This window comes from Desmodus rotundus, chromosome 5, assembly GCF_022682495.2.
Source record: "Desmodus rotundus isolate HL8 chromosome 5, HLdesRot8A.1, whole genome shotgun sequence".
In the NCBI taxonomy this organism is placed as follows: Eukaryota; Metazoa; Chordata; class Mammalia; order Chiroptera; family Phyllostomidae; genus Desmodus; species Desmodus rotundus.
The window spans coordinates 57750216-57811163 of NC_071391.1; the positions used below are offsets into that span (position 1 = coordinate 57750216).

The 60948-nt window shown below is 37.8% G+C and overlaps 1 protein-coding gene across 2 annotated transcripts; it reads left to right on the top strand.

Moving 5' to 3' along the window:
* Window positions 1–18269: 18269 nt before the first annotated feature.
* On the top strand, window positions 18270–51489 carry EED (embryonic ectoderm development). 2 transcript variants are annotated; one of them, XM_024572641.3, is made up of 13 exons: window positions 18270–18868; window positions 26028–26180; window positions 28283–28375; window positions 31200–31265; window positions 32577–32702; window positions 33510–33591; window positions 36453–36544; window positions 38296–38429; window positions 41348–41453; window positions 42590–42664; window positions 49800–49958; window positions 50692–50765; window positions 51166–51489. In XM_024572641.3, exons 1-13 carry the CDS (start codon window positions 18755–18757, stop codon window positions 51290–51292), a joined length of 1401 nt encoding a protein of 466 aa, XP_024428409.1. In that variant the 5' UTR covers window positions 18270–18754; the 3' UTR covers window positions 51293–51489. The 2 variants fall into 2 exon arrangements, with proteins under 2 accessions (XP_024428409.1, XP_024428410.1); XM_024572642.3 differs by lacking the exon at window positions 42590–42664.
* The last annotated feature ends 9459 nt before the right edge of the window (window positions 51490–60948 follow it).

A 60948-nucleotide genomic window follows, 5' to 3' on the forward strand; every position in this document is an offset into this window, starting at 1 on the left:
CTCTTAAAAAAAAAAAAGGAGAAGAAACATTCTACAGAAGGGTAGATAAAAAGGCAAATCAGATTGGGGGATTAGGAAAGAGTTCCTGGAAGCAAAATTTTAAAGGTTGAGTTAAATGAGAAGGTTGAGATAGAAAGGAGAGGATATTATAAACAAAAGGATATATATATATATAATAGCTCACAATCAGGAAACTACAAGTAATTCACTACAAATCTTTACTTAAACATTTTCAACTTAGCTCTGCTCCCAAACAAAGGTGTATCGACACCTTCCAACATGCCAGAAGGATTTGGTGGTCAGGTGAGGCCATTTTAGTACCAATCACATGACCACGGGAGTATTCCTTAATACATTTAATCCTTCCATTGGGTTATTCCGTAATCCATTTAATCGATTCCTTAATTTGCAGCCCGGCAAACTCGAATGTCTCAGGAGTGAAGCTGGCAGGGCAGGGATCCAGGGAACCGGACCGCGAGACAGGAGGTGAACTGCCTGTCCACTGGCGGGGCTGAGCGGCCCAAGGCGCCAGCTGTTTTGTTTGGCCAGAAAGTAGCCGCAGTGCTGCCTACCTTTCCTCTCTCAAGGCAACCAGAAACCTCCTTCAATTTTGAAATGATGATGCCAAATTCAAATTTTAAAATTGTATGCAGGCCAAACAAGCATAAAAACTTAAGCAGGCTGAATTCAGTCTGTTGGCCACCACTCTGTGATCTTTAATCTTTGGATATTTGATATGTTTGCTTTTAGTTTTCAATGTTTTACAAAAATACAAATGTTTTTGACCCTTCCTGTTCAGTAAGAACAAACACAGCTACAGTGTTAACAGTGTTAGTAGAAAGAGACAAACAAAAATAAATATAGTAAAAAGTTTAATGCAGCATTTAATCCATTTGCACTTAAAAGTAACATTACTTTTACAGTAACATACCTAGGTTGCAGGTTCCATCCCCAGATGGGGCACATACAAGAAGTAACTGATCTATGTTTCTCTCTCACATCAGTGTTTCTGTTTCTCTTCCTTCCCCTCTCTCTAAAATCATAAGCATGTCCTCTGGGGAGGATTTAAAAAAAAAGCCTAGGTGGGACATATATACAATGGAATATGACTCGGCCATAAAAAAAAAAATGAAATCCTGCCACCTGCAACACCATGGATGAACCTAGAGGGTATTGTGCTGGGTGAAGTAAGTCAGACAGAGAAAGACAAATGCCGTGTGATTTCACTTATATGTGGAATTTAAAAGGCAAAAAAAATAAACAAGCAGACCAGAAACAGACTCATAGAAACAGAGAACATTTTGATGGTTTCTAGATGGGAAGGGTGTTGGGGGAAGGGGTGAAAAAGGTGAAGGGATTAAAAAGTACAGATTGGTAGTTATAGAACAGTCCACGGGGATATAAAATGTAGCATAGGGAATATAGTCCATTATATTGTTATAACTATGTATCATGTAAGATGGGTACTAGATTGAGCAGGGTGATCATTTCATAAGTTATATAAATGTCTAATTATTATGTTGTACACCTGAAACTAATATAATAGTGTATGTCCACTGAATCAAAAAATAAAATTATTAAAAAAAATTGAAAACCACAAACATATCTATTGTAGGATAAATTATTCAGTAATAATGACAATTCTGAAGAACAAAGATTCAGTCACGCATATATCTGTGCCATCAACAATAATAAGAAAGAATGAAAAGTGATCGTCAAAATGAAAGGCTTTAAGAGTGTGCAGTGTCAACAAAAGAAATGTCCAAACCTGCAGAGAATTTATTTTTTTGATGGACCAAAGGATATTGTAGGGGACAGGCTGAAGGATCTTAGGACACAGAGTGGGACAGGAGACTGGGCCATGGGACACTGATGACAAAGAGGGAGCTTCACCCTGGCTGGGTAACTGTTGTTTAGAGCCTTGTCCCCTACACCAAGGTTTCGGGTCAGACCCCCTCTCAGGGCACAAACAAGAGTCAACAGATGAATGCATAAATAAGCGGGACAACAAATCGATGTTTCTCTCTCTGTCTGTCTGTCTCTCTGTCTCTCTCAAATCAATTAAAAAATAAAAATAAAAAAGAAATGGATTCTGCTTATGAATAATTTAGCTTGGGATACAGGTGTGGTGGCACAGCTACTTAGCTGGGTGAAGGCTGGCATCTCTGTTGAGAACTTCCAGTACAGGTATTTTGTGTTGGCGATCCATGGATTGGGGGTATAAGCCAATAAACAAGTGGCGTGCGGCAAAGTTGGCACTTTGGTATGAAAATGGAAAGGCTTGGTTAGTGTTTTCTCATTGTTGCCTAGAACCACTGCTCTTCTGGCTCCCAGCGGAGGGATCTTTCCCGGCAGTTCTGGCCACCTCTTCCTGATCCAGTCCCAAGGTGATTCTAAATCTTTCAGTCACCAGATGGTTATCCAGCACTGAGAGTGTTAACTGGTACAACCTAACTCGGGTAAAATGTAACCTTAAAGCAGTGATTTAGCTCCCCTCTCCGTTCTCTCTCAGAAGGAAACAATCAGAGACAGATATAAACATAGACAGTATGCACATATGTATGAAAAGATCAGAAACATTTTAAATTGCGAACAATTGGGATGTGGTTAAATAAATTAGGGATTTATTTATTTAATACAATGTAATATAATGCCACCATTAAAATGATGTTTTAACTCTGGCTGGTGTGGCTCAGTGGATTGAGTGCTGGCCTGCGAACCAAAAGGTCGCTGGTTCAATTCCCAGTCAGGACGCATGCCTGGGTTGTGGGCTGGGTCCCCAGTTGGGGGCACACTGGAGACAGCCACACATTGATATTTCTCCCCCTGTCTTTCTCCCTCACTTCCCCTCTCTCTGAAAATAAATGAATAAAATCTTTTTAAAAATAAATAAATAAATAAATAAAATGATGTTTTAGGGAAAAAAGGAAAATATTCGCCACATGGTATTGTAAAAATTGTGGACAAAACTATAACATGGTATCCACTGTATTTCCCACATGTGTATGTATTCATGTTCGTGTGTGCACACACACAACAGAAGGGCAAAAGCCTCGAATATTAACTGTAGTCATCTCTGGGCGGTTACAGGAGATCTGTTTCTCTGTGGTTTTCTTGTATTTCCCAATTTATCCCAAATGTACATGTGTTACTTTCATTATTTGAAACAAATTTTATTTTTTAAAAGAAAGACCAAAAAGTGGTCTAGCTCTTCCTATTTTGTAGTTCCTTTTGACAAAAAAGTTTCACCAAATTCCCCAAGGGCTGGAACAGACGGCTATTTTCATGGTACCAACTGTGCCAACTCAAAGCATTACTCGCAGCACTGGTGTCTGGACCCCAAGGGTCACTTCCCATCTGGGGCACACTCCCTAGAGGCCACATGCAGTCTTCTTACATTTTTTTTCATTATTTTTCAAGGGTTTTAAATTATGGTATCCCTGGGGTCTCACAAGCAATGCCACAGCCTTTGTCATCCTCTCCAGTATGCTAGGTGGCCATGTGCAAACTGAATTATTTTTTTAAAGATTTTATTTATTTACTTTTTTTACAGAGAAGGGGAGGGAGGGAGAAAGAGAGGGAGAGAAACATGAATGTGTGAGTTGATTTCTAACAAAGGTATCACAGCATTCAATGGGGAAAGGATAGTTTTTCTAACAAATGGGATTGTGATCACTAGATACACACATGAAAAAAAATTAAATTTTAATCCTTATCTCACACTGTACATAAAGATCAAAATGTCATACAGAGAGACACACAGAGATCACCATGTGAAGACAGGCGTTATGCTGCCACCATCAAGGAACAGCGGAGTGTCAGTCAGCAAACCGTCAGACACCGGGAGGGAGGCAGGGAGTGGATTCTCCCTCACAGCCTGTAGCAGGAACCAATACTGCCAACACCTTGATTTCAGACCGCTCCTCTCCAGAATATGAGACAATAAATTTCTGGGGGGTGGTGGGGGTGCTAGGCAAAAAAAAAAAATCTTATAGATGTAAATGTAAAAGCTAAACTATAAAACTTTTAGAAGAAAAATTTTGGGACCTCGGGGTAGGATTTCACATAAACAGAAAAAAGAAGAAATTATTTTAATATGGAATTTCATCAAAATTCAAAACCTTTGCTACTTTAGAGATATCATTAGGAAAGTGAAAAGACAGTCATAGACTAGAGAAAACATTTTATACACTCATGTATCAACCAAAGGACTTGTATCCAGAACATAAGGAGCTCTTACAACCCTGCCCCGCAAAAAATAGGCAAACAATCCAAAGGGGAAAAAATGGACAGAAGACTTGGACAGACAGATAATCGATAAGTAACCAACATTATGAGTCATCAGGTAACTGCGCATGAAAATCATAATAAGATACCACCACTACATGCCTACCTAAATGACTAAAATTTAAAAGACTGACAATGTCAAGTGCTGAGAAGGATGTAGGACAAATGGAACCCTCACATATTGCTGGTGGTAACAAAAATATGATACAACCACTGGGAAAATGGTTTGATAGCTTTTTTAAATATGTTTTAATTTTTAAATTGATTTTTAGAGAAAGAGTAAAGGAGAGAGAGAGAAAGAGAAAGAAACATCAATTTGTTGCTCCAGTTATTTGTGCATTCATTGATTGACTCCTGTACGTGCCCTGACCAAGGCTCAAACCTGCAACCTTGGCCTATTGGGTCAACACTCCAACCAACTGAGTTACTAGACCAGGGCCTTGATAGCTGCTTATAATTAAACATACACTTGACATGCAGTACAGAACGCCAGTCCTATGCATTTACCCAAGGGAAATTAACACGTGTGCACACACAGACTTGTCCATCAATGTCCATAGCTGCTTTATTCATAGCAGCCCCAAACTCTAAATAATCCAATTGGTCATCAACAGGTAAACAGGTAACCAAATTATTATATATCTATACCACGAAATACCCAGAAACAAAAAGGAACAAACTACATATGCATGCAACATGGATGAGTCTCCAGCGGTATGCATGTATAAAAGAGTACATACTATGTGGCTTTATTTATATACAATTCTAGAAAATTTTAATTAATCTACAGGGGCAGAGAGTAAACCAGTGATTGCCGGGTTTGGAGGGGGAGGGTACCCCAGATGACTGCCAAGGGGCACTTAGGGAAAACTCACTGAACTGTATACTTTAAATAAGCGCAGTTTATTGTGTATAAATTATACTTCAATACACTATGAGAGATGCTATGTATACCAGGCACAGTGCTGAAGACTTGTGGAACACAGAGATGATAAAATATTACTGTTCCCTAGCTTCACAGTTGGAAATAATATCTTCAGTGCTTTCAGTAAAGAGAGAGCTGTTGTTGTTTTTCATGCTGCCCTCTCCCAGTTCACCTATCCGACACATGCTTACTGAGCGCCTCCTGTGTGCCAGGCATTTCGCTCAGTGTTAGGAACACACAGGCAGGCAGACAACCTTCACAAGGTGCCTGCAGTTCACTGGGGGAGACAGCAACGCCAAATGCAAACCATGATGACGACTTCAGAGATGGAGACGATGTACAGAATGTCAGCGAAGGGCATTTGCGTGGTTGGCAATGGTTTCCTGGAGCCAGTAACACCTAAGCTCCTATCTGAGGAGTGAGTTTTAGTTAACCCAAACGCAGCTTATTGTCACCCCAGAAATGCTCCCTTTCGGTAAAGACAGGTGACTTGCAGTACGTTCACATATACTTTTTCAGACTAATGCTTCCCCAACTAATCAGTTTCTCAAAATGGGCACAATTTATCCATGTATTTAGCTTAATACCAGAAACACGTATGTGTGTGAACCAAAACCTGGTACATTTTATGAATGACACCCTTACCCAACTTTGTACATTATAGCTTGTTATACTATTCATAACTTACATTTTAAGCCCTATTTTAGGTAGTTTTAACTATAGATTTACAAAGTATTTATTTAAAAAATAATCTGATACATTTAATTTCATTGTCAAATCAGGAAAAAAGAGGGAAAGTAATAGTCTATGTATAAGATATGGTAAAAAGTAATCTTTTTCAATCTAACTCTTCCTCTAAAAGAGAGTAGGGGGTAGTTCTTAATGCAGAGTGTTATCCCCACCCTAAGGTGTTTGGAAATCTGAGAGATGGTTTTGTGGTTGTCATGATGATTGGGAGAACTATTTGCATTCAGAGGTGAGGGCCAGAGATGCTACAGACCCTGCAATGCTCAGGACAATCCCCCATGTACAAAAGGTACTCCGCTCCCAATGCTAATAGCATCCCCCTTGAGAAATGCCATTAGATGGTCTCCAGTGGTCTGTCCGGCTCTGGATGTTTGTTAGTGAATTATACTTATTCATTTGAACTGGCATTGCTTTACTGTAGTATTTTAAATGTCAATTTTATATTTTATTTTTATTTATGGACTATTTTTTTTTTTAGAGAGAGAGAGGAGAAGAGATAGAGACAGAAGGAGAGAGAGAGACATCAGTTTGTTGTCCCACGTATTCATGTATTCATTGGTTGATTCTTATATGTGCCCTGACCAGGGATCAAACCTGCAACCTTGGCATATCTGGACAATGTTCCAGCCAACTGAGCTACCCAGCCAGGGCCTTAAATGTCAATTTTAATAAGCAGACAATATCAGCCAACGAGGTATCTGTGATGATTAATTTTATGTGTTAACTTTGCTGGGTCACACACTTAATTTTGCTGGATGATAGGATATACGGGCAAACATTTTGGGTGTTTATGTCAAGGTGCTTTGGATAAGATCAACATTTAAATCAGTAGATGTTTAGTAAAGCAGATTGCCCTCCATAATATGTCTGGGTCTTATCCAATATACAGAAGGTCTTAATAGAATAAAAGATTGACCTTCCCTAAGAAAGAAAAATTCCACCAGCAGAATTTGCCTTTAAATTTGAATGGCAGATTTTCATTCCAGCCTCCATAATTGAGCGAACGAATTGCCTAAAATAAATCTATCTACTATCCACACACCCTACGTGTTCTGTTTCTCCGGAGAACCCTGATTAGTACGGCGACCTTACACTTGGCCGTAAGATTAGAAAACACGGGATGCGGAAGTGCAGTTAATGCGTATTATCACATTTGCCCTGGGCATGGGTAGCCATGGTCTCATTAAGTGCACGACTTAAATCTTAAACATGCCAAGTGTCTGAGTTTTACAATGCTGCTGAGTGTTTTGCTGAGCATGTTGTCTTCTGCACTTTTATTTTTAAATATATTTTTAGTTTTTTCTTCATTTTTATTTCGTTTTCTTCTTTCTCCCTCCGCACTTTTAAGCTCATGTGCAATTTGAAGAGCATAATTCATATGCTTCTGATTCATTTACACTTAACTCATCAAGATTTTTCAGTTATGACTCTGAGCCTTACAGATGCTTGAATTAGCTTTATTAAGTCTTTGTTCCAAAAAAGAAAAGTCACCTTTTGCTCTCTCAAAGAAATGAAATAAAGTTGGAATACAAGCTAAAGTGAATTTAAAATGTATGATTTCTAATTTAGTTCTTTGCTCCCTTTTTAAAGCACATTTACTTTTACTTATGACATCTTCATTTGGAAAAAATCTGTCTTGGATCTGAAATCTCCCCAAAGTTCTCTCTCAGACACACACACACACACAGAGTCTTCAAACCAAAAGTAGCAAGTAATTTTTGTAAAAAATATATTAAGTATATTTTCTTGCCTTGGCTGTCTGTAACCAAGGTTACATGGTGGTGAATTAGTGTCAAGGTCAGTAGCTCGAAATGTAACTTTTTAAGAGGTTTTGTGTGTGTATGTGTGTTTGTTTCCCTTTAAGTGCCTCATGTTGTTTTGCAAAGTCCGTGTAATTCAATACATGTAATCACCCTTTCAACACACAAATTTCCCTGATGTGGCTTTATTCCAACAAAAACAATGCTATCCAACCCAACACACTAATGCTCCTGAGACATCATGCAACAACGAACCAATATGAGCACTAGGAAAAAGGAAAACCAAATATTGACAAAGAAATTAAAATGCAGTTTTGCACTCTTAAGGGGCTGACCTCACAGTTCTAAGTCAAACTTAAGATCTCAGTACTTTTTGGGCACTGACTTTTAACTATATATAGGAGTAAATTCCTTATAGTTGAATAACAATCTTTCAAATACTAATTTAAAGATTATATATTTTTAAAAACTCCTATTTCTCTGGGTTCAATAGCTGAAGTTTTATTTCAGAATTGTGCATTTACTAATAATATTCCAGACTCTAAGATAATAACAGTTAATTAACCTGGTAATAATTGTAGTCTATTTTTTTCAGAGAAATAAGAACATAATGTGAACCATGCATCAGACAAAACTTTGCCTTCAAAGAACAATATACTTAATACTTGAAATAAAGTTTAGATACAGAGGTGTTCTTTTCAGGGAATGAATGAGAATGGGCTGCTTAAAATAAATTTATTTATCTGATTACTTTTTAAATTATAATAACTTTTTTTCTCAACCCCAAAGTAATACATGCTTATTACAAAAAATATAGAGATGCAGAAAGAAAGAAAGAATATATTCACAGCCCTAGCCGGGTAGCTCAGTTTGTTGGAGCTCCATCCTGATAAACCAGGGTTGTGGGTTCCATCCCTGGCAGGGCACACACAGGAATCAACCCACGGATGCATGGATGGGTGGAACAACAGATTGAGGTTTCTCTCTCTTCCTCCACCCCCGGCCCTGTCCTCTCTCTCTCTTTCTAAGATTTAAAAAGGAAAAAGAAAAAAGAATATACTCAGGTCCACCCACCCAGAGACACACATGTTGACAGCACATTTCGAAGCCATATGGTTCAGGAGTGAAGAGCTCAGGTCTCAGAATCAGGCTGCGTGCATTCAGACCTAGCTCCACAACTTACCACCTCTGTGAATTTGAACTAGTAATTTAACCTCTCTGCCTCAGCTTTCTCATCTGTAAGAGAAATCCAAGGATGTTGTGAAGATTAAGTGAGATAAATTGATCAATGAGCCTAGCATAAAGCAACTCATCAATGAATGTTAACTCTTTTCAGTTCATCTTGCCAGATCCTTATTAGTGTTTTCAAATAGAAACGTTGCTAGTTTTGATTTACATTTGAAAAGAGCACTGAGAGTCTTAGAAAATTCACATAATCAAAATATTTTTTCTTACTTTTTAAAATATTGTGTAAGAGGAAAATTGTGGATAAAATATTCCTAAAATCAAGACTGAAACCCTGGCTGGTGTGGCTCAGTGGGCTGAGCACCAAACTGTGAACCTAAAGGTCACTGGTTCCATTCTCAGTCAGGGCACCTGCCTGAGCTGCGAGCCAGGTCCCCAGTGGGGGCGTGCAAGAGGCAACCACGCACTGATGTTTCTCTCCCTCTCTCTCCCTCCCTTCTCCTCTCTCTAAAAAATAAATAAAATCTTTAAAAAAATATATCAAGACTGGTGATTTTAAAGCAAGAACTAGCTTTTATTTTAAAAATCAAAATAAATTTAACATTCAATAATTTGTTTATGCACTGTGGAAGAAAAGGGGTCACGTACTAAACCCGACAAGCTCAGGGGAAGCCTCTGTGGTGGCCTTACAAACTCAGAAACCCAAAGTAACCACACAGGATGTTCTGAAATTAAAACTTTCTAACTAAAAGCAGGTCATGGCAGGCAGTCATGTCCTAGGCCAGTATTTTTCTCTAACAAAGGTCAATCTTTCCCTTAACTGAGCCCATCTATGATAACATACTTTTGGAATTGCAAATTTCCTTTTTCTGGACCCCTCAAAGCACAGGCACCACACCCGAGCGAGGCCACAAATCCCCTCATTGTCATCGTTATCCTGTTAATTTTTGACCTTTACTCTTGTACGCACCTAGATAAAAGATGTGTTGATCATTCTACTTTTTATCCAATCCCAGAGGTTTCCCTGCTTTGCTTCCTCCTGTCTCCCTAATCTATCACCAAAGGATTTCGTGTAACCTCCTTCTGCCTCCTCTTTTAACTGTAATGTATAAAATAAGGTGAAAACATGCTATTTTCTGGAGCATTATCTCAACTTACTGAGGTTTTGCTTCCTGGCAATTATCTTAAGTCTAGCTCAAATAAACTCATGGAAATTCTTACAGGCTTGGATGGTTCTTATGTTGACCTACTCATTGTGGGGCCTTTAGCTAGTCTCTCAACCTCTCTGAGCAATAGTTCCCTCATCTACAAAATGTGGATAATATGCTATCAGCTTCAGAGAGTTACTGAGAGGATAAAATGACATGCTGCATGGAAAGCACTCTGCACAGGACTGGACAGGTGGAGAACATTCAATAAAATACACCTTATGGATAATCTTTGCATTCATCTTGGCACTGAGCAATCCTATGTCCAGGGTGGCATCCATTATACAACCTTGCTTTTACTCTTAGTGGTTTATCTACTTTGGATAGCAAGAGCACTTTCTCTCTTTTAAAGTTTTTTGTCCATTATTTAGTGACTTTATAAGACAGCTAGAACTACTCATTTTGTAACCAGAAAAGCTGGTGTTCATGCTGCCTGTTGCCTACCAGGCCCAATAAGCAGAGACAGGGATTGAATCTTTGTGAGCACTTTGTTCAGATGCCCGGTGATCTGAGAAGACAGTGGGTTTGTATCCTAACAGACCGTCTTAAATTCCATTTTAAAATGGCCCTTTTTATAAGGAGAACAAAGCGTAGGTAAGGGGGTTGGAATTCAGGGAAAAGTTAATTGGATTAAAAAACTACGCATTCTCACTCACCCTGGGTGGCGGTCTTTAGCTGTGTCCTGGGCTGTGGGCATCTCACTCTGGAGCCCAATGGCTCAGATACCACGTTGAGTTGCTTGCCGTCCTCTTGTGCCCAGGAGGGCACAAGGGTGGAACTGCTTGTGGTCTCCTGGAGTCAGTTTGGGTCATACCTTCAGTTCCTGAAACAATAGCTTTTACACACATTTTTTTACTAAGCTTATTACCTATTACTTAAACTAAAGTTTTCCAACTTTCGGTCCCCCATCAATTTGCTTTAGCTCTGTCTTCCCTTCCAGATTACAAGTTACTAGAGGAAAGGCATGATGTTTTCATTTTTTTTTAAAGGTTTATTTTATTGTCATTCGAGAGAGAGGGGAAGGGAGAGAGAGAAAAACACCAATTGGCTGCCTCCTGCATGTGCCCCAACCAGGGATCAAGCCCGCAACCTGGACATGTGCCCTGACCAGGAATTGAACTGGTGACATTTCGGTTACACAGGATGACACTCCAACCAACTGAGCCATGCTGGCCAGGGCTCATTATTTTTTTTAACCCTCAGCACCTAGAGAGGGCCTGGCACATACTACATACTACTTAAAAAATGTTTATTGAGTGAATAGACAAATTCATAAGACATTTCTGATTTTGTCATCTAAACCAATGGTTCTCAAAGTGTGGACCTTAAATCAGCAGCATGGGCATCACCCCGAGTTTGTGAGAAACGCACATGCAACCTAGTACATCTGGGTATAAGGCACAGCAAACTATGATCTACTGAGCTATTCAGATGACTCTTATGCCTGTTACACTTTGAGAACCACTGATCTAGACAGTATTAACACCATTTTCTAACTCTGAAAAACATTACACTGAACAAAAGAAGCCAGAGACAAAAGAGCACAAGTGAATTATTCAAAACCAGAAGAGTGGGCCTGGCCAGTAGCTCAGTTGGTTAGAATCCTCCCAATACGCCAGAGCTGAGGGTTCCCAGTCAAGGCACATCCAAGAGCCAACCAATGAAGGCATAAATAAGTGGAACAACAAATTGATGCTTCTCTCTTTCCAAAATCAATCAATCAATCAATCAATCAGTCAATCAAAACGAAATCAGAATAGTGGTTGCTTGGGAAGGGGAGAGGTCTGAACGGAAAAAGGCATGAGGGAAATTTCTAAAGTATTGAAAAGTTTTATCTAAACCTTGATGGGATGTAGATTAGCGTGTATACCTAATGTCAAAGCTTATCAAAATGTATACTTAAGATCTGTGCATTTCACTATTTATAATAAAATACCAACAAAAATTAAAATAAAATAAATTAATGCCATTCTAATTATTTGTATATAAGTTTTATCAGCAAGAGGTATATTTTTACATAACAATCTTAAGATGATCTACAAGGTGCTACATGGTCTGACCCCTACCTACTGCTCTAGTATTACCTGTTACCAAGCCTCTGTCCCTTTGCATACCTTCGCCAGCACGAAGCCTGCAGTTTCCCAATGATACGCATTCCTGTCCTGCTACAAGACCTTTGCTCATGCTGTTTCTGCTCCCTAGAATGTTTCTCTTTCTTTATTTTCACCTGCTTAACTCCCATTTTTTTTTGCAGTTCTAATTCTTTTGTTTGTTCCTCAGGGAAACCCTCCCAAATCTCACTTATTATCTGTGTCCACGGAACCTTTTGTAGGGCTGTTGTGTAGGCTTGCGCAGGTTTTGCCCCTAAACAAGAGCTCCTAGCTGAGGTGATGACAGCTGAAATCCAGTGTGTGCTCCACTCACAGAGCTTTGCACGTAGAGCAGGGTTGTGGCAACCTGGAAGAAGGGCTGCCGGTTCTAATTCATCAAAGGCACAGTCTGCTTGCCAAACTCTGCTATTCTCGGTTGTTTCTGTCTTTGGGGACACTTTTTATTTCTTTATTTTTAAATTATTGATTGATTGATTGATTTTTAGAAAAGAATGGGGTGGGAGATGGAGAAAGAGACAGAGACAGAGACAGAGAGAGACATTGATTTGTTGTTCCTCTTATTTCTGCATTACTTAGCTGTTTCTTGTATGTGCCCTGACCGGGGGTCAAACCTGCAGCTTTGGCATATCAGAACAATGCTCTTACCAACCAAGCTACCCTATCAGGGCATGCGGACACCTTTTTAAAAATAGCACAAAGATACAATGTTGGCAAGCAGTAGCCCTGACCTTGGATTTCCCCTTCACAGTACTTATCACAATTGTAATTTTACCTGTATTTGTGTGATTATTTGGTTAATGTTTGTTTCCCCCACTTACACAGTAAGCTCTATGACAGTAGGAAACTGACTGGTTTTACTAATTATTGAGAAGGTCCAGCTCCTAAAACAGTGCATGGTACATAGTGGGTATTCAGTAAACATTTATTAAATGCATTAGACTTTAAAAAAATATCGATTGATTTGAGAGAGAGAGAGAGAAAAGGAGAGAGGGAGAGAAACACTGATTTGTCGTCCTGCTTATTTATGCATTCATTGGTTGATTCTTGTATGTGCCCTGACTGGGGGTGTGGGACTTGCAACTTTGGCATATCCGGACGATGCTCTAACCAACTGAGCTACTGGCCAAGGGCCTGCATGAGAGTTTTTTGTTTTGTTTTGGTTTGGTTTGTTTTTTTTTAGGGAGAGGGGGTGGGAGAGAGAAAGAGGAGAAGAGAAACATCAATGTGCAAGAGAAACACCGATGGGTTGCCTTTCACAGGCCCCCAACCAGGGACCTATCCCAAAACCCAGATATGTGCCCTGCCCAAGAATCAAACCAGTGACCTTTTGGTTTGTGGGATGACACCCAACCCACTAAGCCACACCAGTCAGGGCGAGACATTTTTTAATGCTGGGAAAATATTAGGCTTTTTGAAGGTAGAGACTATGTCTAATTTCCCTTTTTATCTCCTCCCCCCCCTTTGCAATTACCATACTGCTTTGCACATAAATGGCATTCAGTAAATTCCTCCTGATTGATTTAAAAATGTTCAAAGAAGCATATGATGTTCTGTTCATACCAAACTGGATCTGGAAGCATATGATTACACACTGCATGAGTGATGATGAACAGCTGCTATTTACGAAGCCAAAAAGACAAAAAATGTTGAATGGATGAGAAATAGACTTCAATTGAAATGGGAAGGATTTAATTTAGCTTTTCAAACTCATTTCCTGACATGAAGCTTACAAGACACTAGAAGACAGTACTGAGGGAGGCTGTGAATTTTTGTTTCCTTTATAAATAAGTGATCTTTGAAAAGTTTCCAAGATAGAACAACCACTTATTTGAAGGCTAAGGGGTATTTCTGACTAAGGTTCTCAACACTCTAATAGGAGATCAATTTTTTTTTTAAAGAAAAATAAGGTTTTTGGGGTTTTTTAAGATTTTATTTATTTTTTAGAGAGGAGAAGAGAGGGAGAAAGAGAGGGAGAGAAACATCAATGTGTGGTTGCCTCTCACACACCCCCTACTGGGGGCCTGGCCTGCAACACAGGCATGTGCCCTGACTGGGAATAAAACCTGTAACCCTTTGATTCCCAGGCTGGCACTCAGCCACTGAGCCACACCAGCCAGGGGGAAGGGGAATAATTTTATAGAAAAGTTGCAAAAATAGTAAAGAGAGTTCCTGTATACCTCTCATCGAGTTTCCCTTTGTTAACATCTTACATTATTGTGGTACATTTGTCAAAATTAAGAAATTGAAATATATATAACTATTAACTCAATTGCAGACCTTATTTGGATTTCCCCAGTTTCTCCAGTTATGCCCTCTTTCTGTCCCAAGTGAGATATTTTTTTTATTTCAACAGTATATAAAAAACAAAAGAGAAAAACAACAAAAGAAATAAGGACAAAAAACCCCCCAGAAGTGAAAAATAAAAAGAAACCCAAAAAAGTAAAACAAGAAAAAATGAAAAAAAGGAGAAAAAAAAAAGAGAAAGGTCTATGAAAGATTATGTCTTTCATATACTTTTGGTCTAAAGATCAAACTCAGAGTAAAATTACATAAATCTAGAGCGGACTGAATCCTTCATCTTGAGGTAAAAGTATAATATTTTGGCTTTCCAAGAAAATTTAAGTAACATCCCTAGCTCTGCCACTTTAAAGAGCTGCGTGTCTTTGAACTGTTTAATCACACTTAGCCTCGCTTCTCACATTTGTGAAATAAGGGTGGGAGGACCGCTTCGACTGTGCTGGCTCCTGAAATCCTTCACAGTAGAATTCAATGTTAAAAACTTAAAGGTTTTATATAGGTAATTAGGCTTTTATAATTTTTAAATTAATACCATAAAGATAACACTCTAAATTAAAAACCCGTGGTATTTTACATATGTTAAATTAGTGACAAAGTCCCTGGCTGGTGTAACTCAGTGGATTGAGTGCTGGCCTGCAATCAAAAGTTCACCGGTTGATTCCCAGTCAGGGCTCGTGCCTGGATTGAGGGCAAGGTCCCCAGTAGGAGGTGCGCGAGAGGCAACCACACATTGATGTTTCTCTCCCTCTCTTTCTCCCTCCTTTCTTCTCTGTCTAAAAATAAATAAATAAAATCTTTTTAAAAATTAGTGACAAAGACTGTCCTTGAAAAAACTTTAGTTGGATTCCCTCCCGTGAGCCCTCCTCTACAGGAGGCTTTGTCCTTCAGTCTTTGGTGTGCCCAGTCAAGTTGTAGCAAGGGTTCTAAGTCGGTGTATAGAGAATCCTCCATCCTTGATATCTGATCACCCTGGATATTTGATCAAATTCCTTATCTCCCATCCTTGATATATGTCATCACCCTGGCAAGTTAGTTTAGGAAGAATTCCCCCTGTCCTTGATGTCTTTAGTAGGATTCCTTCCACCCCCCCCAGCTAAGCCCCCCCACTCCATCCTATAGGAGTGTAAAGACTTCCCTCTACCATCCCTGGTTTGATAGCTGGGTCTATGAAATAAACTGACAACAGGCAGGTTAACAGGAGAAAAAGTATACAAATTTATTAATTTTTAATATTACATGTATAGGAGAAAAAAGTGAATACCCCCAAAAGGAGTGAGATTTGAGAGCTTATACCACCTCAAAGGGGAGGGGGAGGGGGATATATGCCACAAAGGGAGAGTAAACATTTTGGAAAGATGAATGGGCCCTTAGAATAGATAGGAGATACAATAGTCACAACCCATTATATTTTGGGTACGGTGTGGACTTCTCATCTCCTTTTCTGTAATAAAAGTCAGTCTTCCCTAGTTGATGAAACTCCTGGGAAGAGGATTTATGATAGTTGAATTTCTTTTGGAGGATCTGTCTTTAAGCAGATAAGGGGAGTTTATAGAAAACCTGTTTTTCAAGTGCCTTCAGCTCAAACAAGTAATATACCAAAGCAGCATATGGTGGATGACATGTTCTGACCTCCTTCACTCCCACTCTGCTTCTTGATTTTAATCCCTTCCTGTACTTGCTGTATTCAGAGTAGAGCCCTCTCTCTCTCCTACTGCAATAGTCCTGACACCTATTACAATTGCCTTGAATAAAGTTCCTCACTGTTTTTAACAAGTCTCAGAATAATTTTTAACATTAGTAATAATAAATATTAACTAATTTCTATTCATTATCCCTGACTCACTACCAGAAAAATTTTAAAATATTCTTCCAAGTTTTAGTAAAAGTCTTTAAAAGTAATTTTGCTTTGCTATGGATAACATACATGCTGAAAGGCATTACATTTCCACGTGTCTTTTGCCCAAATGTTTAGCACTTTTCTAATTTTATGACTAGTAGTTCACTACTACTTCTTAGCTCCCACTGATCCCAGACATGTAGATTAATTTGGTTTGGAAATGCTTTCGTTGATTATCCTTTATTTGTAGAGCTATATCTCACAAATATGCTTCCCAACAGAAAAGGGGAGAATGTTTATCTCTGCTCATGAAAATGTCATAGCAAAGCACATTCTTACTTTCTCAGTGGCTGCTTCCATAAAAGTCTCATCTATCACTAGCTGAAGAATGCTTAGCAATTCCTGGCACATTGGAAGAGTTCAACAAATAACTGCAATTAATAGTAATTTTTTTGCCCTGGGTTGTGTGCCTCACTGGATTGAGTGCTGACCTGCGAACAGAAAGGTCGTGGGTTCAACTCCTGGTCAGGGCACATGCCTGGGTTGTGGACCAGTCCCTGGTTGGGGCATGTGAGAGGCAACCATGCATCTCTCACACATTGTTGTTTCTCTCCCTCTCTTTCTCCCTTCCTTCCTCTCTAAAAGTAAATAAATAAAATCTTTAAAAATAATTATAATTTTTAGCTTCCTTATTCTTCTTGAGTCTTCATTGCAAAAACTTATTGCCCTGCCTTCGCTTTACCTTCTTTTTCTCATTCACAACTGAGTTCCCGCTAATCTCCAAAAGAAAGTGACTTGCAATCTGCAGATAATGAAAGACATAATGATATTTTGTCTGTTAAGGCATCATGCAAAAGTAGTTCTGTACACTAGAATATGGGGGCACTCTATACTGTTTATCCATTGGACAGTGTAATGAGGTCTAAAAGAGAAAATATTTATATCAGGTAGTTGCTCACGAAAGTTTAGGTTCCTTCCTATCTCATTTTTACAGATGAGGACAACGAGTCTCCCTCCCCCCAAATAAGTAGTTATAACCAAGTTCTAACGAAAAAAAGAAAAAGAGGGTCTGTGTGTAGCTGTCACCGTTTTCCTTTTCCTGTTGCTCATTCGGTTTTGTGGCTTAATGACCCATGTAACGAGCCCACAGGGCTCACCAATGTATTTGGCTTCTGCCAGATACATTGGTTAATATTTAGAGATAAACATTTTGGTGGAGTTTAATACTTTTGTTGCCTTCCCCTAAAATTTTAATGTATCTGGTGTGCCAAAAAATCTTGTCCGTTGTTTAAGTCTCAGTCTCATATGAAGTTGGAAATGACCACTGGTTTGGGGGCGTTGGCCTTGTTCAGAACCTTGATGATGCTTTCACAGTTAAAAAACAGAGCACTTTGGGCTATAAATCATTGAGGGTCTAAAATCATTATTTTAGGATATTCCTACTTAAACCTTTCCCAACATTCGCATCATTGGATGAGGATAATCACTCATTGCAATAAGTATTCATCAATAATTTAGGATGGGCCCATAAAGTATCATTTGGTTGCACTTTGAAACCCAACCTGAGCTACTGAAACCAGATGAAGACTACCTAGTTCCCCAAACAAGACTTCGAGGAGGAGGAGCTTGAGGGAGGCGGGCCCGAGTAACCCAGCGCGAGAATACGCCCCAGCGCATGCGTTCTTCTTAGCCGGTAACTTCCATTTGCTAGATGGGGGAGGTAAGTGAAAAGCAGTCTACAATTTTTGAATTTCTGGTCTTAACCAAAAATTAAATTGTGAACAATATTGTGGGAGATTTGAGAGCTTTATCCTCCGAGTTCAAAATTAAGAACAGTTGGCATACACGGTTAATTCAAAAGGTTACTTCTCGTATCTTCCCCCGTCCCCTGGGACATTGGTGGTCTAGTCCATTCCACAGACTTTCGAGTCCTTGCAGCGGGTCGTTGATCGAAGGATTGGGCTAATTGCGACTGAAACGTCTTTGGAAGGAGGAAGGGGGTGAGGGAGCATCCCTTTGAGTTCCGCCTCTTGTTTTTCAAGGCGGTAGTGAGGAAGGGGGACGTAGAAAATACTGCCCTCGAGAGCCAACGGATCGCACCGCTCCGTGCAAACTGCCCGGAGGGCGGCGGGAAAAGGGCAAGACGGGAGTAAGGAGAGGGAAGGAGCCAGGAAGCCGCGCAGGAGGGCGCGCGCGCGCGCCCCTTTTTCAGCAGTGTGGCGGGGTCGCACGCACGCCCGCCTCGGCGGCTGGGCGCGGTTTGCGACAGTGGGGGAAGCGGTGGAGGTGGCGGCGGCAGCGGCAACTTTGCGGCAAGCTCCGGCCGGGCTTGCTTGACGGCGGTGTGGCGGAGGCCCCGCCCTAGGCGGCAGGAACCTGGAGGGAGGCGGAGGAATATGTCCGAGAGGGAAGTGTCTACAGCCCCGGCGGGAACAGACATGCCTGCGGCCAAGAAGCAAAAGCTGAGCAGCGACGAGAACAGCAACCCAGACCTTTCTGGAGACGAGAATGTGAGTGGATTCCTGAGCAGTCCAGACGGGACTACGTAGTGAAAGTTTTAAGTTCTTTTTAAACTGTAGGAGCGGGGTCGGGCGCGCGGGCTGCTGTGGGGGGAGGGAGAGGTGTCACCCTCTACTCAGGAAAACGCGGGCGTGGGAGAGAAAATCAAACTCGTCTCTGTGGGGATTTTGAGAAGGGGCAGAGAGCGAGCAGAAACTTGACAGAGTGGGGTTGAAGAAATAGCGCGGTGGACGGAGGGTCGGAGGGTCTGCTCAGATCCTTTTGCGTGGGTGGGGCGTGTTTGGGCCTTTGGGAGATTTGGGGAGAGTGCGGCGCTGAGGTTGCAGTTGTTTAAAAGGCAAGTTAGAGGTTTTTCTGAGAAAGTTGGAAGGAGAGGTCAGCGTGTGTTACGGACCCTTTTGAAGGAACTTAGAGACCGTGTCACTCCTAGACTCTTACAGACAGCTGGATGGGAAGAGTACATCTTAACGTAAGGGGTTTCGGCGACTCTTACAAGGGAGTTTTGTGTCGTCTCCTGTCCTGTCCGTGGAGATGGGGCATGCCGGACAGTCAGCTTTTCTTGAGGAGCCGAACTTAAAGGTCGTCTTCTGACTTGAAGGGGAAAACCACCCTTGAGGAAGGAATGAGAAGGGACAGTTAATCTAATGTAAGTTTTTACTAAGATAAAGGGTTGATCTTACCTGGAAGGTTTTAGGTAACGGTGGTAAAGGCAGGTGTTGGCTCATGGCCTCGCAAGTGTATGGTGTTAATGGAATTAGATTAACAAAACAGCTGTGAAATGGATCTACTCCCAACTGTGTTTAGGTGAGATGCCAGTAGTAACTGAACTGACCATTAATTTTCAGTTTTTTGTTCCAGTATATCCAGTAAGGTCAGCAACATGTCTTGACAGTCCACTCAAAGATGGTACTCTAAATTGTGAATCCCTTTCATGATATATGGCAGTAACATCTGAATGTCTTTAAAAACCTTTCAAGTGTTACAGGAGAGTGGTGTAAGTTTTTCATTTTCTAACATTGGTTAGTTTTAGTAATAAATATAACATCTTACACATCCAGTTCCTAAATCCTGCATCTCCTTACATCACTGATTGAAGTCATGACCAAAATTTTCACTGAAGAGATGGGAAAAGAACTCGTAAATAGAAGAAAGATATTTAGGGGATTGTCAGTTTGGAATTTGGACATGAAATTTCTGGAAAGCTTAGGTGTTGAATGGTACTTTAAATCTTTTTTTTCTGTTTGTTCTTCCCAATCTCATTGAATAGATAAATAACATTTTTTACTTTTTATTCCAGTCCTTGGAGTCTGTTTTATTTCTCCCTTTTCTTAGATTTCTTTAGGCAGATTAGGTTAGTAATAGGGGCACAGAATGGATCCAAATGTTAGGTTAAAAACCTTCACTTTACTATGTACTGGATGCTTGACCTTGAGCAAGGCTAGTTGCCTCAAGTTTCTTATTTTAAGGGCGGAGATAATAATGGTATTTACCTTCAAGAGCATTTGTAAGGATTAAGTGAAAGTGCTTGAAGGAAGCTTGCCTCCTAGTAAGTATTGTTGCCGTGTTATTTAATTACTATTACTTATTTCGTGATCACATAGTGTAAATTTATGTTTCTGACCCTTCCGCATACTAAATAATGCAGAAATGTAATGAAATTCCAATAATTTAGACTGAGGAAAATTTCAGGAGACCAAATAAGTTGAAAGCCTACTTTCATTTTGCAGACTCTTCGGGAACATATTTGCACATAAAGCTATTCACAACCAAATGGTTGGATTAAGCCATTGTTTTGGTCACTCCCTGTGGATGGGGACTTGAACCTTTTTTGTTTTTTTGGACACCTTAATGAATCCTATGAAGCCTTCTCAGAATATCATTTTTAAATGGATAAAATACACTAAAAAGGTTACAAACAAAATTAATGATAATGTCATAAAGTGTTATAATAATGATGAGATTTGTTTAAATAAACTATTTTTCTAATTTTTTAAATTTATAAGTAAATATTTTTTATCAAATCATAAACATTTTTCATAAACATTTTTTTCTGTCGCAACTACTCTTAGCCTTATTCTGTCTACCACACCTCTGGTTTTGCTGGATTTCTCACTTGTTTTTTTAGTTGAGTTTATTGGAGTAACATTGGTTAATAAAACCATGCAGGTTTCAAGTGTACAACTCAAATATCTGCACACTTCATTGTGAGACCACCCAAAGCAAAATCTCTTTTTGCTCTCCTTTATCCCCCCTTTGTCCCCTATACTGTCCCCCCTCCCCTCTGGCTATCACCACACTGTTGTCTGTGTTCTATGTTACATGTTCTTTGCTTAAGTGCTTCTTTTTTTATTTTTTGATTTGATCTTTATTGTATTTTTTTCTGCCATTTAGTCCCCTTATACACTCCTCCACCCAGCCATCACCATGCTGTTGTCAGTGTGCTTAAGTGCTTCTTCATTAGCACATTAAGTAACTAGATGTAGCAGCAGGTCTGATAGTTATGATGGGCATAGACAATTTTTTGAGGTCTACAGCAACTATAAAGTGATACAACAATAAATACCTAATTTCCATTGGTGAGAATAACACCTACAGTAACATCAGCATGTATGTTACTTGCCTTTAATGGAAGGAAGGACTAAATTTCACATAAAGATGGCGAAAATTAAAATGCCTCATTTTGGCCATTTCAATTCACAGGCCTTTTTAATTCATCCATGGACCCCATATTTAGGACATAGGTTAAGGGAAAGCAGCAGAGGAAGGGAATAGAAAACCCTATAAAAACGAGTTTAGAAAAAGCTAACAAGGGCAGTGGTTTTACTCTTGAGGGAGCTGAATAATGACAAGAAGGCCAAAAGCAAGTGGAGAAAGGGTGGTGTTTTGAGTTGGAATTAGAGTAGCCTGAGCAGTTGGTAGTAAAGATTTTATTTATTTATTTTTTATCGAGAGGGGAAGGGAGAGGAAAAAGAGGGAGAGAAACATCTGTTGGTTGCCACTTGCATACCCCCAGCTGGGGACCTGTCCTGTCCTGGCCCGCAACCTAGGCATGTGTGCTGACTGGGAATCGAACCTGGGACCTTTCGATTTGTAGGACAATGTCCAACCCACTGAGCCACACCAGTCAGGGCTAAAATTTTTTTCATTTGAGGTGTAGTTGACATCACATTAATTTCACGTATACAACATAATGATTTGATATTTGTGTACCTTGTGAAATGATCGGCATAATAAGTCTTAACATCTGACATTTTTAGTTTGTTTTATATGTACCTGCCATTTCATTGAACTTTTCATTAAGGTTTTATTTATTTATTTTTAGAGAGAAGGGAAGGGTGGGAGAAAGAGAGAGAGAGAGAAACATTGATGTGTGAGAGAGACAGCGATCAGTTGCCTCTCACATGCCCGCAACTGGGAACCTGGCCCACAACCAAGGCTCCTGCCCTGATTAAAAGTTGAACCCAAGACCTTTCAGTTTGTGGAATGATGCCCAACCCACTGAGCCACACCAGCCAAGATTGGAGACTTTATCTGTTGGTTAAGTAACTTGTGGCAAGTTTAAGGGACAAATTCTCCATTTTCTTGTTGGGCAAATGAAGATGGTAATCCCATATCTGCTGTACAATATCATTCTGTACTTTGAGGAGGGGCCAAAGTGGAAATCATCCTGTATACATATTAGACACTCAGTAAAGGTTTAATTTAAAGATAGAATAAAAAGAGTTGAATTTCCATTTGATTCTATCTTGATTTGCTTTTGCAGGAGATGGGTAAATTAAGTGGTGAAAGGTAAAGGAAGAGTAAATTGGTACAACCATTTTGAAAAACTCTAAGTTTCATAATTTTAAAAATCAATAAATACAAAAATATTTTGAAATATGTCTTCAAGATATTAGGGGAAGGTGTGTGTTATTGGTTTTGGTATTTGATATAAAACTAAATGCAAGAGTTGTTAATACATTTGGTTACATTTTAATGGTACATTTGGTATATTAAACTAAAAGGCTGGGGGGGAACATAAAGGAGGAAGAAAATGTAATATGCCCTATTATTGACAGTGTTTTGTATGGCTTCTTGATTAGCATTTTCATTATTTCATTTCTCTAATGTTAAAAGATAATTTCCAGAAAAAGGTAAGTGAATACATTTTTTTACTTTACTTTTTAAAGATTTTATTTACTTTTAAAGAGAGGGAGAGAAACATCAATGTGCTAGAGACACGTGGATCAATTGGTTGCCTCTTGCAAGCCCCCAACTGGGGACCTGGCCCGCAACCCAGTCATGTGCTGTGACTGAGAATCGAACCGGTGACCTTTCACTTCCCCAGGACGGCACTCACTTCACTGGGCCACACCAGCCAGGGTTTTGGGGTTTTTTAAAGATTTTATTTATTCATTTTTGAGAGAGAGAGGGGAAGACAGGGAGAGAAACATCTATGTGCGAGAGACACATCAATAAGTTGCCTCTGGAACACCCCCAACTGGGGACCTGACCCATGACCCAGGCACGTGCCCTGACTGGGAATCGAACCGGCAACCTTTAGGTTCGCAGGCTGGCACACAATTCACTGAGCCACACCAGCCAGGGCATGCATACATTTTTTTAAATTGTGTTTTAGAGAGAGGGGAAGGGAGAAATAGAGAAACATTGATTTGTTGTTCTACTTATTTATGCATTCATTGGTTGATTCTTGTGCATGCCCTGACCTGGGATCAGACCTGCAACCTTGGCATATTAAGGCTGTAACCAACTGAGCTATCTGGCCAGGGCAACATGTTAAACATTGTTTTTTTAGATTTTATTTATTTACTTTCAGAGAGGGGGAGGGAGGGAGAAAGAGAGGGAGAGAAACATCAATGTGTGAAAGATAGATATATCTCTCACACATCGATAGGTTGCTTCTCTCACGCCCCCATAGGTTGCTTCTCTCACGCCCCCAAATGGGGACCTGGCCCACAACCCAAGCATGTGCCCTGACTAGGAATTGAACCGGCGACCTTTAGGTTCGCAGCCTGGCACTCAATTCACTGAGCCACACCAGCCAGGGCTAAACATTTTATTTTACTCATGTGAAGAACCTGGGCAAGTGTTGAGTCAAACAGTACAAATTGGTAAGGAATTAAAACAATGTTGAGGTGGAGACAAAAACTTTTTTTTCAGAGTAGAAGGAAAGACATTTTGAACCTGTACTTTAAAGACAGAATTAGCACTACCAGTTATCTACAACTTGAAAAAAATACAAGGTTGTTCAAGGCAACTAAGAGGGCTATAATCTGGTAACATGGAAGAATGTACTATAAATAATGCATAGTTTTCCATTGAAACCCAAAATTGTTTTCTACACTAGATTTTAACTGTGTAAATACAACTGAAATGGGAGAAATTGGGAGAGAGGAAAACAGTAATTTCAGCCTAGGAATTGAACTTAAAAGTTTTACCTTTTTGTATCTCTGTAAAGACTGATTATACTTACATTAAAGTACAATTCAAGTTTTTATTGAACACATACTGTGCCATCTCTCCACTTCATTCCTTTTTCTTTCATCCCAGATAATCAGTATACTCCATCCATAATAACTGTATTTAAAACACATGTCATTTTGGGAGGAACCATTTGTAGTTTTGCAAACCCACCCCCAAGAACTGTATGATACCTTTTAGTTTTTAAGTGAAATTTTTATGTACTTTTTGCCACTCTGGTTAATTTTACCCTTTACAATATAAAACCAGCTTTAGAAAGCAATAATTTAGAAATATCCCCTAAGTCAGTGGTTCCTTGACTGTGTTCTCATAAACATTATGAGAACACAGAAAAGATTTCTGAGAAAAAAGATTTCCAGTGGAATGTATTTAGAAACTACTGCCCTAAGGTGATAGGTTTAAATAAATCTCTATTCCTAAGAACACATTGGAATATGTAATCAGAGGAGGTAGTGAAATCTTCTGAGATTAGTGGGCCATTAATATACCCCAAGAACTGGAGATTAAGTATAAATTAGTTGAGTTTTCAAGGCTTTCTCCTGCCGTTCCTACATTTAGAAGGAACTTACTTGATAGAGTTCTGGAGTTCTAACATACAGGGTGAGGCAAAAGTAGGTTTACAGTTGAGTACCATGTAAACCATTTTATTCTTGTATCATTATTAATTATTGCATTGTTTTCTGTAAGAACAACTGTAAAACTATTTTATTATTTTAGAGCTATGAGTCAAATTTCACTGTACAGTATATGTAGGATTTTAAAAAAATTCTGAATGGTTTGTATTTTAAATAAGCATAATTTGAATGATAACAGGATTTTCAGAAACTACATCTAAAGCAGGAAGTAGTAATACTACAGCTTCAAATGGCCACTCCTCTTCCCCAAGGCTCAAAACTGAGCAACAGTCAAGTAAATATAAGTTATATTAAAAATATATTATAAATTATAAGACAGGCAGTTAAGACAGCTTCAGGAGTCATACCCCTGGGTTTGAACCCCAGCAACCCTAACATGCAAAAGACTTCTAGGCTCTTTTTGTTACTGTTTTTCTTTTTGTATTTAGTTCTCTTTCTATGTGTTTTCTTATTTCCTACTTAGGCTCTCTTACACTTCTTTTTTTTATTTTATCTTTTAATCTTCTTGAAGGTTTTTTTTATTTTTAGCAAGAGGTGAAGGAGGGAGAAAAAGAGAGAGAGAAACATCGATGTGTGGTTGCCTCTCATGTGTGCCTTCAGCTGGAGACCTGGCTTGCAACTCAGGCATGTGCCCTGTCCGGGAATCAAACCAGCAACCTTTCAATTTGCTGGCTGATGCTCAGTCCACAGAGCCACACCAGCCAGGGCAGTGTCTCTTTCACTTCTTATCTAACGGTACCTTCTGTGAAGAGCTAAAAAGGACCAGTGTGTTGTTATTTCAAGGCAGTGTTATTGTTACTGTTTTTTTTTATTAGGTTTTTTTTTTTTTGCTTATATTTTTGCTGAAATATCAAATATCCACAAATCATAATGTGTAGCTGGTTTGTTTTTTTCCTTTGGAGATAGGAATAAAATTTTCCACTACTTGAAGAACTTATTATTTCTTCAGTAGCTGCCCAGTAAAAAAAAAGTCATTTGCTGCCAAAGTACAGTATTGCTGTTTTATGTAATTTTTTTTCACTTATGCCTACAGGATGATGCTGTCAGTATAGAAAGTGGTACAAACACTGAACGCCCTGATACACCTACAAACACGCCAAATGCACCTGGAAGAAAAAGTTGGGGAAAGGGAAAATGGAAGTCAAAGAAATGCAAATATTCTTTTAAATGTGTAAATAGTCTCAAGGTAATGTACAGAATACGAATCCTGTTGACTGAATACTAGGCTGCAGAATTATTTCTTAGTGGTAATATTTTTATGCTCAAGATACTCTGTCAAGTTAAAAACATTTTTAAATTATAGTACTTTGAAATTTTGATTTTGTAGTACAGACTGCATATTGCATAGTTATAATCCATTCCACATTTGTTTAGCTTTTTTTGTTTTGTCTTAAATGGGTAAAAACACAAGCCACTTGCAGGTACCTGTTACTAAAAAGAACTCATTAACTTTGAGCCAGCATAAATTGAAAGAGATGCCTTAGTTTCTGCAGTTTAAAAAAATTTTAACTTTAAAATAAAATGTTTTTAAAGATTTTGTTTATTTACTTAGGAGAAGAGAAACATCAATGTGCGAGAGAGACATCGATTGATCTGTTGCCTCTCACACACCCCCAACTGGGGATCTGGCCCCCAACCCAGGCATGTGCCCTGACTGGGAATCGAACCTGAAACCCTTTGCTTCACAGGCCTGAGCTACACCAGCCAGGTTGAAACATTGATCTATTGATTGGTTGCCTCTCCCCCACACCCAACCAGGGACCAGGCTTACAACCCAGGCATGTGCCCTGACTGAGAATGAAACCGCAACATTTTGGTTTCCTGTACACCCATTCCACCGAGCCACACCAGTCAGGGCTGTTGTTCCATTTATTTATGCATTGATTCCTGTTTCTTAATCCCTGACCAGGGAACAAACCTTCAACCTCGGCTTATCTGATGACACTAACCAACTGACCTACACAACCAGGGCCTTTAAAATTTTTTTGACTGTTCAGTATTTGTAGAAAACAAGTAATTGGGGGTATTTAAATAACTGCTTCCTCACTTATAAAAGGGATTACTGATATTTATTTAAAATACATTTTTTTTACATACATTCATTTTTGTTGTAAATTTGGGGTAACTGTCCTTACGCTGAGCAGAAATTTGCGTTACATTATCTTATACATATGTAAGTTAGAATCCATTCTAAATATCTAAGTATAATCTCAGGTAAAGTCTTCAGAAAGCATAGGCAACTATGAGTATGTGCAAATTATTTGTCTGCATAGCTAACTTCATTGTTCAGTGTGTGTCGTCATACTCTCAAAGGAAGGGGATAAATCTCAGTATATATTTTTGAAAGGTAAAGTATCCATTATGGTTTCATGTTAAATTTTAGTTATATCAACCTATTTTTAGATTGTATGTCTGGGAGGTTGCTTTAAGTGTCAGTTAAATATTTTGATAAAGTATTTCAAAGCTTAAAGCTGTGGCTTTTGAAAGGATAAGAAATGAAAGTTGTTAGACTTTTAAAGTGAAAACAGTACCTTTAAGTGAATATGAAAGTTACTGTTCTGCCAAGAGATTGCCAATAACATCCTGAGACTGAAAAATAACTGTGAACAAAAGTGAGTACGTGTGTTTTATACACCTCTTTATAGCCAGCCTCCTGGTAACTGAAGGGGTTGTCCTTGGTCTTCTCTGGCTCCCACTGTTCAAATACCAAACTTGTTTATTACAGAACTTGGGATATATTCTTTTAGGACCCAAATTTAAGATTATTTAAAATTGTTTTTACAGCACTAATGGAAAGCAGTGATTTGAGTGGTGTCTGATATGTTTCATTTTACAAGGGAAAAATTAAACCTAGTAAAGTTTAGCCAGTGCTAGAGAAGCTGTAGCAACTCTTAATTAGGTCATTTGTTAGGTTCCAATTTCAGAAAAATAAATTGTGTTCTTATGTCCTGAGAAATGCATCTGCCACATTAATCCAGTTTTGATTTAGAAAAATATGGTTAGATATAAGAAAATAGAAGGCAAATATCAAAATATTTTCATAGATCAGTGCTTGTTACCTAACTTCTGATTTAAGCCTTTGACTATTATAAATTTTATCATATACCTATATTTTAAAATGTGAAAACTGGACAAGTGGATATCTTTTCAGAGTCAAAATTCAGTTTATGTGTTCTATCACAAAACAGTGGCTTCCATTTTTGAAAACTGTTGTAAGGGGATGGTCAGTTTACTACCACTTTTTGGTTTCTAAAACATTAATTTTTTTATTTCATGATTATTGTATAGGAAGATCATAATCAGCCATTGTTTGGAGTTCAGTTCAACTGGCACAGTAAAGAAGGGGATCCACTAGTGTTTGCAACTGTGGGAAGCAACAGAGTGAGTATTAAGGGATCTGTTTGGCATTTGGTTTGATTATTACAGTAGAGTAGATTCTGGTGTTAATGTAATAAATGTAATGATTTTTTTTAAAGAGTACTTCTCTTAAAGAAATTTTTTTTACTTAATTGATTTTAGAGAGGGAGAGAAATAGCCACTTCATTTATGCATTCATTAGTCGATTTCTTGTATGTGCCCTGACTGGAGATTGCACCTGCAACCTTGACATACTGGGATGACACTGTAACCAGCTAACCTACCTGGCCAGGGCTTAAGAGTAATGATTTTGAGATAAATTTTGTGTAGCCAGTTGGACATTATTATGCCTTTCTGTAAAAATGAAGCATTCTAGATGTTGTCTAATTAAGCCTATAATTCATGACTGAAAATAGTTCTTTATTTTACACATTACTCCTAATTGTTCACAAAACAGGTTTCTGTTTATATTTTGTGTTAATAGTTTGTTTTTGAGTTGTTAAAAATTGACATTGCTCTTTTGGAAATGATTTTAATAATTTGTCATTCTAATTTGTATGAGAAGTCTGATTTCTTAATGCCTCTATATAAATGCAAAGCATAAATCCAGTGAATATACGTAATAGTTGTTAGAAGTATTTTAATTATTTGCAGTAAACATTTGATTTGTTTTATTTGAGGAAGCCAAGAGTATCTTGAACTGAGAAGAGTGCATGAAAAAAACCATGCTGGGCACTTTTTTCTTTAACTGTGTGCATTTATTTCTTTTTTAAGATTTTATTTATTTTTAGAGCAGAAGGGAGGGAGACAAAGAGGGAGAGAAACATTGATCAGCTGCCTGTAGCACACTCCCCAAACAGGGACTGGACTCATAATCCTGGCATGTGCCCTGACTGGGAATTGAACCAGTGACCCGTCACTTTGCAGTACGATGCCCAAACAACTGAGCCACACTGGTCAGGGTGCTAGGCACATTTTTAATGTAAATCATTATTTAACTTTTTAGTTGAACCAGGGGCTTAGCATGTGGATTATAAAGATTTATTCATTGATTTAATTTACTTCTAAACAAGTGGAGAACAGGGGACTCCCTGAGTGCTTTCTAGAGAGCGTCAGGAGTTTTCTATTAAATTAAAATCTCTTCAGGGAAAAATTGTTCTAAGTGTTTATTAGGTAACATTCCGGGTATTCATCAGTATTCTAGTAGGAGTAAGGAGGAATAATGTAGAAATAGATTGGTGTATTCAGAAAAGAAAGATGGGAGAATGGACTAATTTGAATATGGGTTGACAACAAATACAAGTTACTTCATCTACCTTCAACTCAAGAGGGAAAGTGAGGTGAATCTGAGAAATGTTCCATAAGTTATTTTAGTTGAATAAAATGAAATTTTATGCTTCTTTAGTATTGTGCTAAGCTTCTTAAAGAAATAAAAGGCTGGTGTCGCTCAGTGGATTGAGTGGTGGCCTGCGAAACAAAAGGTCACCAGTTCGATTCCCAGTCAGGGCACATGCCTGGGTTGGAAGGTGTATGAGAGGCAACTGTGTACCTCTTACACATTGATGTTTCTCTCCCTCTCTTTCTCCCTCCTTTCCCCTCTCTCTGAAAAAGTAAATAAATAAAACCTTTTAAGAAAAAAAGAAATAAGAGAATGTGACCTTTTTTTTAAAGTTTTTATGTATTTTTAGAGCAAGGGAAAGAGAGGGAGAGAACGTCAGCGTGTGCTTGCCTCTCGCAAGCCCTCCACTGCGGACCTGGCCCACAACCCAGGCATGTGCCTTGACTTTGGTTCAGGCCAGCACTCAATCCACTGAGCCACATCAGCCAGAGCAAGAGAATGTGATTTTTGACGTGCACTGTTTCCTATTGTCTGTGGTGCATTTTTAATGCACAGTTTCTTTGTCTAATGATCACCGTAATGGGAAGGGATCTTCAGACCAAAAGAGGATGCAGAATTAATAGAATAAAATGGAATTTATTATAGGGTAACTTACTTATGGGAAGATTGGGCCTGAGTAGACAGACTGTCCAGTTTTGAACAATTCTCCACTAAAGACTCCTATTTCTGTACTGTTTTTATAATACAACTCAAGTACTATTGATTGACAAGACAGAGGGACAAAGAATGCAATAGTGCCTGTGCCATTCTTCCCAGTGGTCAATACTGTCACCAGTTTGGTATTCAACCTGGCCATTACTAACAAAAGTATTAGGGTTACATTTTAGGGAACACAGACTGGAAAGCTTTCATTTGCTTACCAAGGACATTGAGGTTGGTCAGAGGTCACAGCATGAATGATGGAGATGGTTTTTGTTTATATCTACACCTGTATTTGTTTTCCCTTTTTTTAAATTGAATTTATTGGGGTGACATTGGTTCACAAAATTTTTTTCTTAGTGTTGATAATTCTGTTTCAATCAAAATTAACTTGCTAACAGGGAGTTAGTGTTACAATATTTAATATATTCTGGAAGTCATGTAATGCCTTAGACTTTATAATGTCTTCCTTAAATTAAAGGAGCTATCTCTTTTTCTTCTTCTTTTAAGAGAAAAAGGAAGGGAAGGAAAAAGAGATGGAGAGAAACATCTATGGTTGCCTCTTGTACATGCCCTGACCAGGAACCGAATCCACAATCTAGGCCTGTGCCCTGACCAGGTGTCCTTTCGCTTTGCAGGATTATGCCCAACCAACTGAGTCACACTAGTCAGTGCTTAAAGGAGCTGTTTTAAAAGAATAGGTTCTGTAGTATCTTAAAGAAAGATACAGTTGTACCTAAAATATGTTTAAAAGCTAAAGAATGTGTTTCTGTGTTTGAGGTAAAGTTTACTGTATTTTGTTTTCATTAGGTTACTTTATATGAATGTCACTCACAAGGAGAAATCCGGCTGTTGCAATCCTATGTGGATGCTGATGTATCCTTTCCTGAGTTTTCAGTATCTTTGGGTAAAGAAATTGACTTTTCATAGGTACACTGAACCTTTTCTAAATTAATTAGTCCCCTGAAGTTATATTATTCTTTCTTAACCTTAACTAATGCTATTCCTTCACTGCCATCAAGGAAATTTCTGGTATCTAGTTACTTAGTTTTCCTAATCTCTAGAAGTGCATTGTAGGGTGGATATGAGGGAGGATGGTACAGGTGGCTAGAGATGAGTGTTGGAAATCCAGTAATAGACAAATGATGAAAGAGTAGCTAAAAACCTCCTGGGTTTTTTTTGTTGTTTTGTTTTCAGATTTTAAGAGAAAGTTCATTCAGAAAGTTGCAGAGGTAGTAGAAGTGAGCCAGCTGGGCTGTATAGGCTCAGGAAACAAGGTATAGAAGCAGCAGAAGGGCCCTCAGCCCTTAGAAAGGGAAAGCCAAAGGTAACACACCTGGGAGGAAGAAGAGGGGGCAGGGGAAGGCATGGGCATACTTCTGGGGGGTTTTGTTTTACCTTCTCTAGAATGTTATCATTTCAGAGTAGTTATATTGATGAACTTGGGTTGATCAGAAGCTAGGGCTAGTAGTCATACCAAGTATTTGATCCACAAAGCCTACAGGGAAAAAATACACATGTCCAGTTTGTTTAGGAAACAAAATATTGCAAAACATGGGTTCATAAAGAAAAAGGTTAAAAAAGCCAAAGGGTTAGAAAAGCTTGATGATGAGATGTTTCATCTATATCTATTTGAAAACTTAGCAAACAAGAAAAAACAAGGACTTCCAGTCTTTCCTAGATAATATGGAAAGAAATGACCTGCAGCCATATTGGTAACATCTCACAGAGGAAAAAATGGAAAACTGAATAGTTAATGATCTTTGTCTAGAGGCACGTAGTTAGAAGTATTGGCATAGAGCAAAAGTCTGCAAAGTATAGCCTCTGGGGCTGGCCATCTGTTTGTTTTTGCTTTTTTAATTGAGGTAATGGGCCACCCACCTGTTCGTGTAAATCACATTTTGTTTGGACACAGCCATGCCCATCTCTTACATATTGTCTAGCTGCTTTCAAAACAGTTATGCAAACAGCTAAATGGTAATCAAAATTGAATGGAAGACTGATTTTGTTTGATCATTTGGTAGAGATTTTAAACCTAAAAGTCCCCATTGTTTAAATCTAGTAGTGTAAAGAATAAGAACTTCTGTGTCAAAGCTTTAGCAATTTTTTGGAGGATTCCATGTATTGTAATCGTTGACCTGTTTACTTATCAAAAACAAATTATATTTCTTAACCAGCATTTTGTAGGCTGATGAAAACTTTTATACTTGTGCATGGACATATGATAGCAATACAAGCCATCCTCTGCTGGCTGTGGCTGGATCTAGAGGCATAATCAGGATAATTAATCCCATAACAATGCAGTGCATAAAGGTGGGTTTTCTGGTTAAATTGTACATCTGCTTTTGAATGCAAATCTGTGAAAACATGTCATGTTGAATCTAAAACTAAAGGAATTAATGACAATTTCTAATTTGATTTGTACTTTGCTTATTTCATCCTTTAGATGAGTCTTAATCATTTAAAAATTAATTTATTGATTTGAGAGAGAGAGGGAGGGAGGGAGGAGGAGAGAAAGAGAGAACAACATTAATTTGTTGTTCCATTTATTTATGCATTCATTGGTTGATTCTTGTATGTGTCCTGACTGGGAATCCAACCCGCAACCTTGGGGAATGTGATGACACTCCTCTTAACATCTGAGTAACTGGGCCAGGGCTGTTGGCATTCATTTCTTCCCTTCTGCCTTGCCTTACTCTAAGAAGCTCTAAATGAATAATAATAGAAGAGTGAGTCCATCTTTCAAGACACCCTAACTAGTGTTAAAACATTGGACGTTGATACGAAGTGTTACTTTAAGAGTTTTTTTACACCAAGGACACAGAATTACCTACAAATCTTTCAAATCTTTGCCTTGTCTCTGCTAATCCAATCAGATTAGATTATCTGCATGTGGGATTTGAGCATCTTTTTATTTTTTTCTTCAAGTTTGTTGGGTGATTTAATATGTAGCCAAGGTTGAGAACCATTACTTTAAGTGAAACTTTTTTCATTCTTTTAACATTAATGAAAAAACAATTTATAATTATTTTTCTTAGCAAAGATTTACTTACAGATTAGATATTTTACAATCAAATTTTATTTTTATATGAAAACTTATATGTTTTAAATTTATTATAGCACTATGTTGGCCATGGAAATGCTATTAATGAGCTGAAATTCCACCCAAGAGATCCAAATCTTCTCCTTTCTGTCAGTAAAGGTAAGAGAAGGAAATAACTATTTTTTGTTTTAAGGGACAAATGGTTCTAAGGAAAAAAAGCCATATTTAAAAGTAATTTAGAAAAGTAAGTTTTACTACAAAAAAAAAAAATCACAGGCTACATTAGCATCCCCAAACCAAGAATTGGGGAAAGGGACACTGAAACACACTGTTACATATAGAAATAATTGGTACTGAGGGTTAGTTTTATTACCTGTATTTGCTGTACTGCATTTTTAAGATAGGTTTGCAACTATCACTCTCTCCAGTAATATAATAAGAAATAATGCATCTGAAAATCCATATTGCCTTTATATATAAAAGCTTTTGTTTTATAAAGCATTCCCTTTAGAATTCTTAAAAAACAAAGTTCTGCAGAATAAGCTCTTTGAGATGTTTTTCATACTTTTAGCATTGCGTTTTTCTGTATTCCTGTATCAGCATTGTAAGTTTATTCTGATTCAGACAGGCTTCTTAATTTTTTCTTAGCTCTCTGAAATGATTTGGGTTGTTATTGCTACATTCTGTTCCGGATTGTCCTTTCTCTTTTACTTCTAAATTATTACTCCAGTCAAGTTTCTTTTCTTTATTTTTAATTATTGATTTTAGAGGGAGAGGAAGGTGGGAAGAGAAACATCAACTTGTTATTCCCCTTATTTATGCATTCATCAGTTGATTCACAAGAATCACAAGTGTGCCCGGACCAGTGATTGAACCCACAACATTGGCATACGGGATGACACTCTAAGTAGCTGAGCTGCTGGGCTACTGAGCTACCAGGCCCCATTTATTTTCCAAAAGGCTTGTCAAATATGTAACTCTCCTTCCCAGTCTGCTCAAATTAAAACTCTTAGGAAATTAATTATTTTTGGAAATCAGCACCTAAGAACTGATCATCTTTTTAAAAAAAAAGATTTTATTTGTATTTAGAGAGAAGAGAAGGGAGGGAGAAAGGGAGAGAAACATCGATCAGCTGCCTCTTGCAAATGTCCCTCAAACCAGGCATGTGCCCTGACCTGGAATCGAACTGGTGACCTTTCACTTGGCGAGACGCCAACCAACTGAGCCACCCTGTTTAGGGCTGATAACTTTCTTGATAACAGTCGTTGGGGTTGGGTGTTATTTTACAAGTGATAGAGGCCATGATACCTCATTTGTTCTGAATATTCTCACTTTTTTACCCCTGCTCTTCTTCCATTGTGTCAGTAAGAGCATTTTTTAATCAAACAGCTTCTCAACTGAATAGGAATTTTGCTGCACAAAACCATCATGAAAGTGAGAGAACAACCTACAGAATAGGAGATTTTTTTTTAATTTTGCCTTTTGCATTTTTTTTAAAAAAGATTTTATTTACTTTTAGAGAGAGGGGAAGGGAGAGAAACATCAATGTGTGGTTGCCTCTCATGTGCCCCCTACTGGGGACCTGGCCTACAACCCAGGCGTGTGCCCTGACTGGGAATTGAACTGGCAGCCCTTTGGTTTGCAGGCTGGCACCCAATCCACTGAGCTACACCAGCCAGGGCGGGAAAAAATATCTGTAAATCATATATCTAATAAGGGCTGTTACAGGTAAATAATAACAAGACATTCAAATTAAAAAATGGATTAAAGTTGAATGACATCTTCCCAAAGAACTATACAAATGTTTGGTGAGCACATGAAAAGGCATTCAGTATCTGATTAATCATTAGGCAAATAGAAATTAAAAAAAAATGAGGTACCACTTCACGCCTGCTAGAATGGTTATAACCAAAAAGATACAATAAAGTGTGTCGGATAGGATGTGGAGATAATCTTCCCCCACCATATTGCTGGTGGGAATGTAAATGTAGCCACATTGAAAAACAGTCTGGCAGTTCCTCAAATAGTTAAATGTAGAATTACCATTCCGGCGGGGGGGGGGGGGGGGGGGGGCTGTATATAACAAATGCCTATGTGAAAATTTGTACAGGATTGGAATCAAATCATTTTTATGGCAATGTTAAATTTCACTATGTACTAACAGTGTATCACAAGGTATTAGTATAATATGTATATTATAATTAGTAATAAGTACATTGTATTATTTGTACATTGAACAATGTAATGTGTACATTGTAAAGTTGTGTAATACAAGGTGTAGCAGAAATAATGCCCTTTGTTTATGAGCTTTTATGATTTTTATTACAAAATCATAAGCGTGTAATTCTGTGACATCACAATATCACACTCAAGCACACCATATGACATTTTAGGTGAAATGTTCAAATTGCTGCCTGTCTCATGCAAGACCCTTACCAACCCTACCAACCGCAGGTCTGGTGTTACTTCTGCCAGACCCTATACGTTAATATCCATGTACAACATGAACATTGTTGTAGTCAAGATTCGCATGGCATTCATATTTATTATCACTGTACCCTATTTTGTTACTGGTATTTAGTGGAAGATTGCTTGAATTAGTTATAAATTTTTATTTTTTTCTCACTATGAGTATGCTTTATTTAGATTTGCAAGAAACAGGATGCTAGTTGTCATTTTATCAGTTTTTTGAGGCCTTTAGTAAAGAATTTTAGTTGTTTTTTTTCTTTTTTATTGATTTTATTGGGGTGACACTGGTTAACAGAATTATATAGGTTCCAGGTGAACAGTTGCATACACACATTCTGTACACTATGTTGTGTGTTCACCACCCCATGCAGTTAAAATTTTTAAAAGGTCTGTAATACTATAAAATTGTCATATATGTGTAAGGATTCCATTCTTAGTCTTTACTGTGCATAAGTCCAAACTTTCATAATTTTTACTTCTTAAAAGAGGTTTTGAATGTCCACAGTAAATGAATGATAAAAATTTATCTTAATTTTTTTTGTCTGTACTAGATCATGCTTTACGATTATGGAATATCCAAACGGACACTCTGGTGGCAATATTTGGAGGTGTTGAAGGGCACAGAGATGAAGTTCTAAGTGCTGTAAGTTGAAAGCTGCAGGCAGTGACTTTGAGGTGCACATAGTTGTGAACAATCTCCCCTTTCCCCCAGCTCCTCCCTTACAAGAAAGCATATGGTTTCTTGTCATATAGCCTGCCTGCAGTCAAGCCATTTACTTGTGGCATGCAAGGTTTTTCTCTTACAGGTGAAGGAATAAAGCAAGTAAGGGTCTTTGTGTTTTACCTGTACTCATGCACTGTTTTATATCAGGGCCAGGTTCTCATGGAGAAATACCACGAACTTGCTTTTTTCTTTTATGGATCTAAAATCACCAAGTTAACTTTTGCTGTTTCTTAGAAGGAAAAGGTTAAATTAGTTGGCAATTAAGAAACTTCATCTTTTATTCGCAGGAAGTGTTTTATTGTGCTCACACTGAGTTTTAGATAACTCTTCTTGATGGCATGGTGTTACCTGATGATATAAGTGTCTTTAATCAGGTTTCAGATTTTGACATTATTTTAGCTTTACATATGTTTCATTTGTATTTTAATCATTTAGTAGTTTTACAGTTGTTCAATTCTTTTTCATTAAACTACGTGAAAGGGCACTGCATTTTGAATAATGTTTCCTTTTAATTGGAGGTACTAAATATTCCTATAGTTGCAGTTTGTATGCTTTTGTAAGAGTCATGCCTACTTTAAGATACCCTGCCAACTGGGCTTTTCTAGAAGTTAAAGTAGCCTTCTTCATTTGGCTTCTTATGTGAAAAAGCCGGGACTAGCATTCTTTATTAAGAATTTTAAATTAGAGCTACTGGCTCTAATGGTGCCTTGTTGCTATTGACTAGTGAGATAATTAGGAAAAGTAGTAGCAGCCAGGCTTGTGAATTCATTAGTTAATAAAATTATATAGGATTCAGGTGTACAATTCCATAATACATCATCTGTATATTGTATTGTGTTCACCCATCCAAAGTCATCTCCTTTCATCCAAAGTCATCTCCTTTCATCACCACATACTGTTTTTTTCTTTTTTTGTTTCTTTTTCATTTCTTAAAACAAGAACAGGTGACAGTCTGTATTTCTTCTCTATAAAATAGAATTCAGTGTTAGAAGGATAGATGGATGAAGTTTTTATTAACACATGAAAAATGCATTGAATTAAACAGCGTATCTGTGCCACAGTGTCTTATCCACGAAATAAGGTGGAATAAGGTTGTTATAATAGGTGATCTGTTAGATGCCTATTAAGAATTTGTAAATTACAGATGATAAACTTGTTTTCTTTTTTAGGCATTTTTAAAATCATTTAAAAGTGAACTCTAAGATCAGTATAACTGAAGTTTTTGACTTAGATGTACAGATGAAATTTCATTTGTTGAAGGACTCATTGTAGCTTCACAGACAGAAGTCAGTTTCATTGCTTTGTTAGGGTTGGACAAAGAAAAGAAATAAAACGATTCAGGTTTTTGTGTTATACCTCAATATTCAATTTATTTTCAAAATCAAGCAAAGGAAATATTTTAAAGTTCATTGAAAGATAAAGTGAAATTCAAACACTGTGCTTTCTCTTTTTTTCATATTGTATAAAGTCATTCGCTGTGGTGGTGACAAATCACATAAAACTAAATCTTGAAAGCAGTAAAAACTCTAAAACTCTTTATTTCCTCCACAGGTAAAACCCAAAATGTTAGTGTTGTGGTATCCCAGTATTCTGTATCAGGTGAAAATTGAGTAGTGTATTTAGAAAAATAATTTAAATAGTTAACTTAAGCTTTTTTGTTTTACATACAGGATTATGATCTTTTGGGTGAGAAAATAATGTCCTGTGGTATGGATCACTCTCTTAAACTTTGGAGGATTAATTCAAAGAGAATGATTAATGCAATTAAGGAATCTTATGATTATAACCCAAATAAAACTAACAGGTAATATTTGTGGCATTGAAAACAAGTATGTTTCTCATGCTGTTGAATTGATGAGTTTTACCTTTTCCAAATTTGTTATGTAAGTCCCCAGCACTGAGTTGAGGAGCCCCTTTTTAAAAATACTTTACATACGATAAATTCACTGACTTAATCTAATGTATTTGTGGTTCATTTTTCAAAATCCCCTTTAAACTGCGTCTTCCCAACTTTTGTAGCACATTTTACTTATTTGTATTTAGGTTATATATGATGGGCCTTTTAATTTATAAAAATTTTAGGCTTATTAAAGTAATTTATTTTTAGAGAGGGGAAGGGAGGGAGGAAGAGGGAGAGAAACCTCAATATGCAAGAGATAGCATCGATTAGTTGCCTCACAAGTCGCCCCAAGTGTGGGCCTGGCCTGCAACCCAGGCACATGCTGTGACTGGGAATTGAACTGGTGACCGTTTGATTCACAGGCCAGTACCCAATCCACTGAGCCATACCAGCCAGGGCAAATCTTGTTTTTTAAATGGGGTTCTTGGCTTTAATTCATGTTAATATAATGCTTCTCTTGTTTCATTAAATGAAAACAATTCAAAAGTGAGAGCCTTGCTCCATGGGACCAAGAGATGGGAACTTTGCTATTTTTTTATATATACAGGGTCTAGTAGAAGTAATGTCTGCTTGAGTGTCACTGACAAGGTAATAATATGGGTGTATTAATTTATAGTTTTAATTTGAACATTTCACCTAATTGTCATATGGTGTCATATAGTAACATATAGTGTGATACTGTTTTGTTATAGAATTACATGCTTATGATTTTGTAAAAAAAAGATTTTGTAATAAAAAAGGGATGTTATTTGTGCCAGGCCCTGTGTATATATTTAATTTTTTTAATTTATTGATTTTTAGAGAGAGAGGAATGGAAAGAGAGGGAGAGAAAAACATTCATTTGTTCTTCCACTTAGTTATGCATTCATTGGTTGATTCTTGTATGTCCTCTGACCAGGGATCAAACCAGCAACCTTGGTGTATTGGGATATGCTCTAACCAACTGAGCTACCCAGCCAGGACCTTCTTAATATATTTTTGCAGGCTGGCACTCAATCCACTGAGCCACACCAACCAGGGTTGGACCTTATTAATATATTTTTGAAATGCTAATAGTTTCACTATAACTGTCATATGTCTGTATGTTAACATTGTTTGCATTTTTGTTTTTAGCAAAGAGCTAGAATTTATTTTTTGGTTATGAAGCCAGACTATGAATAGATGTTGGTTAAATTTGTAGCCATCAGTAAATATTTCAATGCACTAACATTCATCTAACCTCAGTGGCCTCTAATGATTCGTATGATTTTCAGATATCTATTTGAAAACACCAGGAGTTAGTACAGTACTATATTTATGTTTTTATATTTTTTGGAACTGTGGAATACATAGAAATTATCGTATTTTTTGGACCATAAGATGCATCTAGGTTTTAGAGGAGGAAAATAGGAAAAAAATTTCTGAAATAAAAATGCGGAAATGTGGTAGAATGTTTAATAATATAAATGACATAATATTTCACCAATGTAAATGTAAGCTACATTCAGGCTATAAGACGCATTTTCCTCCCAAATTTTAGGGGAGGGTGCGTCTTATAGTCCGAAAAATAGGGTATATTTCTCTGTTTACAGAAAATAACAATGAGTTATGTTCTTCTCTTTGAGAAATTTAACCACAGATTATAATATGTATTTGATTTAAAAACAATGAACATAATTATAGCAGAGTTAAGAACTTACATCAGATCATTAATAACATTTAATGTTTTAATAAAGAAAAGATGCCAGAATTTGTACTGGAAGGAATGTTAGAAATGATTCAGCTCAATATTCCTTTTTATGTACATGAGAAAAGTAAAGAGAGGACCTGTGACTTACCCAAGACATAACTAATTCATGGCATGTCAGTCTTTTAGAGTTATTTCAGTACAAAAAGTGAATCATTACATTAGAAATGTTGGGTATACTTTTAATTAACTATAGATTGGTAGCAACTTCTAGTTAATGGTCTTCATGCACACTTAAAAAATTTATTTATTTATTTATTTTTATTTTTGGAGAGGAGAGGGGAGAGAGAGCAATATCGGTTTGTTATTTCACTTATTTATGCATTTATTGGTTGGTTCTTGTATGTGCCCTGACCAGGGATCAAATTGAAACCTTGGCATATCGATGCTTTAACCACTAATTAAGCTGCCTAGCCATGGCTTCACACAAACATTTTAAAGGGAAAAAATGGCACCATACTTTGTTTCCCTAAATACAGGCAAAGTCCTAACTAATAAATGTCAAATTCCTCTCAGTAACCATTTTCAGAAATTGTTGCTCAAGGCAGGACTCTCATGTAATGTTAATTTTAGCAGACTTTGGAATATATCATTGTTCCTAGAAAAATGACTATCTTTTGAAATAACGCAGATGTGTTGGCTTTCATAGACTAATATTAAAGGACTGAGTAGGTGTTTCTATGAAAAACTTTCAGTTCTATAATTAGATGTCTGCTTATCATTGGTTAAATAGCCAGAATTGATTAAATGTGGCCTATATATCATACATAGTAAGGCAGGAAGCTGCAAGTATTTTTTATTGTATTTTTTCTTTTTCTGTTTATCCCTCTTACACCCTGGAAGCTCCAGTTTTTGTAAATGAAATTTCATAGGATAAAAACAAAATCGAATTGACAGCTGATAATAAAATATAGAAACAAAAATGGAGTAAGACTTCAGCTCTGAATAAACAGACAAGAAGGTATTCAGTTTTCTAGGAACAAAGAAAAATCAGTAGTCATACATTTTATTTTTCAAAATTTTATAAATCCAAAAATAAAAATTAGTGTAATTCTACTATACTTTTTTCTCTTAACTTTTGACATTTCCATTTCAGGCCATTTATTTCTCAGAAAATTCACTTTCCTGACTTTTCTACCAGAGACATACATAGGAATTATGTTGATTGTGTGCGATGGTTAGGTGATTTGATACTTTCCAAGGTATGGTAATTGCTGTTAAGCTGTACTTCCATTGTTCGTGTGAGTTGGATCGTTCTAGGGAGCACGGTTTTTTATGCAGTTTGGTAAATTGGATGGCAGATGGGAAATTGCTCTTTTGTTTTTTTCTTTTTAAGTCTCATATTTTGATAGGGTTGGAAAGTTGCTGGCTTAAAACATCCCAATGAATTATTATAATTTGTGCTCCAATAAAATGAAAAATGTTAATTTTGTATGATGATACTGTTGTGATTCCCAGTGTTATTGTAAAATAACCAATATTTAAAGCCAATACTAGTAGGTTTTTTTTTTAATGTTTGTGTCCATTTCAGCAAACTTTTACATGTAAACACAGACAGCTGGAGTTGGCTCATGGGCTGTATAGTTTGCCAACCCATTCTCTAGAATGTTGATATGTATATATATTTAATTTTTGCTGCTAATTTAGAGAAGTTGTTGGTGATGTTATCTGAACATTTAGGATTGTCAAATTTGGAGACATTGCTATCCAGTTTCTTTTCTTGTGTGGATTTCAGGGCACTTCACATTTTCTTGGGCAGAGCCTTATTTTTTTTTTCTTGACCTTGCAGATACTTTTACCGTGTTTTTTTTTTTTTTTTTCTTTTTACCTTTTAAATCTTTAAATTAGATTCACAGGAAGTTTCAAAGATAGTGCAGAGAGGCCCCATATTGCCCTTCCCCCAATGGTTTTATAATTATAACCCAATATCAAATACAGGAAATTGACATTGTACAATGTGTATGTCATTTTATCACGTGATTTTGTCATGTCAAGAATGTTACAGCATGGGGCCTTTTAAGATTTTTTTTTTTCCACTCATTATAATGCCATCCAAGTTGTCGTGTGTATCAGTACTTCTCCCTTTTTATTGCTGAGTAGTGGTCCATGGTATGGGATGTACCACGGTTTATTTAGCCATTCATCTATTGTAGGACATATTGGTCCTTTCCAGATTGGGGCTATTACAAATAAAGCTGCCAATGAACAATCGTGTACAGGTTTTGTGTGGACTGACTTGTAAGTTTTCATTTCTCTGGGATAAATGCCTAGAAGGGCAATTGCTGGGTCATGGTTAAGTTTATTTAGTTTTTTAAGAAACTGCCAAACTATTTTCCAGAGTGGCCGTCCCATTTTACATTCCCACCAGAAATGTAAGAGAGCTCGAGTGTCTCGGAATCTTCGCCGGCATTTGGTATTGTCACTATTTTTTATTTTAGCTGTTCTGATAGGTGTGTAGTGATATCTCATCGTGGTCTTAATTTGCATTTCCCTGATGGCTAGTGATGTTGAACATCTTTCATGTGCTTATTTACCATCCATATATCCTTTTCGATGATGTCTCTTCATATCTTTTGCTCATTTTCTAATTGGATTGGTTTTTGTTTTTATTTTTACTGTTGAGTTTTGAGAATTCTTAATATATTCTAAATATGAATCCTGTGTCAGATATGTAGTTTCCAAATATTTTCTTCCAGGCGGGAGCTTGTCTTTTCATCCTCTTAACAAGGTCTTTTGCAGAGCATGTTTCTAATTTTGAAGAAGTTCAATTTATTGATTTTTTAAATTATTATTTTATGGATCATGCTTTTGATGTTATGTTTAAATGCTCTTTACCAAGCCAAAGATCCTAAAGATTTTCTCCTGTGTTTTCTTCAAAAACTCTTAAACTGTTACATTTTGTATTAAACATACGATCCATTTAAAGTTAACTTCTGTATGAGGTTTAGGTAGACGTTTATTTTTTGTCTATATATATCCAATTGTTTTAGCACCATTTATTGAAAGACTGTTCTTTCTCCATTTAATTGCTTTCGTACCTTTGTCAAAATTGTTTGCCTATACTTGTGTGAGGCTGTCTGGTTTTTCTTTTTCGTTCCAGTACTCTACCAGTACTACACACACAGTTTAGTTTTGAGTACTCTAGCTCTGTAATAAGTCTTGGAATGGGTAGAGTGATTTCTTCCATTTTATTATTCTTTTTCAAAGTTATTTTACTTATTCTAGTTGCCTTGCCTTTCCATAAAAATTTTAGAATAATCTTGTCCATATTTAGTAAAATTCTTGTAGGAGTTATTTTGGTGGGGGGAGGCTTTTGTTCAGAAATGTGTTAAATCTGTATGTCAAATTGGTGGGGAATTAGTATCTTTACTCTGCTTAGTCTTCTAATCCATGAACATGCTATCTCCATTTATTTAGGTCTTTGATTTTTTGATCAGCATTTTGTAGTTTTAGCATACAGGTTCTGTACCCACTTTGTTAGATTTAGACCCTAAGTATTTTTCCTTTTTTTGAATAATTATAAATGGTATTTCTAATTTCCATTTCTGTTTGTTCATAGTTACTATATATTAATACAGTTGATTTTTGCATATTAGTCTTGAATCCTGTGTCCTATTAGACCTTATTCTAGGAGTGGTGGTGTTAATTACTTGGGAATTTCTACGTAGACCATCTTATCATCTGCAAATAGGGACAGTTTTATATCTTCCTTTCTGATCTGGATGCTGTTTCCTTTTCTGGCCTTAATTGCACTGGCATACTTCCAATACTATGTCGATTAGCAGTGTTAAGAGCAGACATCCTTGACTTATTCCTGATATTAAGGGGGAAAATTTAGTCTTTCACAATTATGTGTATTAGCTGTTTGTCTTTTGTAGATACTCCCTATCAAGTTGAGAACTGTCCCCTTTTTAATTTTTTGAGTTTTATCGTGAATGGGTGTTGAATTTTGTTAAATGCTTTTTCTTCATCAGTTAATATGATCATGTAGTGTCTTTAGCCTATTAATGCAGTAGATTTCATTGATTGGTCATTGATTATTGATGTAGCCTTGTATCCCTGGAATAAGTTTATTTGGTCATGCTGTATAATTATTTTATAAGTTGCTGAATTCTCCTTGCTAATATTTTGTTAAAGATTGCTGTGCCTGTATTCATGAGGTTATGATGCTGATCTGAAGTTTTCTTTCTATATTGTTTTTGTCTGGTTTTGGTATCAAAAATACTGTTTTCATAAAATCAATTGCAAATCTACACTTGTATTTTCTTGAAGAAATTGGTGTTAATTCTTTAAATGGTTCATAGGATTCTCCAATTAAATCATCTAGGCCTAGAAGATTTTGAAGGGGAGTTTTAAAGTCACAAATTTAATTTCCTTAATAGTTAAAAGTCTATTCAAATGAACTATTTCATATTGGTAAGTTGTGGTAGTCTTTTTAAAATCTCCTTTTGTTTGCTATGGGCATGCTTGTATTTTGCTAGTTACTTAAGGTAGGAGCTTAGGTTATTGACTTGACTTTTCTTAGGTTATCTTCCATCAGCACTGTTTTAGCTGTTATATCAGAAATTTTGACATGTAGTGTGTGTTGTTTAGTTACTAGGTGATCTCTGTCTTTCTTGATTTTCTACTTGTTTTATTATTGAGAGACTGCTGTTCAAGTCTCCAGCTATAATTGTCGATTTTTCCTTTTCATTTCTTGATATCTTACAGCTCTGTTGGTTGGTGTTTATATACTTACTATTACTATGTCTTGGTGGCTTGACTCTTTTATCATTATCTAAAATCCATCTTAGTCGTTTTTACTTTCTTTTGGTTGATATTTGCATGGTATATCCTTTTCCAACTTTTTACTTTTAATGTACATATATCATTATATCTGAAGTGAGTTTCCTATAGGCAGTGTATAGTTGGGTCATGTTTTTTTAATCCACACTGTCTAACTTTTAGTTGCAATATTTAGACCATTTACGTTCGAGCCGTAACATATCAATTATCACATTGTCTGCCATTTAATTTTTTTAATTTTTAATTTCACTGGGTTTTTTCTCCTAACTTCCTATAAGTAATGTGAACATATTAATTCCTTTTTGATTTGCTTGTATTTTTGAGTATATTTTTTTGTTTAGCTTTTTTGGTGTTTGCCCTAGATGTTACTGTATGTATGATATATATATAGTACAAACATTTGACCGTTGAACAGCATGACGGTTTCACTCGGGGGTGTCCAGCCTCTCGGCGTCTCTGGGCCACACTGGAAGTAGAACTGTCTTGGGCCACACGTTAAATACACAAAGACTGACGAAAACTGATGAGCAAAAAAAAAAAGGTTTTAAGAAAATTTATGATTTTGTATTGGGCCACATTCATAGCCATCCTGGGTTGCATGCGGCCTGTTGGCCATGGATTGGACACCCCTGGGAGGCTTCTGACCCCTACACAGAAATCTGTACGTAACTACAGTTGGCCCTCTGTATATGTGGATGTAGATTTCCAACTGCAGATAAAAAATAACCTTCTCCCCACCCCAAAAGTCCGTGTGTTGATGAACCTGCACAGTTCAAACCCCTCTTGTCTTAAGGGTCAACTGTAAATCAGTCTATTTAACTTTGTATCAGTATTTTACCCCTGGGTGAGGTGCGGAAACCTTACTTTTCTTTATTTACTTTGTCCTATTTATATAATTGTCTTAAATATTTCCTTTACAATGAAGAACTGCATCAAACAGTATTACAATTTTTGCTTCAACCATCAAACATAATTCACGAGGGAAAGGTGAATATTGCATTTACTCATTTTGCTTTTTTTGTTCTTTCTTCCTGATGTTTGATGTTTCAAGATCCCTTCTTATATCATTTCCATTATGTTCATAAAACTTCCTGGAGCCATTCTTTTAGGGTGGATCTGCTGGTGACAAATTCTCTTAATTTTTCATAGTTTGAGAATGTTTTCGTTTTCCCTTAATTCCTTAAAGGTATATTTACTGTATATGGGATTTTGTGTTGCAGTTCTTAACTATTTGAAAAATGTTGTGCCCCCTCTTTCTGGTCTCCATGGTTTCTAATGAGAAACCTGCCATCCCTGGAATGGTCCTTTCTGTCTTAACTGCTTTCAGGATTTCTTTCTTTGTATTTAGTTTTTGTAAGTTTGTGACATGTCTTAATACAGATCTCTTTGGGGTTCATTGAACTTCCTGAATCTGTAGTAGGTTTATTTCTTCTGTTTATAAATTGCTCATTGAAGCATTTTTATGATGGCTGCTTTAAAATCCTTGTCAGATAGTTCATTAAGTTGAGATGTTCATGTTTCTTCAACTTAACTAATTTAATTATTTTATTTTGTTTGAGAGTACATTTATTAAAGCTGGGGACTGTGAAACAAAGGAAGGGCTGAGGGTAAAAGAAAAAATATGAGAGAGCCTGGGTGGGGTTGCTTTGGCTCTCTGGAAACGTAAAAGAAGTGAACCAAGGTGAGTCTGCTATTGACTCACTGAAAAGTCAGAGAAAAGAAGCCTTGGAGACAAGTTCATGGGTTTTGCTGCCCACTGTTCCCCTGGTTGTAAATCCCATGGGGGCCCCCAAAGAAGGGCAAGGGTGCACTCCAATGAGGGCACTGAGATTTGTTTTTAGGTATGACAAGTGATTTTTTTTATTAAGATCTTGGTATTTTGTATATTATGTTACGAACTCTGGATCTTACTTAGATCTACTGCAGGCTTGCTCTGATAAATTTCAGCTGTGGAAGAGGAGCACTGCCTCATGGTTGGCAGGTAGCAAGGGGTTTAGGTTCTCCACTCTGTTGACTTGGTGATCGTGTTTCATTACTGCTGGGGTGTGAATTCAGGCTTCCCCTGCACCTCAGGTGACACTACCCTAGCAGAAGGGGCTGACAGGACTCATTACTGCTTCTCAGGTGGTCTCCACTGACACTGCAGGTGGTAGGTGGTTGTGAACATCCTGTCTCTTCTACGCCTCCTCTGATACCACACCAGCCAGAGAGGAGGAGGAGTCTCCTTATTACCATGAAGGGTAGAAGGAGTCAGGGTTACTGTGTACTAAGATGCTTAGTTACCACCTGAGAAGGGATTCCCACTGGGCCTTTGCTAGTTCGCTTGGGGGCAGGTCCACTGTTTTTTCTATGGTATTTAGCTATAGTAAAGCATTTGTCTGAAAATACTCTCTTGCTAGGTTGCCGTTTTTTGTTTTCTCTTAGAGAGCAGGCTTTTGGGGGTGAAGGACTGGTTTTGTTTGTTTGTCAATTCACTCCTTAGAATTGTTGAGTTGCTGACTTTTCTAGCATCAAGCCTGAGATACATAAATGAGGGAAAAGAAAACCAGGGAACTCAGTTTCCTGCATGTCCTAGGATTCCTCATCAGTCTGCCTCCCTCTCTACCTTTTAGACTTCTAAGTTGTACTCAGAGGGACAAATAGAGAAAAGTATATCTATTCTGTCATTTTGGAAGTAAAAATGCTGTAAAATGTCTGCTCTTAGAACTTAGATGGTAAGAAAGGATTTCTGCATTTTAGGTGAGAAGCTAAATAAACTCAATGAACTGTTAGTTGGCCAAAAAGTCCATTATGATTTTTCTGTAAAATAAAGACACATTTTTCATTTTCACCAATAACTATACTGATTTGGATATTTTGAGTATGTCAGCTATCTCCCACTTTGGCTTCCAGTGAGGAGAGGCCAGGGGCCCTACTAAATATCTTCCAATGTATAAGACAGCCCCACAGCAAAGAATTATTTATAGTACCAAGAAAGTTCGCAAACCACTTTTGACACGTTCAGTCAGTCACAGCACATTCTCCATATACTGCATAAATCTTTTTTTTCATGCTTCACTTTCTTGAAGAAAGTGAAAAACTTTCAAGAAAGTTTTTACCTTCCTTGAAATAATAAAGCATACGGTGAAAGTGTTGCTTGTTTCCTCTTCATTATTAAAATGGCTGCACAAAAATTCACCAATTACGATGTTTTTTTTTTTAATGCATGCTGACATGACGGCTGTCACAATACAGTCTAACAAAATATAGACAACTAAGCACTATTAGAGCCATTGTATGGAAAAAAACATAATGGACTTTTTGGCCAAACCAATATATTGGTGGTTCTCACATCTGGCTCTGCATCGGAATCATTAAGGAACATTGTAAAAATAAATTCCTAGACCTTAGATGCCACAAATTCTAAATATGACACAAGGACCTAGGAACGTGTGAGTTTTAAAAGCTCTCTGGGTGATTTGAAGTGCACCCATCCGTTAGCATGGACAAATGCTCTCTATCTCCCTATGCTTTAGTTCTCCATGAAAAGACTACTAGGATCCTTTACCAGTGTAGTCAGTAAAAAGCCCTTGAATAGCCGTTTTACACTTGTGCTTCAGCCTCCTATCTCAGAGATTCTGACTCAGTAGGGCTGGGGCCAAGATGAGTTGAGAAAACTACAGGCTATCGACTCTGTTGTACACTGAGGAGTGTTCAGACCAAGTGATTTGTCTAGTACTTTACAGTAAGGAACTTGTAAATACATAGCCCTGGGGTTTTATATAATCTAAAAAAGGCAGGGAAGAAAAAAGGCATGTTGACCCCACCCTAATCCTCCTCTAGCCCTACTGTTCACCTGTTTAAATGCCAGTCAGTATCACAGGATTGCCACGTGTGATTTTGTAGGCTGTTTTCCTGTTGAACTTCAGGAGGCAGTCTTCACCTATACCAGGAGTTTTTAGTCCTGGCACCTATTGAGGTACTTTGCGAGGTGTTCAGCAGTATCTCTGGCCTGTATTCAGTAGAGGCCAGAGATGTTGCCAGATGTCTCTTAACTGGTAATCCTTGGACTTACCCTGTAATCTGAGTAGTGCCCCCTGTTTTGCAAGTTATCTTCCATTATGTTCTCTACCACTTGCTGCTTAAGTACAGTGTGTGCAAAGATTTGAAGTTAGGGATGATAGGGGCGGTATAACTCAGTCTATTTCAATTCCATCCCCATATCAGTGTCTTAATGTTAAATCACTGCTTTTATGCCTTTTATATAATCTGGTCTCTAAGGCACTTTCTGTGAATTCATTAGCTTTCCAGTTGAGTACCTACCATGTAGCATGGACACTGGGGGTGAAGGATTAATAGTTAACCAGATAAAGGGGACCACGTGGGGTTAGAGGTGAAGTGAGCAGTTGGATAGGGAAAGATGAAATTAGTGAAGCAAGCAGAGCCACACTGAAGAGCCATGTAGCCTACTACAGAGTTTGTAATTTTACCTGTCCTATAAAACACTTCCAGTCTCTGGATGCTAAAGTGTCTAGAGCTGAATTTGGTTTGTTTTGGAAGAGAAATTGTGACTTCTGAAATGAATAACCCCCAGACAATGTAATGCTTTTGTATTGTCAGAAATACGTTGGTAGTCAGACTTTTTGTCCTCAAATGTGGACATTGACTCTATAACCAGATTCTATGAGCTGTCAATTCTACAATGATAATAGAGAAAAGGTTTTGTTTCAATATGTATAGTTCAGTTCTACAAATAATATTTTTTCTCACCTCTTTTTTTAAAGTCATGTGAAAATGCCATTGTGTGCTGGAAACCTGGCAAAATGGAAGATGATATAGATAAAATTAAGCCCAGTGAGTCTAATGTGACTATTCTTGGGCGATTTGATTACAGCCAGTGTGACATTTGGTACATGAGGTTTTCTATGGATTTCTGGCAAAAGGTAACATTATTACTTTTGAAAATATTTGACTTAAAGCCATGGCAATTTTAGTTTTCTCTGTTGTGCATCTGTAATTCTGTTTTCTTTAAGAAGTTACCTTGATGTTTTGTATTAATTGCTTTGGCCTTTGATGTTATTCTGCCCTTGTGATGCTGAACACCATCTGCAGTGCTTATAAATGAAGTTGGTAGGTGCCAGTGATGGCAGTTAGGTGTTTATTTTCTACAACAGCTGTGACTCAGATTTCATGTTTGGTGATTAGAGTTAATATTTTTATGTGGCTTTTTCCCAGGAGAACTTAAAAAAAAGAAAAACCAACATAGGAAGAGACAAAATACTAGTTATCTAAAACTTTAAATAAGTTTGGTAGTAGGATTTTGTGATAATGAATTACCTGGGTATTTATAAGAAAGTTTTTGCTATAGCTTTCTTCCAGCTTTTGCTGTCATTCTTTAAGGCAGAAAAAAAGAATACATATATATAGTATAAATTGTAAAGCCCTTTATAAATTTGCAACATGCCTTCTTACTTATTCAAGATGCCTCTTTGAAGCATTAGTTGCTTATCCCCACTTACAAATCAGAAATGTAAAATGCAAAGAAATAATCCAGAGCATAGCCAGATGCTAGGTCTGTTGTTTTCCCCAAATAAGAAAGCCGTTTTAGGATTGCTTGAAATCTTTAAAGCTTATTTTAATTTTAATTACTTGGTGTTTTAAAAAATGTTTATACAGATGCTTGCATTGGGCAATCAGGTTGGCAAACTTTATGTTTGGGATTTAGAAGTAGAAGATCCTCATAAAGCCAAGTAAGTATTTAGAAGTTCCTATTTATAATTTCTGTCTTCATAGTTAATGCCAAATAATAGAGGAAGTAATTTACACTTGCAATGCCATCTTTAAATCATTTGTAACATTTACGTCTCGGAGTATTTTAAAGTATTTTTTTAATTCTAATGATCATTTTTCATGAGTACCTTGATAACAAGTTATTTCTTTTTATATAAGTCATATGGTGCCACTTGAATTTAAAATATACCCAAATTTTATGAAATTTGAGATTGAGATCTTAGTGAAGTATATTCTGGTTTCAAATGCTTTTGGTATAATTTGGAACATCTTTTCATTTTCAAATTCATTGTTTTAAGTCGGATACTGACAACATTACGTACGTATGGTATTTAACCTGTTGTCATGTTTTCTCCCTAGATGTACAACACTGACTCATCAAAAATGTGCCGCTGCAATTCGACAAACCAGTTTTAGCAGGGATAGCAGCATTCTTATAGCTGTTTGTGATGATGCCAGTATTTGGCGATGGGACCGGCTTCGATAAAATGCTTCTAATCAAATTAGAGTGTGTTTTCTATGTACAATAGAATTAATGTATCTTGCTAGTAACGGCACATAGAGCATTTAGAGTTGTCTTTCAGCATTCAATCAGGCTGAGCTGAATGTAGTGATGTTTACATTGTTTACACTTTGTACTGTCTCCTGCTCAGACTCTACTGCTTTTAATAAAAATTTATTTTTATAAAGCCATGTGTTATTTTAGTTTATTTTCATTGTGATGAAAAGAAATGTTTAAAGTAATAAAATTATGCCTTATCTTTTTGTAACGATCATTTTTTGTAGTTTGCTTAACTGGAGAAATCAATACTGTATAAAAAGTAATTATGTTTAAAATTTTATAGAGTTATAACAGTAATGTTTTAATAACCTGTCTTTACAGTTAAAAAATACTGCTTTCAATTTACAACTTGCCCATTAGTAATTTCAGTGGAAATAGTATCATTAGAGCACGGGAGTGTAAGATGTAGAAGCTTAAATGTAGTGGGTTGAAGACTCAAAGAAATGGGAAGTGTGTTCGTCCAGTGAGTTCCTGTCCCCTTTTCTGTCCCCTAGTGGTTAAGAGAAATAAATACATTGAAAAGGTCATAGGGTTGGGACTAGTTGGCTATTTTGTCCCAAATATGATGTTTTGCTTATTTATGGACAAGAAACAGTAGCAAGAATGAAATTGAAATACAAAGTCCAGAAAAATCCCAAAATGGTTAGGGCCAAGATGACACGTGGAGGGGCTGACCTGAAGCAGAGGGAGTGAAGAAAGCCTGCGTGACCATGAAGATAAATAGGTACCATGAGGGGAGCCAAGAGGACATACAAAAGACTAAATTTTTCGAGTTTTTAGAATCATGACTGTTTTTCTATAAATGTTTTCCTACCATTATTTAATACATTTCTGGATAATTGTTTAATAGCCTGCTACACAGGTCTTTGTGTACCTCTCTAATTATTTGCCAGAATTAGTTACAAAATGAAAGTGTATTTTTGCCCTGGCCCCTGTGGCTCAGTTGGATTGTTGTTGTCCCATAACTGAAGTCAGGCATGTACAGGAGGCAACCAGTCAGTGCTTATCTTTCTCATCGATGTTCCTCACCCTTGCTCTCTTTAAAAGCATGAAAAAATGTCTTCAACTGAGGGGGGACAGTATCTTTTAAATATATCTTATTGATTTTGCTATTACAGTTGTCCCATTTATTTCCTCCCCTTCAGTCCTCTCTGCCCTGTACCACCCCTCACCCTCCAGTATTCCCTACCTCTTAGGTCATGTCTATGGGTCATACATTTAAGTTCTTTGGCTTCTCATTTCCTATACTACTCTTAAGCTCCTCCTGTCTATTTTGTACCTACCAATTGTACTCTTACTCCCTGTACTGTTCTCCCTATTCTCCTCTCCCTGCTGATAACCCTCCATGTGATCTCCATTTCTGTGATTCTGTTCCTGTTCTAGTTGTTGCTTAGTTGTTTTTTGTTTTGTTTTGTTTTTTAGGTTCAGTTGTTAGTAGCTGTGACTTTGTTGTCATTTTAATGTTCATATTTTTTATCTTTTTTGTTAATAAGTCCCTTTAACATTTCATATAGTAAGGGCTTGGTGATGATGAACTCCTTTAACGTGATCTTTTCTGGGAAGCACTTTATCTGCCCTTCCATTCTAAATGATAGCTTTGCAGGCTACAGTAATCTTGGATGTAGGTCCTTGCCTTTCATGACTTGGAATACTTCTTTCCAGCCCCTTGCCTGCAAGGTTTCTTTTGAGAAATCAGCTGACAGTCTAATGGGAACTTCTTTGTAGGTTAACTCTCTCTTTTTCTCTTACTGCTTTTAAGATTCTCTCCTTATCTTTAATCTTGGTTAATGTAGTAATGATGTGTCTTGGTGTGTGCTTCCTTGGATCCAACTTCTTTGGGACTCTCTGAGCTTTGCAGACTTTCTGGAAGTCTATTTCCTTTGCCAGATTGGGGAAGTTCTTTGTTATTTTTTCAGGTAAGTTTTCAATTTCTTGCTCTTCCTCTTCTCCTTCTGGCACCCCTACGATTCAGATGTTGGAATGTTTAAAGTTGTCCTGGAGGTTCCTAAGCCTCTCCTATTTTTTTTAATTATTCTCTCTCCATTCTGTTCTGGTTGAAATGTTTATTTCTTCCTTCTGCTCCAAACCGTTGATTTGAATCCCATCACTTTTGGTTCCCTGTAGATTTTTCTTTGTTTCACATAATGCAACCTTCACTGATACCTGGGTCTTTTTTATGCTGTTGAAGTACCCGTGAGTTCCTGGAGCATCCTAATAACCGGTGTTTTGAACTGTGCTTCTGATAGGTTGGCTGTTTCATCATCACTTGTATTTTTTCTGGAGCTTTGAACTGTTTTTTCATTTGGGCCATTTTTTTGTCTCGGTGTGCATGTTACGCAGTTAGGGGCGGAACCTTGGGTGTTCACCAGGGTGGGGCAACCCACACGATGCTGTATGTGGGGGCAGGGGTCTAAGAGGGAACAATGCTGCTTGCTCTGCTGTCGGCCAGGTTTCAGTTACCTCCCCCGCTACCCACAAGCAAGTTGAGCCCTTCTGGTGCTGATTCCCGGGTGGGTGGGCTTGTGTATGTCCTCAGTCCCTGTGGGTCTCTCCAGGGAACTCTCTTGTGAGGCTGGGAGTTTCTCCCACTGCCGCTTCAACCCCAACAGGAGTTTTCAGGCAGAGGCTTTGAGGCTTTATTTCCCTGCGCTGGAGCCCTGGGTTACACATCTGTCTCATTCCTCCTGATTTATCTGTGAATGTGGGACCACCTAGTCCACCAGGCCACAGCCTAGTCCAGTACTCCAGCCTCCTCTTTGCCTTCCCTGTCCTCCAGCCGCTGCCTCGCTGCGAGTCCTCTCCGCCCCTCCTACCGGTCTGGATGCATGTTTCTTGTTTATCTCCTTGGTTATCAGACTTCCATATAGTTCAATTTTCTGTCAGTTCTGGTCGTTTTTGTTTTTAAATTTGTTGTCCTTTTTTTGGTTGTACGAGGAGGCACAGTGTGTCTACCTACACCTCCATCTTGGCCAGAAGGCCCTGTTTTGTTCTTATCAATACAGTAATGCTGGACAAAAGTAACTCAACTTTTTACCTCACTTAAAAAAAAATTTAATGGTTTTAAAAAGATTTTATTTATTTTTAGAGACAGGAAGAGAGGGTGATAAGCATCCAATGATGTTTGCTTCTCATACACATCCCAGTGGGGACTGAACCTGCAACGCAGGCAAGTGCCCTGACTGGGAATCGAACTGGCGACCTTTTATTTAGTGGGATGATGCCCAACCAAGTGACACCGGTCAGGGCTGTTTTACTTTTGATATCACACATTCTACCGACATTCTCTGCATTTGACTTAGTGATGTGTAAGAACAAACTGAAAGGAAAAACTGTTGCTTTCCTTAACTTTTCCTTTCCTTCTATGTCACTAAATTCAGTGTAAGTGTTTGCTAATACAAAGAAGTAATGTAAGCAAGGATAATGGTTCAGTTTCTTAAAATGTCCTGTCTGATCAAACCAAGTTCTGGTTCAAACAGAAAGCTAAGCTTTAGGGCTGTCAGAGCCCTTACCTACTTCAGTTCTAGGTGTGACACACTTGTTTTGAGTCTCACTGAAAATTCCACACATGAGTCCATTAGAATTCTGTGCTCACAGGGAATTGCAAATGCTGTATGTGAGTAGGGAGGCAAGGAGCAGTGGAAGTGCGTATTGTACTGCCCCTCAATGCATACTTGCTGCTTTGTCTCAGACTTCTTAGCAAAATAAAAGTTCAAAAATAAAATCATTAAGAATGTCGAGTTAGAAACAGCAGAGCATTAAACCAAGCATGGACTCTCTGAATTTAGTGCCCTGTACTATGCCATAGGTTACAAGTCCATGAAGTTGACCATGTCTGGGCCTGACCGGAGGTCCTGTGCCTTCCTTTCCCCAGGAGCTCCCATCTGGCACTGACATCTCTGTTGATAGGTTCTCATTTCTTTCCTAAACCATTTAGTCTCAATCAGTCTCTTTGTGGCTCTATCTTGGTTTCTTTGGTCCATTTAAGTAAAATGAATACAACAATTCATCTTCTCCCCACATTTTCCCCCCAAAGAAATACAATTTAGTGTTTGTTTCAACAAATAGGAAATAGGGGAGAAACTGGGAGCCACATATTGCTCTATGGGGAGGAGACTTGAGTCTGAAGAATTCTTTGAGAAAGTAAAAGTAGGTGGTTGCTGTCGCAGGGGTGATAAGTACAATGAGTTCTCAGGGCATTCAGAAGGGGCAAAAAAAAAATAGCTAAGAAAAGCCTGGGATGTGGCTTTGTGGTTTGGGGCTTTGGAAAAGGACTGGATAGAAATTAGGTGATTTTAAAGTTGCTTTTTAAGCTAATGCCTGAGAAGAGAGGAAGTTTAAAGAATTAATGGTCACTTGTCTAGAAATGCTTAAAGAATTAAATTGCTGATTGAGGCAAAGGGGAGAGTCATTTAGCTTAACTGCATCTTCACATTTGGATGAGGTATCATCTAGAACAGTAATTTTTAAACTTTAAAAAAAATGCTACCTACAGTAAGGAATAGACTACATATATTATATGCCAATCTCGTACATATACGTAAACAAAATGTTCCATGAAACAATACACTGATGTTTGATGTAATCTGAAATTTTGTGGGGGTTTTTGTATGTGTAATGCAGTGTGACTCACTAAATTGATTTCACAACCCAGTAATGAATCTCAACCGGCAATCTGAAACACACCGGTCTAGGGGAAATGAGTCTAGATGGCTTTTACCAAGGACCCACACTGCCAGCGATAGAGCATGCGTAAAAACTGCTCCATGGGCTCTTTCACCACAGAACCTAGCTCTAACACTGTAAAGTTCGTAACCTCTACTTTCATTTGTCACCTGTGGGTTTCCCCTGTTGTGATTTGTAGAAAATGACTATCATTTTGGAATTGAACTGGTGGGTTTCAAAAGGGTTCTGGGTATTTTGCGGTTATTTTCTGGTGCAGAGCAAGACTTCAGGTGAATGAAAGCAGACTCATTTCACCTCTTGCTCCATTTACCCCAGCCTGGTGTGAAGTGTAAAAAGTTGCATGATTTCTGTTTCATTTTGTGTAATGAGTGAGGGAGTGTGTATTTGGGTTTAATTTTAAAACCATTAAATTGTGAATTGTCAGAAAATCACTGGTTGTGAGAAGTGCATAGTACTGTATTGGCCATTATTTGATTTTTTCTTTTAATTTGGTGCAAAATTACTTTTTTTTAAACTGCTAAAAGTTTGTATTAAAAAAGTTTGGTTTATCTTTTTGAAAGACTGGGAATCAAAGCTTAATAATCCCAGTCCTGAGTGTTCTGCATTGTTTTCCTCAAACCCCTGAATAAAACAGCCTGCAACAATATTTACAACTCTTGAAGGTCAAAACCCTTTGTGAAGGGCCCTCCAAAATAGTAATTTCTTGTCTCTGCCGTAAAATGTGAGCTCCAAGTGGCCCAAAGAGAATCATTTATAATTTCATTGGCCAGGTGCACAAAATAATGCATTACTTTGGCCCCTGTATAAACCTGTGCAGTGCATTGGTTCCCAAATGTGGGTCTGTGGAAAAAGAATCATTTAGGGAACATAAGACAGATTTCTGAATCTCAACCTAAGAGATCTGAATTCAAGTGTTTTGTTTTTTAAAAAAAATTTGCCTAAATAATTCCAATAGATTAAATTTATCTTAGCCCAGCCCAGCCCAACATTCCAGTCATTTGAAACTTTCTCACTGTGGCTAGTGTGCCTCCCAAACTCATGGTCAAAGGCACTTACTGGTGGGAGTGGTGGAGACTTGTTTGTTAATAGTTATACTGTCTTTTGGATTACCTCTGTGTTTGGGAGTTAGCATTGTTTCCATCCCAGGTCCTGTATTTGGGCCTGATTTCAGGTTCCTGCCAGGACTCCTTTCTATGGCTTTGCTCTCTAGTCTTTTGGGCCACAACCAAGATCAGGCCATACAAGAGAGAGAGCTGCAAATAGAGGCTGTGCAAGGTTTCACGGTCCCACATAGAGTGGAGTCTCTTCTTCCTGGCCAGGGCCCCTCATTGGTTGATGCCCCTGTGTCTTTCCTTCTAGTGGCCTTGGGACTAGTTCCTGGCTTCCTATGCTAGTGGCAGATAAAGGGCTCTTGCAGCCTTTATTTTTTAATCCCTTTGGTTTGCAGGCCAAGGCTCAGTCCACTGAGCCACACCATCCAGGGCTGAAGCTCAATGTTTAGCTTCACTGGTTCATAGTAGGTATTTAATGAAATGTTGAATGAGTAAAAAATAAGCTAAGAAATCTTGGCTTAAATGAACTTTTGATGAGTTTCAGGCAGTATGGACTGTGCACGTGTGTGTATACAGAGGTGAGACCACTAGGCCTGCTCCTGTATGTAGAGCTGTCCTGCGAAAACAAAAGGAAGATTTGTAACTTGTTGGCCTTGATATCCTTAGCCCCCAGCTTGCACAGAGCCTAGCTTCTTACATTTTCTTTAACAGTGTTTTCTAAATTTTAGCGTACATTAGAATCATCTGGAGGTCTTGTTAAATCACACGTTGCTATGCCCCATCCCAGAATGTCTGATTCAGTAGGTTTTGGGTGGGAGCCAGAGAATTTGCATTTTAACAAGTTCATAGGCCCTTTGTGCTGCTGACCTAGGGACCACACATTGAGAACCACTGAATTTTCAATAGTAGTAGCTATACTTAAGTACTGTTTTACTCCCTATCATGTACTGTGCTAAGTTCCTTATGTGTTATTTTATTTATTATTCAACAACCCCAGGTAGTACAAATTATTATCCCCATTTTACATTTGAGGAATCTGAGGACTGAGGTTTTAAAATAACTTATCCGAAAAATAAAGATTAAAAAAATTAAAAAATAAAATAACATCCAGTGTCATAAGTGGCAGGGCTGAGATTTGAACTGATTTCTAACTTCAGGGTCCATGTTTACAACCATAGTAATACACAACATAGTTTGTGTGTCTTAATACCTGACAACATGCGGTACGGTAACTCCTCGGATGAATGCCAGATCATATCCACCCCCAAGCAACCACCAAATGTCAGCTCTAGGAGGAAAAGGGGCCTGAACATCTTTATTTCTTGTGTTATCTCAGGACCCTAGAAGATAGCCCACATACCATAGGGGTACAATAAATAAATAATTGTTAGAAATTAATGCATATTTAAAGTAATTTAGGGGGGAACCCCCTTTGTGAATGATGTAATTAAGTAGGAACATGGTCGCATATACAGACTGAGTGTTCAGATTCTTAAGTTGGGAAGGTGGCTAAATATTTTACTCCAGCTCAAGACCTCTGAGCTAGCAAAGCTCCTACATACATGGGATTACATAGGCCAGTATTTCTCAAAGTTGATTCCTGGACCAGCAGCATCAGCATCACCTGAGAACTTGTTTAGGGCTGCTAGACTTAGCAAATAAAATATAAGATGCCAGATTAAATTTGAATTTCAGAGAAATAATGAAATGCTTGGGACACACAATTAAAAATGATTCACCATTTATTTGAAATTCAAATTTAAGACCTATGGGGCATTCTGTGTTTTATTTGATAACCCTAACTTCTTAGAAATTAAAATTCTCGGTCCTCTCTCTAGACGGGCGGAACCAGACAATTAGGTGAGGCCCAGCCATCAGTGTTCCAACCGGTGATTCTGATGAACCTTAAAAGTTTGAAAACCTCTGCGTTAGGCGATGCCTTGTGTACCTGAAGCAGGACTTAGCCCAACCTGGCCAGCTGTTAACGTTTTTGGAACACAGCCACACCAATTCCTTTACTTATTCTTGTTTCTGTACGAAGTTTCCTGTCCTCTTAGAGCTTCTATTTTCATTATGGGGTTGTGTTAATTGTATCTTCAGCTATAAAGGAAGGAATATGAGGTGGGGGACCCAAACCCCTCCCCTGAATTTATTTATTTAAAAATTGGCCCTTGCTGGTGTGGCTCAGTGGATTGAGTGCCAGCCTGAGAACCAAAGGGTCGCTGGTTCAATTCCCAGTGAGGGTACACACCTGGACTGTGGGCCAGGTCCACAGGAGCGGGTGAGCGAGAGGCAACCACACATTGATTTTTCTCTCCTCTTTTTCCCTCCCTTCCCCTCTCTCTAAAAATAAATAAAATCTTTTGAAATTGTGTATTTATTTTACTTGTTTAAACTTCAGTCACCTTTGAAGTACTCTCCATTTGATGCAATATACCTATCAAGATGGGGTTTTTTTTCCACTGCTCAAAACAGTTTTTGAACTCATTGATTTTGATGCCTTTTAGTGCTCCTACCATTTTTTGTTTCACCTCTTCCACATTGGCAAAACATTTTACTTTGAGGACTTTTTCAATCCAGGGAAACAAACAAAAAAAAGTTGCTTGGGGCAAGATCGGGTGAGTAGGGAGGGTGGGGATGGCTTTTTGGTCAAAAACTGCTGAACACTCAGTGTGGGGCACCTTAAGGGCAGGTGCACTTGTAAGTCACTCATCATGAAATGGGCAAACACATTAAATGTCTTTAAAAAAATTCACTGAAGCCGAATGCAGCCTCTCACGACAATGCCACTGATACAGATGGGTTCCTAGAACACTTACCTAGTGGGGAAACCTGTACTACAAGGGGCCCACCCTCCAGAAGATAATTCTGGTTTTTGGGGGGTACCCCCCTCATACATATATTATCTTGCTTAACTGGAAGTACAGAGGTAGAGTAGGCTCCATGCCTGATTGATGCCACAGTTCTTGGTGTTATAAGGGCATGGCGGAACAGAGACCTTATGGCTCGGAAAACCTGAAGTATTTACTATCTGGTCTTTCACACAAAACATTTGCTTGACCCTGACCTGAAGAGAATTTCCTCTGACAACTGAAGCATGTCCTCAGCCCTGTCTAACAGGCACTAGAAGATGGGAAAGGACACAGAGGTTCTGAAAATGGAAAGTCCCTTCTCCCGAGCTCCCCATAGGCACTGCTGGGGTCTCTGGCTCCAAATAAGGAAGATGGAGGGGAAGACAGCAAAGGAGACGCCAATGATAAAGGAAAGTTCCTAGGGACCAGAACACCTGATTTGTGTGCACCCCCCGCTGGAGAGTTAGCAGAATTCTGACACAGAACATTTATTCAACAAATGTGTGGAGATCTATTGTATGCTGGGTAGTGAGGGGCAAAAATAGAGTTCTATTCTTGAAGGGCTCACAGCCAAGAAGTAGTCAGCTCCCTAATTATATCTTTATACTATCAAGTCACAATTACAGATGTACTTAATAAATGATTATTGATACAATACACTTTCATTTATTCATTCAATAAATAACTTAAATGTTTGCTAGGGGATACATGCTGGTAATACAATGGTAAACAAAACAGATACATCCCCTACCTTCTTGGAACTTCTATTTTAGTGAGAACTGTTCATTACAACATCAGCTTTCAGTAACAACAGCCAATTAAAATTGGTTTAAGCAATAGATAAGTATATTATTTTGTGTAACCATTAAGTACAGAGGTAGAATAGGCTCCAAGGCTGGTTGTTTCAATGGCACAAGACATTAAAAAGACAAGTTATTTTCATGTCTTTGCACTGCCTTCCTGGTTGCACTGGCTTTTTTCAGGCTCTTCTCTT

Excerpts from the sequence above, each read along its gene's own strand:
- EED (XM_024572641.3), top strand. The coding sequence starts at position 18,755 with ATGTCCGAGAGGGAAGTGTCTACAGCCCCGGCGGGAACAGACATGCCT. Across the intron at positions 28,376-31,199 it reads CAACTGTGGGAAGCAACAGA|GTTACTTTATATGAATGTCA; the intron begins GTGAGTATTAAG and ends TGTTTTCATTAG. Across the intron at positions 42,665-49,799 it reads GGAATCTTCGCCGGCATTTG|TCATGTGAAAATGCCATTGT; the intron begins GTATTGTCACTA and ends CTTTTTTTAAAG.